Consider the following 72,089-nt stretch of genomic DNA (forward strand, 5'->3'; position numbering starts at 1 on the left):
CAAGCGGCGGGCGCGGCCTGTCGGCCGAGTACACGACAGCCGACGGGACCCACAAGGCGGCGGCCCCCAGCAGTCGGCGGAGAAGCCGGCGGACAGAGACACTGATGACCAGGTCCTACACCCGACCGGATTACCATTGTACCCCTGGGGATAGGCCTATATAAACCCCCCAGGCCACCCATGCAAAGGATTCAAAACCTTAGCTGCCACACACCCACGTAGAGAGAGTGAAGCAGGGCTAGCCTAGCTCTTCTTCCTCCTCTAGCCAAACAGCTCAAGGAGCAAGCTTGTAGCTACCTTGTTGAGATAGTGATCATGCGGAGACCCCGTAGAGCAGGACTAGGAGTATTATCTCCTAGGAGAGCACCAAACATGGGTAAGATTCGCAGGTGTATGCGGTCTCGCTCACTCCCGCCTCTAGAGCCAGCGACGTACTCTTGTCCCCATCCATGATAAGCCACCCTTTGGCATATGTCGCACCATATCCATGACATTTGGCACCCACCATGGGGCTAGGTGCACCGTCGTCCGGAAACACGTTCTAGACAGGAACCCTTTTCCTTCCCGGCGAGCGCAGCCAGCCCAGCACGCCCGATGGCGTTTGCGCCGATGCGCTGCATGGCACGGAAGTCGCCTGCGCAGCGAGCTGCCTCATTGATCTCATCGGCGGGATCCGCCTCTCCAACGAGCATGCGCCCTACGCGGGAGCGGCCAGCTCTGAGAGCTGCCTCGCCGACCTCCTTGGCAAGCTGCACATCACCAACGACCCGACCTCTGACCTAGAGTTGGTTGGTTCCACTGACCCAATGCTCGTCGACTCTGACATTGCATCCCTCGACGCTTTCCCTGCCAATGTGGTGGTCATCGACGATCCTCTCCCTCGCGCGGACAGCAGCGGCAGCACCGTCACGGAGGTGCTCGTCATCAGCCATGACGAAGCCTCTGGCGGGGCTGGCCAGGATCCGCTGCAAGTGGCAATGCGGAACCTGTCCACGCCCATTACGGTAGACGCCAACAGTGAGATGCTGGAAGCGTGCCGCATTGCGCTCCTCGAGAGCGCCAGCAAGTTGAAGGCCATGAGGCGCCTCACGGAAGCCTACCAGCGTGAGATCGACCGCGCCGTTGGCGGCACGCCGGCTGCTGGAGAACCTAGCCGTGTGGACACGGTCTGACAACACGGCGCAGCCATCGCCAGCATGTTGAGGGCCGACTGCCCCGTCTACGCCATGCCCATGGAGAACCTACGCGCTGCCCAGGCGGCAGCAGACGAGCTAGAACACCTGGAAGGCGACGAGCGTCGCTGCATGACGGAGCGCGTTCAGCAGCTCCTCGAAGTGGCCACCGCGCAGCAAGAAGCCGGCCGCCGCGTGGTGAAACCCGGCCAGCATGCTGAGACTCACCCCCCTACCGAGAGCAAGGCGCGACCTCCCGGACACCAACAGGCGGCGCCCGCGACAGACGAGATCAAGAGCCGGCTGCTAGCAATCATAGAAGACTATAAGATGGTTGAGTATGTGGAGCTCTTACTTAAACTCTATTGAAGAAGTTGAATTATAGTTGCTTGGTGACTGAGAACATAGGTTGTTGAGTTTCAAGAGAATTCATTGTTTGAACCTTAACATGTGAATTGGTTGCCACTATAACATGAGAAGTTTTATAAGAAAGAATTGTTGTTATGAGGCTAGGAAAAGTGATTGAAATTGTCGTTGATCAAACTTATGCACTTTGCTACCATTCACACTTCATAAATTATTTCTTTTATCATTTACCTACTCGAGGACGAGAAGGAATTAAGCTTGGGGATGTTGATACGTCTCCAACGTATCTATAATTTATGAAGTATTCATGCTGTTATTTTATTATTCTTGGATGCTTTACAATCATTTTATAGCAACTTTATATCATTTTTGGGACTAACCTATTGACCCAGTGCCAGTTGCTATTTTTTGCTTACTTTTTACATCACAGGAAATCAATATCAAACGGAGTCCAAACACCGCGAAACTTGCTAGAGATTTTTTTATGGACCAGAACACCCAAGATGGGCCAGAGAAGCACCTGGGGGTGCCCTAAGGGGGACACAACCCACCAGGGCGCCGGGCACGCCCAGGTGGGTTGTGCCCACCTCAGTGACCTCCCGCACCCCCTCTTTACCCTATAAATTCACAAATATTCCAAAACCCTTTGGGGTTAACCTACATCGAAAGTTCCGCCGCCGCAAGGCTCTGTAGCCACCAAAAACCAATCTAGACCCCGTTCCGGCACCCTGCTGGAGGGGGGAATCATCTCCGGTGGCCATCTTCATCATCCCGGCAGCCACCATGATGAAGAGGGAGTAGTCCACCCTTGGGGCTGAGGGTTTTTACCAGTAGCTATGTGTTTAATCTCTCTCTCATGTTCTTGAGATGTCACAATCTTGATGTATCGCGGGCTTTGTTAAGTCGGATCATATGGTGTTTTCCCCTCTCTATCTTGTTGTGATGAATTGAGTTTTTCCCTTTGAGAATTTGTTGTTATCGGATTGAATACTTTTATGGATTTGAGAGCACTTGATATATGTCTTGCAATTGAATACTCGTGGTGACAACGGGGTATCGTATTGATTCACTTGATATATGTTTTGGCACTCAACTCGCGGATTCCCGAGGTGACATTGGGGTAATCTATATATGCATAGGGGTTGATGCATGTTCTTGTCTTTGTTTCTTCGGTAGAAATCTTAGGGCACTCTTTGAAGTCCTTCGTGTTAGATGGAATATTATGAATCTGAATTTGCTTTGGTGTTATTTTAGTATGAACTCTTGGTTAGATCGATTGGAAAGAATAGCTTTGTGTTATTCGAGTACGAACTCTAGGATAGATTGATCGGAAAGAATAGCTTTGAGGTGGTTTCGTACCCTACAAACAATTCCGTCTTATGTTCTCCGCTAGATAGGAACTTTGGAGTGATTTCTTCATCGCACTTTGAGGGATGGTTATATTATCCAATTATAGTAGCATTGCTGAGAGATTGCACTAGCGAAAGTACGAACCCTAGGCCTCATTTTCAAGCATTTCAATACCGTTTTTGTGCCCGTTTACTAGTTGCTACCTTTCTGTTTTTATTTATTCAGATTATAAAAATATATTTCTACCATCAATATTACACTTTTATCACCATCTCTTCGCCGAACTAGTGCTCCTATACAATTTGCCATTGTATTGGGTGTGTTGGGGACACAAGAGATTTCTTGTAGTTGGTTGCAGGGTTGTTTGAGAGAGACCATCTTCATCCTACACCTCCCACGGATTGATAAATGTTAGTGTTGGGGAACATAGTAATTTCAAAAAAATTCCTACGCACACACAGGATCATGGTGATGCATAGCAACGAGAGGGGAGAGTGTGTCTACGTACCCTCGTAGACCGAATGCGGAAGCATTAGCACAACGCGGTTGATGTAGTCATACATCTTCACGATCAGGCCGATCCAAGTACCGAATGCACGACACCTCCGAGTTCTGCACACGTTCAACTCGATGACATCCTGCAAGCTCCGATCCAGCAAAGCTTCATAGGACAGTTTCGTCAGCACGACAGCGTGGTGACGGTGATGATGATGCTACCGACGCAGGGCTTCGCCTAAGCACCACTACAATATAATCGAGGTCGATTATGGTGGAGGGGGGCACCGCACACGGCTAACAAATCAATGATCAATTGTTGTGTCTATGGGGTGCCCCTGCCCCCGTATATAAAGGACCAAGGGGAGGAGGCAGCCGGCCAGGGAGACGCGCGCCAAGTGGGAGTCCTAGGAGTAGGACTCCTCCTTTTTCCTAGTAGGAGTAGGAGAGGGGGAAGGAAAGGGAGAGGAGGAGAAGGAAAGAGGGGGCCGACCCCCCTTGCCCTAAACCAATTCGGTTTGGGCCTTGGGGGGGGGCGCCCCACACTCCCCTTGCTGCCCTATATTTCCACTAAGGCCCATGTAGGCCCATTAAGCCCCCTAGGGGGTTCCGGTAACCCCCCGGTACTCCAGTATATGTCCGAAACCTTCCGGAACCTTTCTGGTGTCCGAACATAGTCGTCCAATATATCGATCTTTACGTCTCAACCATTTCGAGACTCCACGTCATGTCTATGATCATATCCAGGACTCCGAACTACCTTTGGTACATCAAAACACAAAAACTCATAATATCGATCGTCACCGAACTTTAAGCGTGCGGACCCTACGGGTTCGAGAAATATGTAGACATGACCGAGACACGTCTCCGATCAATAACCAATAGCGAAACCTAGATGCTCATATTGGCTCCCACATATTCTACGAAGATCTTTATCGATCAAACCACATAACAACATACGTTGTTCCCTTTGTCATCGATATGCTACTTGCCCGAGATTCAATCGTCGGTATCTCAATACCTAGTTCAATCTCATTACCGGCAAGTCTCTTTACTCGTTCCGTAATACATCATCCTGCAACTAACTCATTAGTTACAATGCTTGCAAGGCTTATAGTGATGTGTATTACCGAGTGGGCCCAGAGATACCTCTCCGACAATCGGAGTGACAAATCCTAATCTCGAAATATGCCAACTCAACAAGTACCTTCGGAGACACCTGTAGAGCACCTTTATAATCACCCAGTTACGTTGTGATGTTTGGTAGCACATAAAGTGTTCCTCTGGTAAACGGGAGTTGCATAATCTCATAGTCATAGGAACATGTATAAGTCATGAAGAAAGCAATAGCAACATACTAAACGATCAAGTGCTAAGCTCACGAAATGGGGCAAGTCAATCACATAATTCTCCTAATGATGTGATCCCGTTAATAAAATGACAACTCATGTCTATGGCTAGGAAACATAACGATCTTTGATCAACGAGCCAGTCAAGTAGAGGCATACTAGTGACACTCTGTTTGTCTATGTATTCACACATGTATCATGTTTCCGGTTAATACAATCTAGCATGAATAATAAACATTTATCATGATATAAGGAAATGAATAATAACTTTCTTATTGCCTCTAGGGCATATTTCCTTCAGTCTCCCACTTGCACTAGAGTCAATAATCTATTTCACATCGCCATGTGATTTAACACCGATTGTTCACATCACCATGTGATTAAAACCCATAGTTCACATCGTCATGTGGCCAATACCCAAAGGGTTTACTAGAGTCAATAATCTAGTTCACATCGCTATGTGATTAACACCCAAAGAGTACTAAGGTGTGATCATGTTTTGCTTGTGAGAGAAGTTTAGTCAACGGGTCTGCCACATTCAGATCCGTATGTATTTTGCAAATTTCTATGTCAACAATGCTCTACACGGAGCTACTCTAGCTAATTGCTCCCACTTTCAACATGTATCCAGATTGAGACTTAGAATCATCTAGATCGGTGTCAAAACTTGCATCGACGTAACCCTTTACGACGAACCTTTTGTCACCTCCATAATCGAGAAATATATGCTTATTCCACTAAGGATAATTTTGACCGCTGTCCAATGACCTACTCCTAGATCACTATTGTACTCCCTTGCTAAACTTAGTGTAGGGTATACAATAGATCTGGTACACAGCATACATACTTTATAGATCCTATGGCTGAGGCATAGGGAATGACTTTCATTCTCTTTCTATCTTCTGCCATGGTCGGGTTTTGAGTCTTACTCAATTTCACACCTTGTAACACATGCAAGAACTCTTTCTTTGACTGTTCCATTTTGAACTACTTCAAAATCTTGTCAAGGTATGTACTCATTGAAAAAACTTATCAAGTGTCTTGATCTATCTCTATAGATCTTGATGCTCAATATGTAAGCAGCTTCACCGAGGTCTTTCTTCGAAAAACTCCTTTCAAATACTCCTTTATGTTTTCCAGAAAATTCTACATTATTTTCGATCAACAATAATGTCATTCACATATATTTATCAAAAATGTTGTAGTGCTCCCACTCACTTTCTTGTAAATACAGTCTTCACCGCAAGTCTGTATAAAACTATATGCTTTGATCAACTCATCAAAGCATATATTCCAACTACGAGATGCTTGCACCAGTCCATAGATGGATCGCTAGAGCTTGCACACTTTATTAGCATCCTTTGGATCGATAAAACCTTCAGGTTGTATCATATACAACTTTTCTTCCAGAAATCCATTCAGGAATGCAGTCTTCACATCCATTTGCCAGATTTCGTAAAATGTGGCAATTTGCTCACATGATTCGGACAGACTTAAGCATCGCTACGAGTGAGAAGGTCTCATCGTAGTCAACTCCTTGAACTTTGTCAAAACCTTTTTCGACAAGTCTAGCTTTGTAGATAGTTACACTACTATCAACGTCCGTCGTCCTCTTGAAGATCCATTTATTTTCTATGGCTTGCCGATCATCGGGCAAGTCAACCAAAGTCCACACTTTGTTCTCATACATGGATCCCATCTCAGATTTCATGGCCTCAAGCCATTTTGCGGAATCTGGGCTCATCATTGCTTCCTCATAGTTCGTAGGTTCATCATGGTCTAGCAACATGACCTCCAGAACAAGATTACCGTACCACTCTAGTGCGGATATTACTCTGCTTGACCTATACGAGGTTTGGTAGTAACTAGATCTAAAGTTTCATGATCATCATCATTAGCTTCCTCACTAATTGTTGTAGGTGTCACAGGAACTGGTTTCTGTGATGAACTACTTTCCAATAAGGGAGCAGGTACAGTGACCTCATCAAGTTCTACTTTCCTCCCACTCACTTCTTTCAAGAGAAACTCCTTCTCTAGAAAGGATCCATTCTTAGCAACAAAAGTCTTGCCTTCGGATCTGTGATAGAAAGTGTACCCAACTGGCTCATTTGGGTATCATATGAAGATACATTTCTCCGATTTGGGTTTGAGTTTATCAAGATGAAACTTTTTGACATAAGCATCGCAACCCCAAACTTTAAGAAACGACAACTTTGGTTTCTTGCCAAACCACAGTTCATATGGTGTCGTCTCAACGGATTTAGATGGTGCCCTATTTAACGTGAATGCAGCTGTCTCTAATGCATAATCCCAAAACGATAGTGGTAAATCGGTAAGAGACATCATAGATCACACCATATCTAATAAAGTACATTATGACATTCGGACACACCATTACACTGTGGTGTTCCAGGTGGCGTGAGTAGTGAAACTATTTCACATTGTTTTGACTGAAGGCCAAACTCGTAACTCAAATATTTTACCTCTGCGATCATATCGTAGAAACTTTTATTTTCTTGTTATGATGATTCTCCACTTCACTCTGAAATTCTTTGAACTTTTCAAATGTTTCATACTTATGTTTCATCAAGTAGATATACCCATATCTTCTCAAATTATCTGTGAAGGTCAGAAAATAACGATAGTTGCCGCGAGCCTTAACACTCATCGGACTGCACACATCAGTATGTATTATTTCCAACAAGTCTGTTGCTCGCTTCATTGTTCTTGAGAACGGAGTCTTAGTCATCTTGCCCATGAGGCATGGTTCGCTAAAATCAAGTGATTCCAAAAGCCCATCAGCATGGAGTTTCTTCATGCGCTTTACACCAATATGACCTAAACGGCAGTGCCACAAATAAGTTGCACTATCATTATTAACTTTGCATCTTTTATCTTCAATATTATGAATATGTGTATCACTACGATCGAGATCCAACAAACTATTTTCATTGGGTGTATGACCATCGAAGGTTTTATTCATGTAAACAGAACAACAATTATTCTTTGACTTTAAATGAATAACCGTATTGCAATAAACATGATCAAATCATATTCATGCTCAACGCGAACGCCAAATAACATTTATTTAGGTTTAACACTAACCACGAAAGTATAGGGAGTGTGCGATGATGATCATATCAATCTTGGAACCACTTCCAACACACATCGTCACTTCACCCTCAAGTAGTCTCTGTTTATTCTGTAACTCCTGTTTCGAGTTACTAATTTTTAGCAACCGAACAAGTATCAAATACCAAGGGAGGCTACTATAAACACTAGTAAGGTACACATCAATAACCTGTATATCAAATATACCCTTGTTCACTTTGCCATACTTCTTATCCACCAAATATTCAGGGAATTTCCACTTCCAGTGACCATTTCCTTTGCAGTAGAAGCACTCAGTTTCAGGCTTAAGTCTAGCTTTGGGATTTTTCACGGAAGTGAAAACTTGCTTGCCATTCTACATGAAGTTTCCATTCTTTCCCTTTGCCCTTTTCTTGAAACTAGTGGTCTTGTTAATCATCAACACTTGATGCTCTTTCTTGATTTCTACCTTCATCGATTTCATCATCATGAAAAGCTCAGGAATCGTTTTCGTCATCCCTGGCATACTATAGTTCATCACGAAGTTCTATTAACTTGGTGATGGTGACTAGAGAATTCTGTTAATCACTATTTTATCTGGAAGATTAACTCCCACTTGATTCAAGCGATTGTAGTACCCAGACAATCTGAGCACATGCTCACTGCTTGAGCTATTCTCCTCCATCTTTTAGCTATAGAACTTGTTGGAGACTTCATATCTCTCAACTCGGGTATTTGCTTGAAATATTAACTTCAACTTCTGGAACATCTCATACGGTCCATGACGTTCAAAACGTCTTTGAAGTCCCGATTCTAAGCTGTTAAGCATGGTGCACTAAACTATCAAGTAGTCATCATATTGAACTAGCCAAACGTTCATAACATCTGCATCTACTCCTGCATAGGTCTGTCACCTAGCGGTGCATCAAGGACATAATTCTTCTGTGCAGCAATGAGGATAATCCTCAGATCACGGATCCAATCCGCATCATTGCTACTAACATCTTTCAACTTAGTTTTCTCTAGGAACATATCAAAAATAAAACAGGGGAGCTAAAAGCGAGCTATTGATTTACAACATAGATATGCTAATACTACCAGGACTAAGTTCATGATAAATTAAAGTTCAATTAATCATATTACTTAAGAACTCCCACTTAGATAGACATCCCTCTAATCATCTAAGTGATCACGTGATCCATATCAACTAAACCATAACCGATCATCACGTGAAATGGAGTAGTTTTCAATGGTGAACATCACTATGTTGATCATATCTACTATATGATTCACGCTCGACCTTTCGATCTCAGTGTTCCGAGGCCATATCTGCATATGGTAGGCTCGTCAAGTTTAACCCGAGTATTTTGCGTGTGCAAAACTGGCTTGCACCCGTTGTAGATGAACGTTGACCTTATCACACCCGCTCATCACGTGGTGTCTCGGCACGACGAACTTTGGCAACAGTGCATACTCAGGGAGAACACTTTTACCTTGAAATTTAGTGAGATATCATCTTATAATGCTACCATCAAACAAAGCAAAATAAGATGCATAAAGGATCAACATCACATGCAATCAATATAAGTGATATGATATGGCCATCATCATCTTGTGCTTGTGATCTCCATCTCCGAAGCACCGTCATGATCACCATCGTAGCATCGTTGTCGTCTCGCCAACTATTGCTTCTACGACTATCGCTACCGCTTAGTGATAAAGTAAAGCAATTACAGGGCGATTGCACTTCATACAATAAAGCGACAACCATATGGCTCCTCCTAATTGCCGATAACTCCGTTAAAAAACATGATCATCTCATACAATAAATATAGCATCATGTCTTGACCATATCACATCACAACATGCCCTGCAAAAACAAGTTAGACGTCCTCTACTTTGTTGTTGCAAGTTTTACGTGGCTGTTACGGGCTGAGCAAGAACCGTTCTTACCTACGCATCAAAACCACAATGATAGTTCGTCAAGTTAGTGCTGTTTTAACCTTCGCAAGGACCGGGCGTAGCCACACTCGGTTCAACTGAAGTTGGAGAAACTAACACCCGCCAGCCACCTGTGTGTAAAGCACGTCGGTAGAACCAGTCTCGCGTAAGCGTATGCGTAATGTCGGTCCGGGCCACTTCATCCAACAATACCTCCGAACCAAAGTATGACATGCCGGTAAGCAGTATGACTTGTATCGCCCACAACTCACTTGTGTTCTACTCGTGCATATAACATCTACACAATAACCTGGCTCGGATGCCACTGTTGGGGAACGTAGTAATTTCAAAAAAATCCTACGCACACACAGGATCATGGTGATGCATAGCAACGAGAGGGGAGAGTGTGTCTACGTACCCTCGTAGACCGAATGAGGAAGCGTTAGCACAACGCGGTTGATGTAGTCGTACGTCTTCATGATCCGACCGAACCAAGTACCGAACGCACGGCACCTCCGAGTTCTGCACATGTTTAACTCTATGACGTCCCGCGAGCTTCGATCCAGCAAAGCTTCACAGGAGAGTTTCGTTAGCATGACAGCATGGTGACGGTGATGATGATGCTACCGACGCAGGGCTTCGCCTAAGCACCGCTACGATATAATCAAGGTGGATTATGGTGGTGGGGGGCACCGCACACGGCTAAGAGATCAATGATCAATTGTTGTGTCTATGGGGTGCCCCCTGCCCCCGTATATAAAGGAACAAGGGGAGGAGGCGGCCGGCCAGGGAGAGGCGCGCCAAGAGGGAGTCCTACTCCCACTAGGAGTAGGACTCCTCATTTTTCCTAGTAGGAGTAGGAGAGGGGGAAGGAAAGGGAGAGGAGGAGAAGGAAAGAGGGGGCCGGCCCCCCTGCCCTAAACCAATTCGGTTTGGGCCTTGGGGGCGCGCCCCACACTCCCCTTTCTGCCCTCTATTTCCACTAAGGCCCATGTAGGCCCACTAAGCCCCCTAGGGGGGTTCTGTAACCCCCCGGTACTCCGGTATATGTCCGAAACCTTCCGGAACCTTTCTGGTGTCCGAACATAGTCGTCCAATATATCGATCTTTACGTCTCGACCATGTCAAGACTCCTCGTCATGTCCATGATCATATCCGGGACTCCGAACTGCCTTCGGTACATCAAAACACAAAAACTCATAATACCGATCGTCACCGAACTTTAAGCATGCGGACCCTACGGGTTTGAGAAATATGTAGACATGACTGAGACACGTCTCCGGTCAATAACCAATAGCGGAACCTAGATGCTCATACTGGCTCCAAAATATTCTATGAAGATCTCTATCGGTCAAACCGCATAACAACATACGTTGTTCCTGTTGGGGAACGTAGTAATTTCAAAAAAATTCCTACGCACACGTAAGATCATGGTGATGCATAGCAACAAGAGGGGAGAGTGTTGTCCATGTACCCTCGTAGACCGAAAGCGGAAGCGTTAGCACAACGCGATTGATGTACTCGTATGTCCTCACGATCCGACCGATCAAGTACCGAACGTACGTCACCTCCGAGTTTAGCACACGTTCAGCCCGATGACGTCCCTCGAACTCCGATCCAGCCGAGTGTTGAGGGAGAGTTTTGTCAGCACAACGGTGTGGTGACGATGATGATGTTCTACCGACACAGGGCTTCGCCTAAGCACCGCTACAGTATTATCGAGGTGGACTATGGTGGAGGGGGCACCGCACACGGCTAAAAGATCAAACGATCAATTGTTGTGTCTATGGGGTCCCCCTGCCCCCATATATAAAGGAGCAAGGGGGGTGCGGCTGGCCAGGGAGAGGGCGCGCCAGGAGGAGTCCTATTCCCACCGGGAGTAGGACTTCCCCCCTTTCCTAGTTGGAATAGGATTCAGGAGAAGGAAAGAGAGAGGGGAAGAAGGAAAGAGGGGGCCGCCCCCCCGCCTTGCCCTAAACCAATTCGGTTTGGGCCTTGGGGGGGCGCGCCCCACACTCCCCTTGCTTCCCTCTATTTCCACTAAGGCCCACGTAGGCCCATTAATCTCCCTGGGGGTTCCGGTAACCTCCCGGTACTCTGGTAAAATCCTGATTTCACCCGGAACACTTCCGATATCCAAACATAGGCTTCCAATATATCAATCTTCTTGTCTCGACCATTTCGCGACTCCTTGTCATGTTCGTGATCACATCCGGGACTCATAACAACCTTCGGTACATTAAAACATATAAACTCATAATATAACTATCATCGAAATGTTAAGCGTGCGGACCCTACGGGTTCGAGAACTATGTAGACATGACCGAGACATGTCTCCGGTCAATAACCAATAGAGGAACCTGGATGTTCATATTGGCTCCCACATATTCTATAAAGATCTTTTGTCGGTCAGACCGCCTAACAACATACGTTGTTCCCTTTGTCATCGGTATGTTACTTGCCCGAGATTCGATCGTCGGTATCTCAATACCTAGTTCAATCTCGTTACCGGCAAGTCTCTTTACTTGTTTCGTAATACATCGTCCCACAACTAACTCATTAGTTGCAAGGCTTATGTGATGTGCATTACCGAGAGGGCCCAGAGATACCTCTCCGACAATCGTAGTGAAAAATCCTAATCTCGACATACGCCAACCCAACAAGTACCTTTGGAGACACCTGTAGAGCACCTTTATAATCACCCAGTTATGTTGTGACGTTTGGTAGCACACAAAGTGTTCCTCCGGTAAACGGGAGTTGCATAATCTCATAGTCATGGGAACATGTATAAGTCATGAAGAAAGCAATAGCAACAAACTAAATGATCAAGTGCTAAGCTAACGGAATGGGTCAAGTCAATCAAATCATTCTCCTAATGATGTGATCCCGTTAATCAAATGACAACCCATGTCAATGGTTAGAAAACTTAACCATCTTTGATCAACGATCTAGTCAAGTCGAGGCATACTAGTGACACTCTGTTTGTCTATGTATTCACACATGTATTATGTTTCCGGTTAATACAATTCTAGCATGAATAATAAACATTTATCATGATATAAGGAAATAAATAATAACTTTATTATTGCCTCTAGGGCATATTTCCTTCAGTCTCCCACTTGCACTAGAGTCAATAATCTAGATTACACAGTAATGATTCTAACACCCATGGAGCCTTGGTGTTGATCATGTTTTGCTCGTGGAAGAGGCTTAGTCAACGGGTCTGCAACATTCAGATCCGTATGTATCTTGCAAATTTCTATGTCTCCCACATGGACTAAATCCCGGATGGAATTGAAGCGTCTCTTGATGTGCTTGGTTCTCTTGTGAAATCTGGATTCCTTCGCCAAGGCAATAGCTCCAGTATTGTCACAAAAGATTTTCATTGGACCCGATGCACTAGGTATGACACCTAGATCGGATATGAACTCCTTCATACAGACTCCTTCATTTGCTGCTTTTGAAGCAGCTATGTACTCCGCTTCACATGTAGATCCCGCCACAACGCTTTGTTTAGAACTGCACTAACTGACAGCTCCACCATTCAATGTAAACACGTAGCCGGTTTGCGATTTAGAATCGTCCGGATCAGTGTCAAAGCTTGCATCAACGTAACCGTTTACGATGAGCTGTTTGTCACCTCCATAAACGAGAAACATATCCTTAGTCCTTTTCAGGTATTTCAGGATGTTTTTGACCGCTGTCCAATGATCCACTCCTGGATTACTTTGGTACCTCCCTGCTAGACTTATAGGAAGGCACACATCGGGTCTGGTACACAGCATTGCATACATGATAGAGCCTATGGCTGAAGCATAGGGAACATCTTTCATTTCCTCTCTATCTTCTGCAGTGGTCGGGCATTGAGTCTTACTCAACTTCACACCTTGTAACACAGGCAAGAACCCTTTCTTTGCTTGATCCATTTTGAACTTCTTCAAAACTTTGTCAAGGTATGTGCTTTGTGAAAATCCAATTAAGCGTCTTGATCTATCTCTATAGATCTTGATGCCAAATATGTAAGCAGCTTCACCGAGGTATTTCATTGAAAAACTCTTATTCAAGTATCCCTTTATGCTATCCAGAAATTCTATATCATTTCCAATCAGCAATATGTCATCCACATATAATATCAGAAATGCTACAGAGCTCCCACCCACTTCCTTGTAAATACAGGCTTCTCCAAAAGTCTATATAAAACCAAATGCTTTGATCACACTATCAAAGCATTTATTCCAACTCCGAGAGGCTTGCACCAGTCCATAAATGGATCGCTGGAGCTTGCACACTTTGGTAGCTCCCTTTGGATCGACAAAACCTTCCGGTTGCATCATATACAACTCTTCTTCCAGAAATCCATTCAGGAATGAAGTTTTGACATCCATTTGCCAAATTTCATAATCATAAAATGCAGCAATTGCTAACATGACTCGGACAGACTTAAGCATCGCTACAGGTGAGAAAGTCTCATAGTAGTCAATCCCTTGAACTTGTCGAAAACCGTTCGCAACAAGTTGAGCTTTGTAGACAGTAACTTTACCGTCAGCGTCAGTCTTCTTCTTGAAGATCCATTTATTCTCAATTGCTTGCCGATCATCGGGCAAGTCAACCAAAGTCCATACTTTGTTCTCATACATGGATCCCATCTCAGATTTCATGGCCTTAAGCCATTTTGCGGAATCTGGGCTCACCATCGCTTCTTCATAGTTCGTAGGTTCATCATGATCTAGTAGCATGACTTCCAGAATAGTATTACCGTACCATTCTAGTGCGGATCTTACTCTGCTTGATCTATGAGGTTCAGTAACAACTTGATCTGAAGTTTCATGATCATCATCATTAACTTCCTCACTAATTGGTGTAGGTGTCGTAGAAACCGTTTTCTGCGATGAACTACTTTCCAATAAGGGAGCAGGTACAGTTACCTCATCAAGTTCTACTTTCCTCCCACTCACTTCTTTCGAGAGAAACCCCTTCTCCAGAAATGTTCTGAATTTAGCAACAAAAGTCTTGCCTTTGGATCTGTGATAGATGGTGTACCCAATAGTCTCCTTTGGGTATCCTATGAAGACACATTTCTCCGATTTGGGTTCGAGCTTATCAGGTTGAAGCTTTTTCACATAAGCATCGCAGCCCCAAACTTTAAGAAATGACAACCTTGGTTTCTTGCCAAACCACAATTCATAAGGCGTCGTCTCAACGGATTTCGATGGTGCCCTATTTAACATGAATGCGGCCGTCAATAAAGCATAACCCCAAAACGATAGCGGTAAATCAGTAAGGGACATCATAAATCGCACCAAATCTAGTAAAGTACGATTACGATGTTCGGACACACCATTACGTTGTGGTGTTCCGGGTGGCGTGAGTTGCGAAACTATTCCGCATTGTTTCAAATGAAGACCAAACTCATAACTCAAATATTCTCCTCCACGATCTAATCGTAGAAACTTTATTTTCTTGTTACAATGATTTTCTACTTCACTCTAAAATTCTTTGAACTTTTCAAATGTTTTAGACTTATGTTTCATTAACTAGATATACCCATATCTGCTTAAATCATCTGTGAAGGTGAGAAAATAATGATATCCGCCACGAGCCTCAATATTCATCGGACCACATACATCTGTATGGATGATCTCCAACAAATCTGTTGCTCTCTCCATAGTTCCGGAGAACGGCATTTTAGTCATCTTGCCCATGAGGCACGGTTCGCAAGTACCAAGTGATTCATAATCAAGTGGTTCCAAAAGTCCATCAGTATGGAGTTTCTTCATGCGCTTTACTCCGATATGACCTAAACGGTAGTGCCACAAATAAGTTGCACTATCATTATCAACTCTGCATCTTATTGCTTCAATATTATGAATATGTGTATCACTACTATCGAGATTTAACAAAAATAGACCATTCTTCAAGGGTGCATTACCATAAAAGATATTACTCATATAAATAGAACAACCATTATTCTCTGATTTAAATGAATAATCGTCTCGCATCAAACAAGATCCAGATATGATGTTCATGCTCAACGCTGGCACCAAATAACAATTATTTAGTTCTCATACATGGATCCCATCTCAGATTTCATGGCCTTAAGCCATTTTGCGGAATCTAGGCTCACCATCGCTTCTTCATAGTTCGTAGGTTCATCATGATCTAGTAGCATGACTTCCAGAATAGGATTACCGTACCATTCTGGTGCGGATCTTACTCTGGTTGATCTACGAGGTTCAGTAACAACTTGATCTGAAGTTTCATGATCATCATCATTAACTTCCTCACTAATTGGTGTAGGTGTCGTAGAAACCGTTTTCTGCGATGAACTACTTTCCAATAAGGGAGCAGGTACGGTTTCCTCATCAAGTTCTACTTTCCTCCCACTCACTTCTTTCGAGAGAAACTCCTTCTCCAGAAATGTTCCGAATTTAGCAACAAAAGTCTTGCCTTCGGATCTGTGGTAGAAGGTGTACCCAATAGTCACCTTTGGGTATCCTATGAAGACACATTTCTCCGATTTGGGTTCGAGCTTATCAGGTTGAAGCTTTTTCACATAAGCATCGCAGCCCCAAACTTTAAGAAACGACAAGTTTGGTTTCTTGCCAAACCACAGTTCATAAGGCGTCGTCTCAACGGATTTCGATGGTGCCCTATTTAACGTGAATGCGGCTGTCTCTAAAGCATAACCCCAAAACGATAGCGGTAAATCAGTAAGAGACATCATAGATCGCACCATATCTAGTAAAGTACGATTACAATGTTCGGACACACCATTATGTTGTGGTGTTCCGGGTGGCGTGAGTTGCGAAACTATTCCGCATTGTTTCAAATGAAGACCAAACTCATAACTCAAATATTCTCCTCCATGATCTGATCGTAGAAACTTTATTTTCTTGTTACGATGATTTTCTACTTCACTCTAAAATTCTTTGAACTTTTCAAATGTTTCAGACTTATGTTTCATTAAGTAGATATACCCATATCTTCTTAAATTATCTGTGAAGGTGAAAAAATAACGATATCCGCCACGAGCCTCAATATTCATCGAACCACATACATCTGTATGGATGATCTCCAACAAATCTGTTGCTCTCTCCATAGTTCCGGAGAATGGCGTTTTAGTCATCTTGCCCATGAGGCATGGTTCGCAAGTACCAAGTGATTCATAATCAAGTGGTTCCAAAAGTCCATCAGTATGGAGTTTCTTCATGCGCTTTACTCCGATATGACCTAAACGACAGTGCCACAAATAAGTTGCACTATCATTATCAACTCTGCATCTTTTGGCTTCAATATTATGAATATGTGTATCACTACTATCGAGATTTAACAAAAATAGACCATTCTTCAAGGGTGCATGACCATAAAAGATATTACTCATATAAATAGAACAACCATTATTCTCTGATTTAAATGAATAACCGTCTCGCATCAAACAAGATCCAGATGTAATGTTCATGCTCAACGCTGGCACCAAATAACAATTATTTAGGTCTAATACTAATCCCGAATGTAGATGTAGAGGTAGCGTGCCGACCGCGATCACATCGACTTTGGAACCATTTCCCACGCGCATCGTCACCTCGTCCTTAGCCAATCTTCGCTTAATCTGTAGCCCCTGTTTCGAGTTGCAAATGTTAGCAATAGAACTAGTATCAAATACCCAGGTGCTACTACGAGCATTAGTAAGGTACACATCAATAACATGTGTATCACATATACCTTTGTTCACTTTGCCATCCTTCTTATCCGCCAAATACTTGGGGCAGTTCCGCTTCCAATGACCAGTCTGCTTGCAGTAGAAGCACTCAGTCTCAGGCTTAGGTCTAGACTTGGGTTTCTTCTCCTGAGCAGCAACTTGTTTGTTGTTCTTCTTGAAGTTCCCCTTCTTCTTCCCTTTTCCCTTTTTCTTGAAACTGGTGGTCTTATTGATCATCAACACTTGATGCTCCTTCTTGATTTCTACCTCCGCGGCCTTTAGCATCGCGAAGAGCTCGGGAATAGTCTTATTCATCCCTTGCATGTTATAGTTCGTCACGAAGCTTTTGTAGCTTGGTGGCAATGATTAAAGAACTCTGTCAATGACACTATCAACAGGAAGATTAACTCCCAGTTGAGTCAAGTGATTATGATACCCAGACATTTTGAGTATATGTTCACTGACAGAACTATTCTCCTCCATCTTGCAGCTATAGAACTTATTGGAGACTTCATATCTCTCAATCCGGGCATTTGCTTGAAATATTAACTTCAACTCCTGGAACATCTCATATGCTCCGTGACGTTCAAAACGTCGTTGAAGACCTGGTTCTAAGTCGTAAAGCATGGCACACTGAACTATCGAGTAGTCATCAGCTTTGCTCTGCCAGACATTTATAACATCTGGTGTTGCTCCTACAGCAGGCTTGGCACTTAGCGGTGCTTCCAGGACGTAATTTTTTTGTGCAGCAATGAGGATAATCCTCAAGTTACGGACCCAGTCCGTGTAATTGCTATCATCATCTTTCAACTTTGCTTTCTCAAGGAACGCATTAAAATTCAACGGAATAACAGCACGGGCCATCTATCTACAATCAACATAGACAAGCAAGATACTATCAGGTACTAAGTTCATGATAAATTTAAGTTCAATTAATCATATTACCTAAGAACTCCCACTTAGATAGACATCCCTCTAATCCTCTAAGTGATCACGTGATCCAAATCAACTAAACCATGTCCGATCATCACGTGAGATGGAGTAGTTTCAATGGTGAACATCACTATGTTGATCATATCTACTATATGATTCACGCTCGACCTTTCGGTCTCCGTGTTCCGAGGCCATATCTGTTATATGCTAGGCTCGTCAAGTTTAACCTGAGTATTCCACGTGTGCAACTGTTTTGCACCTGTTGTATTTGAACGTAGAGCCTATCACACCCGATGATCACGTGGTGTCTCAGCATGAAGAACTTTCGCAACAGTGCATACTCAGGGAGAACACTTATACTTTGATAATTTAGTGAGGGATCATCTTATAATGCTGTCGTCAATCAAAGCAAGATAAGATGCATAAAATATAAACATCACATGTAATCAATATAAGTGATATGATATGGCCATCATCATCTTGTGCTTGTGATCTCCATCTCCGAAGCATAGTCATGATCACCATTGTCACCGGCGTGACACCTTGATCTCCATCGTAGCATCGTTGTCATCTCGCCAATCTTATGCTTCCACGACTATAGCTACCGCTTAGTGATAAAGTAAAGCATTACAGGGCGATTGCATTGCATACAATAAAGCGACAACCATATGGCTCTTGCCAGTTGCCGATAACTTGGTTACAAAACATGATCATCTCATACAATAAAATTTAGCATCATGTCTTGACCATATCACATCACAACATGCCCTGCAAAAACAAGTTAGACATCCTCTACTTTGTTGTTGCAAGTTTTACGTGGCTGCTACGGGCTTAGCAAGAACCGTTCTTACCTACGCATCAAAACCACAACGATAGTTTGTCAAGTTGGTGTTGTTTTAACCTTCGCAAGGACCGGACGTAGCCACACTCGGTTTAACTAAAGTTGGAGAAACTGACACCCGCCAGCCACCTGTGTAAAAAGCACGTCGGTAGAACCAGTCTCGTGTAAGCATACGCGTAATGTTGGTCTGGACCGCTTCATCCAACAATACCGCCGAACCAAAGTATGACATGCTGGTAAGCAGTATGACTTATATCGCCCACAACTCACTTGTGTTCTACTCGTGCATATGACATCTATGCATAAAACCTGGCTCTGATACCACTGTTGGGGAACGTAGTAATTTCAAAAAAATTCCTACGCACACGCAAGATCATGGTGATGCATAGCAACGAGAGAGGAGAGTGTTGTCCACGTACCCTCGTAGACCGAAAGCCGAAGCGTAAGCACAACGCAGTTGATGTAGTCGTACGTCCTCACGATCCGATCGATCAAGTACCAAACGTGCGGCACCTCCGAGTTCAGCACACGTTCAGCCCGATGACGTCCCTCGAACTCCGATCCCGCCGATTGTTGAGGGAGAGTTTTGTTAGCACGATGGCGTGGTGACGATGATGATATTCTATCGACGCAGGGCTTCTCCTAAGCACCGCTACAGTATTATCGAGGTGCACTATGGTGGAGGGGGGCACCGCACACGGCTAAAAGATCAAATGATCAATTGTTGTGTCTATGGGGTGCCCCCTGCCCCCTTATATAAAGGAGCAAGGGGCGGTGTGGTCGGCCAAGGAGAGGGCGCGCCAGGAGGAGTCATACTCCCCCCGGGAGTAGGACTCCGCCCCCCTTTCCTAGTTGGAATAGGATTCGGGAGAAGGAAAGAGAGAGGGGAAGAAGGAAAGAAGGGGCCGCCCCCCCGTGCCCTAAACCAATTCGGTTTGGGCCTTGGGGGGCGCGCCCCACACTCCCCTTGCTTCCCTCTATTTCCACTAAGGCCCATGTAGGCCCATTAAGCCCCCGGGGGGTTCCGGTAACCTCCCGGTACTCTGGTAAAATCCCGATTTCACCCGGAACACTTCCGGTATCCAAACATAGGCTTCCAATATATCAATCTTCATGTCTCGGCCATTTCGAGACTCCTCGTCATGTCCGTGATCACATCTGGGACTCCTAACAACCTTCGGTACATTAAAACATATAAACTCATAATATAACTATCATCGAAACGTTAAGCGTGCGGACCCTACGGGTTCGAGAACTATGTAGACATGACCGAGACATGTCTCTGCTCAATAACCAATAGCGGAACCTGGATGTTCATATTGGCTCCCACATATTCTACAAAGATCTTTTATCGGTCAGACCGCATAACAACATACGTTGTTCCCTTTGTCATCGGTATGTTACTTGCCCGAGATTCGATCATCGGTATCTCAATACCTAGTTCAATCTCGTTACCGGCAAGTCTCTTTACTCGTTTCATAATACATCATCCCGCAACTAACTCATTAGTTGCAATGCTTGCAAGGCTTATGTGATGTGCATTACCGAGAGGGCCCAGAGATACCTCTCCGACAATCGGAGTGACAAATCCTAATCTCGAAATACACCAACCCAACAAGTACCTTTGGAGACACCTGTAGAGCACCTTTATAATCACCCAGTTATGTTGTGACGTTTGGTAGCACACAAAGTGTTCCTCCGGTAAACGGGAGTTGCATAATCTCATAGTCATAGGAACATGTATAAGTCATGAAGAAAGCAATAGCAACAAACTAAACGATCAAGTGCTAAGCTAACGGAATGGGTCAAGTCAATCACACCATTCTCCTAATGATGTGATCCCATTAATCAAATGACAACCCATGTCAATGGTTAGGAAACTTAACCATCTTTGATCAACGAGCTAGTCAAGTAGAGGCATACTAGTGACACTCTGTTTGTCTATGTATTCACACATGTATTATGTTTCCGGTTAATACAATTCTAGCATGAATAATAAACATTTATCATGATATAAGGAAATAAATAATAACTTTATTATTGCCTCTAGGGCATATTTCATTCAGTTCCCTTTGTCATCGTTATGTTACTTGCCCGAGATTCGATCATTGGTATCTCAATACCTAGTTCAATCTCGTTACCGGCAAGTCTCTTTACTTGTTCCGTAATACATCATCCTGCAACTAACTCATTAGTTACAATGCTTGCAAGGATTATAGTGATGTGTATTACCAAGTGGGCCCAGAGATACCTCTCCGACAATCGGAGGGACAAATCCTAATCTCGAAATACGCCAACTCAACAAGTACCTTCGGAGACACCTGTAGAGCACCTTTATAATCACCCAGTTATGTTGTGACGTTTGGTAGCACACAAAGTGTTCCTCTGGTAAACGGGAGTTGCATAATCTCATAGTCATAGGAACATGTATAAGTCATGAAGAAAGCAATAGCAACATACTAAACGATCAAGTGCTAAGCTCACAGAATGGGCCAAGTCAATCACATCATTCTCCTAATGATGTGATCCCGTTAATCAAATGACAACTCATGTCTATGGCTAGGAAATATAACCATCTTTGATCAACAAGCTAGTCAAGTAGAGGCATACTAGTGACACTCTATTTGTCTATGTATTCACACATGTATCATGTTTCCGGTTAATATAATTCTAGCATGAATAATAAACATTTATCATGATATAAGGAAATAAATAATAACTTTATTATTGCCTCTAGAGCATATTTCCTTCAGTTAGGTCATCCACTTGAGGGAAAATTGCTACTGTCCTACAAAACTCTGCGCTTGAAGGCCCAACACGAGTCCACAAGAATAAAGTTGCGTAGTAGACATCAATCTCTAAGAGACCATTGTATTGAGAATCAAAAGAGAGAGAGAGAGAGAGAGAGAGTGGAAGCCATCTAGCTACTAACTACGGACCCGAAGGTCTACAAAGAACTACTCACGCATCGTCGGAGAGGCACCAATGGAAGTGGTGAACCCCTCTGTTATGGTGTCTAGATTGGATCTGGTGGTTCTAGAGTCTGCGGCAGCTGTAATTGATTTTCGTCGACTCCCCTAGGATTTCTGGAATATTTGGGGTATTTATAGAGCAAAGAGGCGGTCCGGGGGGCACCCGAGGTGGGCACAACCCACCAGGGCGCGCCCTGGTGGGTTGTGCTCCCCTCGGAGCACCCCCAGGCGCTGCCTTGGCCCATTGGGTGTCTTTTGGTCCATAAAAAATCTTCGTGAAGTTTCGTTGCATTTGGACTCCGTTTGGTATTGATTTCCTGCTATGTAAAAAACATGCAGAAAACAGCTACTAGCACTTGGCACTATGTCAATAGGTCAGTACCAAAAAAATGATATAAAATGATTATAAAACATCCAAGATTGATAATATAACATCATGGAACAATCAAAATTTATAGATACGTTGGAGATGTATCAATGCCCAGAGATACCTCTCTGATACTCGGAGTGACAAATCCTAATCTCGATCTATGCCAACTCAACAAACACCTTCGGAGACACCTGTAGAGCATCTTTATGATCACCCAGTTACGTTGTGATGTTTGATAGCACACAAGGTATTCCTCCGGTATTCGGGAGTTGCATAATCTCATAGTCGAAGGAATATGTATTTGACATGAAGAAAGCAATAGCAATAAACTGAACGATCATTATGCTAAGCTAACGGATGGGTCTTGTCCATCACATCATTCTCCTAATGATGTGCTCTCGTTATCAAATGACAACACATGTCTATGGTTAGGAAACCTTGACCATATTTGATCAACGAGCTAGTCTAGTAGAGGCTTACTAGGGACACGGTATTTGTTTATGTATTCACACATGTATTTAAGTTTCCGGTCAATACAATTATAGCATGAATAATAAACCTTTATCATGGTTAAGGAAATATAGTAATAACCATTTTATTATTGCCTCTAGGGCATATTTCCATTAGAAGGAATATGTATTTGACATGAAGAAAGCAATAGCAATAAACTGAACGATCAATATGCTAAGCTAATGAATGGGTCTTGTCCATCACATCATTCTCCTAATGATGTGATCCCGTTATTAAATGACAACTCATGTCTATGGTTAGGAAACCTTAACCATCTTTGATCAACGAGATAGTCTACTAGAGGCTCACTAGGGACACGGTATTTGTTTATGTATCCACACATGTATTTAAGTTTCCGGTCAACACAATTCTAACATGAATAATAAACCTTTATCATGATTTAGGAAATATAATAATAACCATTTTATTATTGCCTCTAGGGCATATTTCCATCAGCGGGTCCTTGCAATGTCCCTTCCTCGATGACATGTTGGATTTTGTCCCTTGGAGCTATTCAAAAAATAGAAAGTTTCCTGTTCAATCAACCTATGCTATGGAGTGGAAACACGAACATGGGAGAAAACTTAGAAGAATTGATAATATGGGACATCTAATTATTAATCCTATTTGGAGTGAGATTTGGAAGTTATCTTGCCCGTTGGAGGTATTTTTTTTCTTCATATTTTGCATGGAACTCTTTGGCAAATAGACACATAAAAGTTTCTCCCAATTTTCCTTCATGTTCCTTTGGATCAGAAGATACAAAACATATGTTATTTCAATGTCACAAAGCAAATGAGGTTTGGAAAGTGGCCAGGCTGGATCAAGTCATTAAAATAGCTTGCAAAGTTGATTATGCTGGTGAGGCTGTCCTAGAATATTTACTTTCGATACCTGAACATGAGTTGGCTATCTTGGGTATTCAGAATGTTCGTGGGATGATTGCAATTGCTACTTGGTATTTGTGGTGGGAAAGGCGAAAATTGGTCCATAAGGAGAAAACCCAAGATGCTAACCAGATTTCTATGGGGATTCACGCTATTACATTAAACTATGTTATAACTATATCACCTAAGGCTACTATGAAAAGAGGGGGTTGGACACAACCTCCGAGGGGGTTTGTAAAACTTAATGTGGTATATGCTCATGTGTCGCCGAGTACAGTTGCAACATTGCCGGATATTCAAGAAAACAGTCTAAACGACCCTTAAAACCTTCTTATCTGTTATCCTAGGTAAATGGGACTTCTGTAAGTCCCATACTCTCATTAACCAAGTGTTTGCTTCATTGTTGTACTGTAAATCTCATACTCTCATTAACCAAGTGTTTGCTTCATTGTTGTACTTTAAGGTTGGCTGCAACTGGAACACGTGGGTCTTCTTAATGGTGTTTTCCCTAGGCTTTTGATTTAAGTGTGCATTTTTGCTGCCTCTATACATGGACCTACCTCTAGCAAAAAATTCTTGACATCGCCTTCAAGCTTTTGGTTTTATTAAAATATCCATCAGTCCCTACATGTCATCCCTTCTGTTGAGCCTCCCAACAAAAAAATGAGGCTCCTACATGTCATCATGTCATCGGTGCGAGCCGGTTGACGTTTGGGAGCAATCAGCTGGTGGATGCTAATCATTTGCATCTGTATTGCGGTACCGGGCTGGATATGACTGAGCTGGTGGGGTGCGGCACAGGGGGCCCGGAAGGAGAAAGGAGAGGAGATGAGGACTGAGTGGCTCCGCATGTAGTACAGTAGTGCGTTCTTCCCTTCGATTTCCTACAGACCTACATACTATTCGTAGTCGCCCCCTTTTATCGAGCTGTGATGCAGATGCTTGCGCATTGGCTTTGGCTTCAGAGGGATCGACCAAGAAAATGAAGAGCACAAGATCGAAGACTGCCAACGTGCGCGGGCTCCTCTGTTCAAGCAGTTATCGTCTTCCGCTGATAAGCAGCAAGCGTGGTGACTGAGACGGACGGGAGGAAGTTTGGAGGCTCCAGACAAGGCGACAAGTGAGTACCCCCCCCCCCCCCCCCCCCCCCCCCCCCCCCCACCCCCCGGTCGTTGGTTCAATTTGTTTGCTGTTTCAGTGGGATTGTAATGTTAAATTTCTGACTGGTATGCAGTTCGATGTGTATGTGCCGTGGGGCAGAAGGATCCGCCTCTTGGCCTGGTTGCAGCGGGAGATCTCTATTGGGAAATTGAGAATTTTCCGTAGTGTGCGGAAGTGTCGTTCTTCTGAATCGAGCGAAGGGAGTTATAAAGGAAGATCTTGCCCTATTCTTTGAGTTGAAGCTTGGTTTCCCAATGTTAACCTAGATCTGCAAGAACACGATCTTGCAGTTTTGGACTTCGTCACAATATATCACCAAAATTAATCAAGTTCTTGTATTTGGAGATAGAGAGGCACAATCCAGGCTCCGCGCTCTAGAGAAATTGAAGACCTTCTGGGGTTCTTATCCATGGAGCAGCAGCAGAGCTTCGAGGAGAGGACGAGCAAAGACAGCCCCGAGAAGATGGGTGACAGTGCGCTCCACCTTGCAGCAAGGGCCGGAAATGTTGCCCTTGTGCAGAAGATCTTTGCGGACTGCGATCCGGAGCTGGTCGCGGAATTGACTGACCATCAGAACCAGGACGGTGAGACAGCGCTGTATGTTTCCGCGGAGATGGGGCATGTCGAGGTTGTGTGTGAAATTCTGAAGGTTTGTGATCTGCATTCAGCATTTCTCAAGGCACACAACAGCTTTGATGCATTCCATATTGCAGCAAAGCAGGGCCATCTAGGTTAGTTCTTTACTTCTTTCCTTTCATCACTAATTCTTGTATATTGTTGAGTTTAACCACAATGTGCTATGTTTGTCAAGTCATTGATTGGACGATTATGGTTGTGTGAATTGGAATTCTTCAGTACTCCTTAGTTGGATTGTTTATAGTTGTGATTTTCTTTGTCTTGTATACAGTGACTTGTATTTCATTACCTTTGTCCCCAAAGCATTTACCAGGTGTCCGCTTTTGCATTCAATGTTTAAGAAATTTATCTGGGTGATTTGGTCCATATTCCAGCCTATATTGCCTGGTTTTCTTGGTATGGCAGGCAAAAGTGACCATGGATTCACAGTTTTATGTAGGATTTGTTGCTGTCGCGATATGCTTATAAAATATTGATGTTGATGTATCCAAATCAGGGTATCTGATATGATTGATTAGCGAGATAATTAAATGTTGCATCTTCGTGCTTTTTTTTTGTGCCAGCAATTTGTGCTAGAACAAATCAGCTCATGCAATTTATAATAGAAGGCAGTGGAGAAGAGCAAACCACTGTCCTACTCCTGATCCTAAGTTCCTAACTACTACTCCCTCTTCCATAATTTTGAACTAAAACCATGACAAGAATTATGGGACGGAGGGAGTATGATAGTTGTATCTTTGTGGATGTTTGGCTTAATGTTATTGTCAAGTTATTTCGGCTCATATACATGTCCCATGCTTTGTTTCGCAGTTGTTTTGCAGGAGCTACTGAAGGCTTTTCCTGCATTAGCTATGACAACAAATTCAGTAAATGCCACAGCTTTATACACTGCCGCACTTCACCGCCACATTGGTATTGTCAATCTTCTACTGGATACAGACCCAAGACTTGCCAGGATTGCAAGAAATAATGGGAAGACAGCTCTGCATATAGCAGCAAGACTGGGCAATGTGGAGGTGGTAGTGTTGTTGTTGAATAAAGATCCGGCGACTGTTTTCAGAATAGACAGGAAGGGACAAACAGCAGTGCACATGGCTTCCAAAGGCCACAATGCTGAAATTCTGCTTGAGCTACTGAAGCCCAATGTCTCAGTAATCCATTTGGAAGATAACAAGGGGGACAGGCCACTGCATGTTGCAACGCGGAAGGGAAAAACCATTGTAGGTTACCATATCTCTAAAATATCTTCTGTTTTCTTCATTATTTCATTCTTCAGATGTTAACAATTTGTTGTTGCATATTATTTCTTGTTCATCCTATGTTCATTTGCAAAGTTTGCCTGCTTAAACCAGCAATATTAGATTTTCTAGAACATAAAGTATCTAAAGCAATTTACACTACATTATGTACACAAATAATGAAAAGACTTCCTTTCATAGACTTGAGAGAACTATGAAGTTCTAAGCAGTTTCAACCAGAATTTCAGTGGACTTATGTATATGTACTTACGATTTTAAGATTTTTTCTTAGTAATTTGATCCTTTTTCTGATATCCGCATAATTCCTTACAGATAGTTCAGACGCTAATATCCATTGAAGAGATTGATATCAATGCAATCAATGGAGCTGGAGAGACCGCTTTTGCCATTGCAGAGAAACTGGGTAATGAAGAGCTTGTAAACATCCTGAGGGAGGCTGGTGGAGTAACCGCAGAAGAGCAAGTAAATCCTCCGAAATCAATCAAGCGTTTTAAGCAAACACATGATGTCCAATCGCAGATCAAGCAAAAGCGTCGGACAAATATGCATTTCCACACGATCAGGAAGAGTAGTCAAAAGCTCCACACTGAGGCTCCAGTCTGCGCTTTGGCAGACGCCATGTTCAGACTTCCTGCAAAGCTCGATGAGCTACTGATTAGCCACGTCCACATGCTTCCTAGGGGTGCGGAGGATGAGATACCTCTCATCAAGCAAGATCTGGAAGAGATAATGGCCATTCTGCAGGAGCACGACCACCCAGGGAAAGCGGAAGACCGTGCTATGACGAGCAAGTGCCTGACCAAGGAGGTGCGCGAGCTGTCATACGACATGGAGGATAGCGTCGACCAGTACGTGCACGCCGTCGACACCAAGAGAAGGATTGTTCCTCGCCGTAAAAAGTACAAGATCACCTGTCGTAGGGGCAAGATCACTGCGCGGCTCCCGGAGAAGCTTAAGTGGCGTATATGGATGGCCAACAAGATCAGGGAGTTCAGTGTGCGCTCGCAAGAGGCGCTGCAGCGGTACAGCCTATTTAACCACCCTGGTGCTCATGGCATCAGCACGTCTGCTACTTCTACGAGACATGATGTGTGTTTTGGCTCTTGGTATCCCACACCGTGTGGGGAGCTTGTCGGTATAGATGGACATTTGAATACTCTTGAAGCGTGGTTGGGTAAGGATGGGGAGCAGCAGCTCAAGGTGGTATCTGTTGTTGGATCTGGAGGGGTTGGTAAGACCACACTTTCCAAAGAGCTGTACCGTAGAATCAGAGGGCAATTCGAGTGCCAGGCATTTGTGAGGACGTCCCGGAAGCCCGACATCAGGAGGCTTCTCATCAGCTTGCTCTCACAAGTCCGGCCACACCAAACCCCTCACACTTGGAAATTGCATAGTCTAATTGCCGATATCAGGACACATCTCCACGATAAGAGGTATACATGTCTCTTGATTCATAAGAATTACATTTTCTGGACAGGAATTTAATCTTGTGAGCAGGCCCTTAGTGTGATTTTTCCATTATACAAACATGTTACTGCGGCATCTTAGTGCACCAAAATGGTTTGCGGTTCGATTTCTTCCTTAGTTCAACGATATTTCGGTGGTGGTGAAGATTTGAAGTCACTGATAATATTTTTGTATGCAGCTATGCTGAGCCACTTTTTTTTCCTTCCAGTCCAGTAAGTATAGAGTGGCAGATTTCCAATGCGTTATTAGGCTGACAACTGTGCTAAAACATTCCTCAGGTACTTGATCGTCATTGATGATGTATGGGCTACACAAACATGGGATATCATTAATCGTGCTTTGCCGGCTGGTAATCTTTGCAGTAGAATTCTAATAACGACAGAAGTCGAAGATGTAGCTCTGAAATGTTGTGGTTATGACTCTAGGCATGTTCTTATGGTGAAACCACTTGGTTACGATGATTCAAGCAAATTATTTTTCAGCACAGCTTTTGGACTACAATATGAATGTCCTCCAGAACTCTGTGACGCTGCACACAACATTGTGAGGAAATGTGCTGGTTCACCACTAGCAATGGTTACTGTTGCTAGTCTTTTAGTAAGCCAGATTGGCAAACCAGAGAAATGGGATTATGTAAATGAAATCTTAGGTCACGGTTTGAGCACATATCCTAGCTCGGAAGGAATGAAACAAGTACTAAACCTTAGTTACAACAATCTTCCTCATTATTTGAAGGCATGTGTGATGTATCTCAGTATATATGAAGAGGACTACATAATTCAGAAAGATGATTTGGTAAAGCAATGGATAGCTGAAGGTCTTATCCTAGCAACAGAAGAGAAAGACAAAGAGGAAATATCAAGGAGATATTTTGATGAGCTTATCAGTAGCAGAATGATCCTACCTGTGTATACAAATGACAACGATGATGTTTTGTCCTGCACACTGCATCACATGGTACTTGATTTTATCAAACACAAGTCCTTAGAAGAGAATTTTGTCATCGCAATAGATCATAGTCAGACAACTGCACCACTCGCAGACAAGGTTCGTCGACTGTCTCTCCACTTTGGTAATGCAGAAGCAACGCCACCAACAAATATGAGACTATCACAAGTTCGGACTCTCGCATTTTTCGGGGTCATTGAGTGTTTGCCTTCCGTTATAGAGTTTCGGCTTCTTCAAGTCCTAATCCTACATCTTTTTGGCGATGATGAAAGTGTCAGTTTTGATCTCACTGGAATATCTGAGCTTTTTCGGTTGAGATATTTGCATGTCACATGTAATGCCACCTTAGAAGTACCACAAACTCAGATGCGAGGTTTACAATATTTGGAGACACTGAAAATAGATGCAAGAGTAAGTGCAGTTCCGTCGGACATTGTTCATTTGCCGAGCTTGTTGCACCTCAGTCTTCCTGTTGGGACAAATCTACCAAATGGTATTGACCATATGACATCGCTTTGCACACTTGAATATTTTGATATAAATGTTAACTCAATGGAGAATGTGCACAGCCTTGGTGAGCTGACCAATCTTCAGGATCTTCGGCTCACATGTTCTACAGTTCCTTCTTCTTACTTAAAGAGTAAAATCGATAGTATGGGCTCTATTCTTGCGAACCTCAGCAACCTCAGGTCTGTAACTCTGAAGTCTTCAGGTATTCTGGAGAGTGAACCTTACAGCATGATCATTTCCTGTGATGGCTTGAGCAGCGTTTCCTCTCCTCCAGCTCTTCTTCAAAGATTTGAGTGGTTGCCACGCATTTGTACCTTCTCCAGCATCCCTAAGTGGATTAGCCATCTCAACAAGCTCTGCATTTTAAAGATTGGGCTTAGGGAATTAGTGAGCAATGATGTCGCTGCTCTGAGAGGATTGCCTGCACTAACTGTTTTGTCGTTATATGTCCGAGCAAAGCCCGCAGAAAAAATTGTCTTTACTAGGGCAGGATTCTTGGTTCTCAAGTGCTTCAAGTTCAGGTGCAGTGTACCTTGGCTGGAATTTGAGGTGGATGCAATGCCTAATCTCTTGAAACTCAAGCTAAGTTTTGATGCCCATGGAGTAGATCAACATCGTACTATACCTGTCGGCATGGTGCACTTAACAGGCCTTAAGGAAATCTCTGCAAAAATTTGGGGTGCTGGTGCCAATGAAAGAAGGGCTGCAAAATCAGCGCTGATTGATGCTATAAAAATGCATTCGGGATGTCCCACCTCCAGCATACAGTGTTTAGATGGGATGTTCAGTGGTAAGGATGATAATAATAGCGGGATACAAGAGGAAGAACACTTGACTCTGCAAAAGCAATACAATATCAAGGAGGAAGACTCCAAGAAACAGCATGATCTTCCAAAGGACTACATGGATGTTGCATACAAACAAACTTCCAGCAGGTATGGATTTGTCATCTGTTGTAACTAATTAACCAACAGCTTCGTTCCATATCCTAATGCATGCTAAAGCTAGTCATGGACGTACTTGTTTTGCTTTTTTGTAACTTGTGTGTCTTTGGATCGGCAGACCACACCTAAAACCAGCATGTAGTTCTTCAAAAGGACTAGGTGGATGACGCGGATGAACTTCATTAAGACTCACAAAATTATACTGAGGATTTATGGCATGTTCGCACTAGCCAACGCAGCCAAAAGTCGGAACTGATGAAAATAATAACAAGCATGTAGTTCTTCAAAAGGACTAGGTGGATGATGCGGATGAACTCCATTAGGATTCACAAAACTATACTCTGAGAATTTATGGCATGTTCCCACCAGCCAACGCAACCAAAAGTCCAATCTGATGAAAAGGGCTAGGCAATCCACATATACACTTGAACATTACCAACCATATAAAATAGTGATGGAAGAAGATTTCACGTATTTCTTTAATTACTAACTATATGGCGCATGTTGCTTTGAGAGTTTATGACATGTTTCTGCTTATCTCGTAGCAACAATCATAGGAAGTCCAAGCGGATCACACAGGTGAGGATGCAGGTGAGGGTGGGATCGGTGCAGGACATCAGCGCCCTCGAGGATGGCTTTAGCTGGAGGAAGTACGGCCAGAAGGATATCATCGGCTCCATGCACCCAAGGTCAGAACTCAGAACGAACTCTCACCTCAAGCGCAACATTTTTCCTTTTGGTCTCATTCACACTGGGCCTGACAGAGACTGACTCGAGCACTTGTTGAAATTGAATTCTCAATTGCAGAGCTTATTTCCTGTGCACGCACAGGCACGTTAAGGGCTGCCTAGCGACCAAGCAGGTGCAGCGCACGTCTACTGACCCGCTGCTCTTTGACGTCGTGTATCACGGGGAGCACACGTGCTTGGACTCTGTCGGATTCCCTGCGACGTCTTGTGGCCATGTCGCCGGCGTGGAGGTGATGAGCAGAAGTAGGCCCGGAGTTGGATTCGTGTCCCAGTCCCAGGCGGCGTGCAGTAGCCAGGTTATGTCCTCCGAGGTGGTAAGCGGAAGCGGAAGTACGGCGGGACTTTGGGGTGACGAGATTGACATGCCGGACCCGGACCGCGATGGCACCGGCATCAGTGCTGACTACCTCGATGGCTACGAATTTGATGTCAGCGCGTTTTTTGCCTAGCGAGATTTGATGATCTCCTCGCAGGGGCGGAGCCACGATTCGATTTGAGCACAGGGAGGGCCAAACCATGTTATTTATAAAGCAAAACCATCTCCCATTAGGCAACAGTTCGTTGGTGATTTTGTCTTCATTATAACTGAACTGCAAGTTTCAGAATTGGCATCACACAACACACAACAAAAAGAACTAAAATCAAAGGATCTCTGTGATGGACGGACGGTGCTTCTTTTGTCTCAGCAGGAAGCATTTTGCCGTAGACTGCCAGGAACCGCCCAAGCGTTGGCGGTGCTACAAGGATTTTCATCTAGCCAGCCAATGCCCTGGCCCTTCGCCAAAGCCCTCCTCGCCTCAGCTGGGTTGGTCGTGGTGTGCCAGCCGACCTTGCTTCCAGGCCGGGCTTGTACGCTGAGGCTCTTTTGGCGCTGTCCCCTCGAGATCGCTTAGTTCGTCCTGCGGATTGCTGCATCTTCCCTCACACTCTTGTCAGGCAGTGTCTCCTTGCTGCTATGCTCACGGTGGGGCATCGATCTGCGGCATAGTGATCCTATACTTGATGAAGCATTGACGCCTTCTCCTCAGGTTATCGGTTCTATGGGTTGCTCTGCTTGGGGCGATGGTGTGTGGTTGACCCATGGTGCCTTGTCAGTGGGGAGCAAGGAATCCGTTGATCCAATGTGCTCGGAGGCTAAGTGCCCCGGCGACTGCTCCTCCTCTTCCATTGCTCAGTCCCCAGCACGTCCGATGCTTAGTCCAGAGGAGCCGCTTGTTTTCGACGCGGGGCGCATGATGGGGGCCTTCGGCAGGCCCGATGTTCTAGTTGAGCCTCCGGTTGAGTTGTGCGGTGTTGTTGCCAAGGCCACACAGACTAAAGCAACGCCATTATCTCTAGAGGATTCTCTCACCAAGGTTACTTGTGCACTACCACAACCTCTGCTTGGCACCCCGGCGCCTTTGCATGGGGACAAGGATGACGGGCGACAAAGTGGGCGTCTGAAAAAGAAGAACAATGTGTGCAACATCCTGACGTCCAAGTGCGCGGAGCACAGGTTGTTAGAGACTTTTGGTGAGCTGCCGGAGGTCAGCGAAGCAGAGGGCCCTAAGCAAAAGATGAAAGCATATCTAGACATGTATAAAAAACCGCTCTCACCGCAAGTGATCAAGGCATTGAGGACTTTGGCAAGCATCGCAGAAAAAGTTAAAGTTGAACCTTTCAGGATGTTTTCCACTTGATAATGTTAGCACGTAATGCTTTCAGGCTGAGACGAAAGTGTCACTCGATATGTACGGTTTAATCACTGATACCATAATTAGAGCAACTCCAACAATTCCTTCAAAAATCTTCCCGATTTCACTGAATTTTAGAGGAAGTTTCCCGCAAAGTACTTTCGTCCCATCCTGTAAAACATCTGCCCCTAAATTTATTTTTATTTTATTTTTCATTAAACAAAACGAAATAATGGCCTAGGGCCCGCCAACAAGTGACACGCGTGACGGCCTTCGGCGGGGTGACAATGGCGAGGTGGAGTTCCGACGGCGGGGCAATGGGAAGGCGGCGTTCCGAAGGCATGGCGGCGGCAAGGTGGTGTTCTTCCAACGGGCAGGGCGGCGGCGACGAAGCGATGTTCCAGCGGCGACGACGAGCGAGTGGCACGTCGAGAGGTTTCAGGTGGTTACCTTGTCGCCAAAAGTTTATGGGAAACAAAACTTCCCCTAGACCTGAAGGAAGTTGGGGTCAAGTTTACAAGATCCTGTAAATTTATTGCATGTTTACGGGGTTTTTTGGAGATGATTTTTGGCCTAAATTTTACTTTACAAATACAAGATCTGTTAGGGTTGCTCTTAGGCCGGGCCATAAAAAGACGAGAGCTCCTAGTTGACGCTCGTGCGTCAACCAGGTGTAGATTTGCTAAAGCCTACATGAATGGGCCCACTTCACCAACGAACTTGTTTTTTAAATATTTTTCTGTTTGGTTATTTAGTCAGTTTTTCAGTGAAAAACCAGCTATTGTTTTTCAGAAGATAGAAAATTTTATAACCTATTAAAATAGGAAAATATATTTTCAAAAAAATTATATTACATGTTTTATAAAAGTTCAATGTATATTAAAAAATTATTCACCGTGTATTAAAAATATGTTCGGTTTGTATAAAGAATGGTCATCATATGTTAAAAAATGTTCAGTGTATATAACAAAAATGTTCATCATATATAAAAATATATATTCAGTTTATGTTTTGAAGAAAATTTACCTTATGCTAAAAAAAGTTCAGTGTGCTTTTGAAAAATGTTCATTGCATGCTAAAATAGGTTCAGTGTGCATTTGAAAAAGTTCACCATATACTGCAAACCTATAAAATGCAAAAATATAAAACAAAAGAAAACACAACATCTGAGAAAAGAAAACGTAAAAAACAAAATAGAAGCAGCTAGTTAAGTGGGCTGGCCCATCTGAAGGTTCCTTCAGTGAAGTCTCCCTTATATCACGCACTCGGGCGTCACCTAGGATTGACCATAAAAGACCGAGTAGAGAGGATGGCATCCGACCATGTGTGGTCCTCTCATGGGCCTATTTTTCTTTTCAGATCCTTTGCTTAGGATTGGCCATAAGCAAAGGAGATATAAGGGAGACTTCACTGACCTTGACTTCACAACCTCTGCTTGGCACACTCGTGGCAACATTCACTCTTGCGAGGTGCGTATGGGCTCTTCAGAACCCTGACCTTGTTGAAGCAATAAAATGTACCACGGAGCCTGGTGTCAAACGCTAGGTTTTTGCACTAATAGAGGCGCTCCTAGCCAGAGATTTTATTCAGATGCTGATTACCCTATGGGCGATCTCGTATTCCCGGCGTCAAGCTCTGCATGAACATATCTTTCAAAGTCCATATGCCACGCACCATTTTATCTTCAAGTATATACACGAGCTAGAAGCATGCAAGCCCAAGACCACGAGTATAGTAATTAAGTACTGGAACTTTGATTTGAGCAAAGCCAAGATGGCTCCCTCCGCCTCATGGGATTGCCAAAATTAGGGTCGACGCCCTCAGGTACTATGGGTTTCTTCTCGGCACATTGCCGGTTGGAGCCACACCGCCCGCACGCCCACACGCTGGCAATGCATGCTGGCACGCCACGCCCTGTTGGAAAAAAAAGGAGCACTTTAGCGATTGATTTAATCCCTAAGCAAATCAAGAGCATGACAAGCATAATATGAAGCTCATACCGAAACGTAAACATGTCAGCCCGAACAAAATGTAGAATCGAAATATTTATGAACACAACATAGCCGGCTAGCACATAAACAAGAAAGTAGGGGATGATCGAATCATACCCTCTAGTCGGCCACGCCGAAGCAGAGGCGGCATTAGCGACTGTGGCTTCTTCCTGGGCTTCTTCTTAGTGGCGTAGTCGAAGCCGAGGATGAAGACACGAACAAACCAGGAGGAGTCACATTGAGACGGTCCCTAAAAACCTTATCGCCCTTCTCCCGGTGAATGATCTCAAAGGACGGGGTTCCGATGTCCTGCTCTCCTGTTCGGCCGCGCACGCGGTCGACATGATGAGATCGCTGGAGGCAACACCAAGCTTCGAGCAGTGGATGACTGCTAGGGCTGTGCGAGGAGGAATGAGTTGGTTCGCCATCTGGCTGGTCAATGCCTCCTATATAACAGCAAGCAGGGCGAAAATTGTCAGCGAATAGGGCATTAGGGGCAAAGAAGCCATCCACCAATGTCAAATGGCCAGGTGCCCTGTTGCGGTTGAGCACTAGATGGGCCGAAATCACTGTTCTGACTTTGTCAACGTTGATTTCTGACCTTGTCAACGTTTATAGTCACAAACTGAACTCGACGCGAAAGTATTTCGTGATTTGACCCTTTTAGAAACGCCAGGGTCCGCGGCGTTTCCACCCAACATAGAAACGCCAAGCAAGCTAAAAGGATCAAATCGTAAAATACTTTCACATCGGGTTCAGTTTGTGACAATAAACACTGACAAGGTCAGAACAGTGATTTCGGCCCACTTGATGACCCTTGAAATCGAGAGCACGCACTTCCGCACGCTCTGCGTCTGCAAGAACCGCTTGCATCATCGCTATCTCATCCGTGTAGTCCTCATCGTCGGACGACTCAACGTAATGCTCGTATATGTAGCCATCTCATCCGTGTAGTCCTCATCGCCGGACGACTCATCCGGATCCATTGTGTCAAGGAAGAAGGGGACAAAAACATTAGCACATGCATTTCACCGAACACTTGCCGGACATGGTAAGTACAGTAGGGGCGGATGATACCCGTGCAGCGGACGGAGGAGAGGTGTACTACAAAAATCGTCTCGATTGAGGCGACCCACGAGGGCCGCTGGGCTGGGCAGAGATAACGTATCTTAAAGATTAGTTGTCATCGATCCTCTTAAAATGTACTAGTATGTCAGTCCATTTGCAAAAAAAATTCGGCCGATGCAGTTGAGATTCCCCATTGATAGCATTTGGTAGGGGAACCAAGCGGTTGACAATGGAGGTGTAGGCTAGGAGAAGCCAGAGGGAGGAAGGAGTGGGCTGAGAAATTTATTTTGATTGGATGAACACCAATGTGCTCTCGTCTGAAGGAACTCCACAACCACAGGTACGGTTGCGTGTCATCTTTGTTGATCTCGGCGTCTCTCTCTGTTGGTTTATAGATCCATGATGTACTCTAAGCTGGCTTTGGTTTCAGGGAGATCTAATGGAGACTCCAGTCTGCGCTTTGGTGGACGCCATGTTCAGACTTCCTGCAAAGCTCGATAGGTTACTGGTCAGTCACGGCCACATGCTGCCCCGGGGGGCGGTGGACGAGATACCTCTCATCAAGCAAGATCTTGAGAAGATTGTAGCCATCCTCCAGGAACACGGCGACTCGGGAGCAGAGGACTGTTCTATGACGGTCAATTGCCTGACCAAGGAGGTGCGCGAGCTGTCCTACGACATGGAGGACACCGTCGACCAGTATGAGCACGCCGCTGATTCCAGGAGAGGAATATTATCTCCTCGCCGCAAGAAGTACAAGATCACTCGCGGTAGGAGCAAGCCCACATCGGGGCTGCGGGAGAAGCTCAAGTGGCGTCTATGGATGGCCAACAAGATCATGGAGTTCAGTGTGCGCTCCCAGGAGGCGCTTCAGCGGTACAGCTTCTTTAACCACCTTGGTGACAATGGTAGCAGTGCTGCTGCTTCTGCTTCTACTAGATGTGATGAAGCATCTTTCCGCTCTTGGCATCCCACGCCATATGGGGAGCTTGTCGGTATCGACGAAAATGTGAATAAGCTTGAAGCGTGGCTGGGTAAGGATGGAGAGCAGAAGCTCAAGGTGGTGTCTGTTGTTGGATCTGGAGGGATTGGTAAGACCACGCTTGTCAAAGAGCTGTACCGTAGAATCAGAGGGCAATTTGAGTGCCGGGCATTTGTGCGTTTGTCCCGAAAGCCTGATATCAGGAGGCTTCTCATCAGCATGCTCTCACAAATTCGGCCACACCAGCCCCCTCACACTTGGAAGGTGCATAGCCTAATTGCTGACATCAGGGCACATCTCCAACATAGAAGGTATATATATTTTTATCTTCATTGATCATATATTCTAACATTGATTGATGTCTCCTTCAGTTGGATGATTTTATGGAGGTGGTGATGCTTGTTTGAAGTTAGTTTTGTAAAGTGGATTTTTATTTCGCTGGGTTGTGAAGTGAGAAGTTGCTTTAGAATTTTCTCATTCTTTTTTATTTTGCAAGAAAACCAATGATTGTCTTACGAAGTTCAGCTGAGCCACTTCCTTCTTTCTTCTAGTCCGTTAATGATAGACTAGTCTTTTCGGCAGAATAATATCTCTGTTAATGATATAATAATAATCTTTCTGATTATTTCTGATTTGATATTTGCTATTAGGCTGACAACTATGCGAAAACTTTCCTCAGGTACTTGATCGTAATTGCTGATGTATGGGCTACGCAAACATGGGATATCGTTAGCCGTGCTTTGCCGGGTGTTAATCTTTGCAGCGGCATACTTATAACTACAGAAATCAATGATGTAGCTCTGAAATGTTGTGGTTATGACTGTAAATATGTTCTCACGGTGAAACCACTTATTGACGATGATTCAAGCAAATTATTTTTCAGCACAGCTTATGGTCGTCGACTTGAATGTCCACCAGAACTTGGTGAACTTTCAAAGAGTATTATAAGAAAATGCGCTGGTTTGCCACTAGCAATTGTTACTGTTGCCAGTCTTTTAAGCCGGATGAACAAACCAGAGCAATGGGATTATGTAAATAAATCCTTGGGTTATGGTTCGAGGACAAATCCTACTTCGGAGGGGATGAAACAAGTACTAAACCTTAGTTACAGCAATCTTCCTGAGCATATGAAGGCATGTGTGATGTATCTCGGTATATATCAAGAGAACTACATAATTCAGAAGGATGATTTGGCAAAGCAATGGATAGCCGAAGGTTTTATCCGTGCAACAGAAGAGAAAGACAAGGAAGAAATATCAAGGAACTATTTCAATGAGCTTATCAGTAGCAGAATGATCCAACCTGTACATATAAATGACAACGATGATGTTCTGTCATGCAGTGTGCATTATATGGTACTTGATTTTGTCTCACGCAAGTCCACAGAAGAGAATTTTGTCACCACAATAGATCATTATCAGACAACTGCAAGACTAGCCGACAAGGTCCGTCGACTGTCTCTTCACTTTGGTAATGCAGAAGCAACACCACCAGCAAATATGAGCCTATCCCAAGTTCGAACTCTTGCGTTTTTTGGGGTCTTCAAGTGTTTACCTTCCATTGTCGAGTTTGGGCTTCTTCAAGTTCTAATCCTACATCTTTGGGGTGATGATGAGAGCATTTGTTTTGATCTCACTAGAATATGTGAGCTTTTTCGGCTGAGATACTTGCATGTCACATCCAATGTCACCTTAGAAGTACAACAAACCCAGATCCGAGGTCTACAATATTTGGAATCACTGAAAATAGATACAGGAGTAAGTGCAGTCCTATCAGACATTGTTCATTTGCCCAGCTTGTTGCACCTCAGTCTTCCCGTTGGGACAAATCTACCAAACGGTATTGGTCAAATGACATCCCTTTGCACACTCGGATATTTTGATCTATGTGCTACTTCAGTAGAGAATGTGCACAGCCTCGGCGAGCTGAAAAGTCTCTGGGATCTCCGGTTCACCTGTTCAACAGTGCATTCTTGTCATCTAAAGAGCAAAATGGATAGTGTGGGCTCCATTCTCGCGAAACTCAGCAACCTCAGGTCTCTAACTCTGAAGCCTTCAAGTATTCTGGATGCTGGGCCTTCCAGCATTAGCATTTCGTGTGATGGATTGAGCAGTGTACCCTCTCCTCCGGCGTTTCTTCAAAGATTTGAGTGGTCGCCAAGTATTTGCACCTTCTCCAGCCTCCCCAAGTGGATCAGACATCTCGACAAGCTCTGCATCTTAAAGATTGGGATTACTGAACTAGCGTGGGAAGATGTTGATGTTCTCAGAGGATTGCCTGCGCTCACTGTTTTGTCGTTGTACGTCCGGGCAAAGCCCGTGGAAAGGATTGTCTTCAATAAGACAGGATTCTCAGCTCTGAAGTACTTCAAGCTCTGGTGCAGTGTACCTTGGCTAGAATTTGAGGTGGATGCAATGCCTAATCTCCGGAAACTGAAACTAGGTTTTGATGTCCATGGAGCAGATAAGCTTGGACCTGTTGGCATCGAGCACTTGTCAAGCCTTAAGGAGATCTCAGTGAAAATTGGGGGCGTCTCTACCGATGACCCTGAAAGAAGGGCTGCAGAATCGGTGTTGAGTCATGCCATAAATATGCATCCAACACGTCCCATCTCCAACATACAGTGTGTAGATGGGATGTTCACTAGTAAGGATGATAAGAATAGTGGAGTAGAGCTGCAAAAACAATATAAGATCATCGATGATGACGCAGTTGAACAGAGTGTAGTCCTTCAAATGGGCTCCAGTGAAGATGCTCAGAGCAGGTATGGACAGTGATTTTCTTCTCGTTCGTGCGATTCACTCGTTGAGTTTTATTGGAAGCTAAATGCTGGCTGTCATGCATCAGGTGTTTGGATAGGCAAAATGCGGCGGACAAGCAGGTGAGGTGGATGGATATCGATGAGAAGACACAGGAGCTCATCCCCAACATTGAAAAGGTAATTAACGAACCATTTGGATGCCAAAGCCTTACACACGTTGCTCTCGACGAGTAATTAATCCACCGTAGTAAAATTGTTGGACGGTGCATGATTAGTTCTTCCCACATTTGGTTGTGCGTCACAGAAGGACCATGCCAAGCAGGTGAGGATGGAGGAGATCAGCTATCGGATACAGGAGCTCGTCCCCAGGATAAAAAAGGTAACGAACGAACCGTACGAGCGCCAAATGAGCCGTACCGGCACGGCTCTGCCAAGGAATTAATCCACTGTTAGTAACTTTTCCCCGTTAGGATCGCGCATCAGACGGAAGAAGCATCGCTGAGCGGGTGAGGAGGACGAAGATCAGCGAGCGGCTACGGAATCTGCAAGGGCTCGTCCCCAACATGGAGAAGGTAATTAACAAACTGTTCGAACGCCAAAGCCATACGCTGGCACGGCTCTGCGAGGAATTAATCCACTGGTAGTAAGAAATTGTTGGACTGGTTTACTTTCCCCATTTGTTTCGTGTGCGGAGCTAGCAGAGTCAGACTGGTCTTGAGCTAACTGGTTTACTTGACATCGCTGCAGCAAACCAACACGTCCGACATGTTGGATATGGCTGTGGATTACATCAAGGAACTCCAGATGAAGATCAAGGTATGTACATGTACATGTGGTGATATACAGTGAGATAAGACCAGAAATGCTGATATATATCAACAACTAGATTAGCCGTGTGATCGAGGGCATTACGCCTAAATCCATCCAAATCACACACGCATACGCATGCTACTAATTTCGTTGAGCATGCAGCCCCTTTCTGTTTCTGTTGACCACTTTGAATTTTGTCGAGCTGACCACGTACGGACCTCGTCATGGCGGTCTCTTGTTGATTCCCTGAAGGCGATGAAGGAAGAAGAGGCGAATTGCACCTGCTTGCCGAGCAAGCAGAAGCACTCGCCGGCTGATGAAGCTCAACCGCCGGTGCCCGGTGCAAAGCAAGCCGACGCTGGATGAAGCATCCGCGGTACCGTACCCCTAGCTAGCTAGTCTCTTTCCTTGTTTGATTCTAGGCACCACTGGTAGTAGCACAAAATGAGTAGCATCAAGTCTGTGCCAGTGCAGGGTGGCCATCGCATGCAGAACATCAAGGGAAGCACGAAACGAGATCGATCAAGTTTGTATATGCAAGCCGTTAGCATGCGTGGGCCACATGTTCCGCCATTCTATATCCGTTGCGATGCTGTCTTGTTGCCAAGTAAATTTAATACTTCCTGCATAAAGAAATATAAGAGCGTTTAGATCAGAGGGAGTACTACAGTACCTAGCTGCAAAAACCATTTTACACGACAGGCCAACAACCGGAGCACTCGTAAAACCGTACGCCACAAAGCAAATCCTCGCGGTATTAGCGGCAGCATGACACGCTTCACGGAGAGCGTGATGATGCGCTCATAGCGTGCGGCACCTCGGGCCAGCAGGTGGCAGTCACCTACGAATACGATGGCAGCTCGGTGAACTCACTTGAAGCAATCGAGGGCAATGGTCTTTTGTTCAAGTGTATGTATGTGGATTGCCTAGCCCTTCCGCTGGACTGTCCCCTGCGGCGAGGCTGGCATCCATCGAGAGGTCCGGCCGGCCGGAAGTCATAGACTTGACGGACGACAGATTCCACGACGGCGGCCTCATGGCGGCTATCAATGATGACTGGCTCAGTTTGAGGTGCGCTCCGCCGTCGCCGCCGCCGCCAGAATCGACCTCGGGGCACTTCTCGCCGCAAGCTCAGAAAACAGCCAAGCAGCTTAGGCACACAGTCAGTGATATCAGCTATTCACAGGTCAAGCAAGCGTGTCAAACCAACAAGAGAATTCAACAACTACAGGCTCCTGTCTGCGCTATGGCGGACGCCATGTTCAGGCTCCCGGAGAAGCTGGACGGGTTACTGGCCAGCCATGGCCAAACGCTGCCCCGGGGCGCGGGGGAGGAGATGCCTCTCATCAAGCAAGATCTGGAGAAGATGGTCGCCATTCTCCAGGAGCACAGTGACTCCAGAGCAGAGGACCGTGTTATGACGGCCAAGTGCCTGGCCAAGGAGGTGCGCGAGCTCTCGTACGACATGGAGGACAGCGTCGACCAGTACGAGCAGGCCGCCACCACCAGCAGATGGATAGCTCCTCGCCGTAGGAAGCACACGCTCGTTCGTCATAGAGTTACACGGCTTCCGGAGAAACTCAGGTGGCGCCTATGGATGGCCAACAAGATCAGGGAGTTCAGCTTGCGCTCGCAGGGGCAGGAGGCGCTTCTTTAACCACCATGGTGACAATGACATCAGAGCTGCTTCCATTGGTGGCACTAGCAGCAGCACTCCTCCTAGACATGATGCGTCTTTTGGCTCTTGGTACCCCACGCCGTATGAGGAGCTTGTTGGTGTAGGTGAACATGTGAATAATCTTGAAGCGTGGCTGGGTAGGGATGGAGAGCAGAGGCTCAAGGTGGTTACTGTTGTTGGATCTGGAGGGATTGGTAAGAGCACGCTTGTCAAAGAGCTGTACCGTAGAATCAAAGGGCAATTCGAGTGCCGGGCATTTGTGAGGACGTCCCGGAAGCCTGACATCAGGAGGCTTCTCATCAGCATGCTCTCACAAGTCCGGCCACACCAAACCTCTCACACTTGGAAATTGCATAGTCTAATTGCCGACATCAGGACACATCTCCAAGATAAGAGGTATACTACATGTTTCTCTATTGATTCATATAGAAATTGCATTTTCTGGACTTCTGTGTGTAGCTATGCGGGGCCACTTTCTTTTTTCTTTCTAGTCCGGTAAGGATAGAATGACAGAGTTCTGATTTGCTATTAGGCTGACAACTGTGCTAAAACATTCCTCAGGTACTTGATCGTAATTGATGATGTATGGGCTACGCAAACATGGGATATAGTTAGCCGTGCCTTGCCAGATGATAATCTTTGCAGTGGAAATGTGGAATACTTATAACTACAGAAATAGATGATGTAGCTCTGAAATGTGGTGGTTATGACTCTAAGTATGTTCTTCCGATGAAACCACTTGGTCACGATGATTCAAGGAAATTATTTTTCAGAACAACTTTTGGTCCACAATATGAATGTCCTCCAGAACTCAGTGAAGTTGCAAATGATATAGTAGGGAAATGTGCTGGTTTCCCACTAGCAGTGGTTACTATTGCCAGTCTTTTAGCAAACCAGATGGGCAAACCAGAGCAGTGGAATTTTGTAAATAAATCCTTAGGTCATGGTTTGAGGACAAATCCTGCTTCAGAGGGGATGAAACAAGTACTAAACCTTAGTTACAACAATCTTCCTCTGCATTTGAAGGCATGCCTGATGTATCTCAGTATATATCAAGAGGATTACATAATTCAGAAGAATGATTTGGTAAAGCAATGGATAGCTGAAGGTCTTATCCATGCAACAGAAGAGAAAGACATGGAGGAAATATCAAGGATCTGTTTTGATGAGCTTATCAGTAGAAGACTGATCAAACCTGTACATATAAATGACAATGGTGATGTTTTGTCCTGCACAGTGCATCATATGGTACTTGATTTTATCAAACACAAGTCCTTAGAAGAGAATTTTGTCACCGCAATAGATCCTTGTCAGACAACTGCACCACTCGCAGACAAGGTTCGTCGACTGTCTCTTCACTTTGGTAATGCAGAAGCAACCCCACCAACAAATATGATACCATCACAAGTTCCAACTCTTGCATTTTTCGGGGTCATCAAGTGTTTGCCTTCCATTGTGGAGTTTCAGCTTCTTCAAGTTCTAATCCTTCATCTCTGGGGCGAGGATGAAAGCATCAGTGTTGATCTCACCGGAATATCTGAGCTATTTCGGCTGAGATATTTGTATGTCACATGTAATGCCACCTTAAAATTACCACAAACCCAGATGCGGGGTCTACAATTAATATTTGGAGACACTGAAAATAGATGCAAGAGTAAGCGCAGTTCCGCCGGATGTTGTTCATTTGCCGGGCTTATTGCACTTAAGTCTTCCTGTTGAAACAAATTTGCCCAATGTATTGGCCGCATGACATCGCTTTGCACCCTTGGATATTTTGATCTAAGTGTTAACTCGATAGATAATGTGGAGAGCCTCAGTGAGCTGATCAATCTTCAAGATCTTCGGCTCACCTGCTCTACAGTTCATTCTTCTTATTTAAAGAGCAAAATGGATATTATGGGCTCTATTCTTGCGAAACTCAGCAACCTCAGGTCTGTAACTCTGGAGCCTTCAGGTATTCTCGACAGTGGACCTTCCAGCATGAGCATTTCCTGTGATGGCTTGAGCACCGTTTCCAGCATCCCCAGGTGGATTGGACACCTCAACAAGCTCTGCATTTTAAAGATTGGGGTCAGGGAACTAGCGAACAATGATGTTTGTTAGAGTTGTGTCGAATATTATTGTACAAGGTAGGTTACAGTTGGACTCTGAGTTGTACGGTGTGTAGATAGAATATGGAGTCGTGTCCAAGTAGGACACTTATATCCTAAGCCTCTTATATATGAGGGGGTAGACACACGATGTAACCTATGCCAACATAATAGCACGGACACGCGGGGGAGCCGGCGGCGTGTGCCGGCGCCCGAGCGGCCGGGGTGCGGTATTGTGACGGTGTCATGGGAAGGAGCGCCCGTAGTCATGCCCCGGGGATGTAGCCATATCGGTGAACCTCGTTAACAAATCTCGGTGTCGTGCCTCGTGTGATTGCTTGGTCCTCGGTAGATTGACGGTATGCCTCGGATTATTCCAACAATATTCTCAGAAGATTGCCTGCATTAACTGTTTTGTCATTATATATCCGAGCAAAGCCTGCAGAAAGGATTGTCTTCACTAAGACAGGATTTTCGGTTCTCAAGTGCTTCAAGTTCAGGTGCAGTGTACCATGGCTGGAATTTGAGGTAGATGTCATGCCTAATCTCTTGAAACTCAAGTTAATTTTCGATGGCCATGGAGTAGATGAACATGTTATGGTACATGTCGGTATCATGCACTTAACATGCCTTAAGGAAATCTCTGCAAAAATTGGGGGTGCTGGTGCCAGTGACCTCTATAGAAGGGCTGCAGAATCAGCTTTGATTGAAACTATTAAGCTGCATCCGGCATGTCCCACCTTCAACATACACATAACCCTGCAAAAACAATGCGAGATCATGGAGAAAGATTCCATGAAACACCATGGAGTCCTTCAAAAGGGTTCTAGGGAAGATGCTCGATGCAGGTACGGACAGCAATTTCTCTCTCGTTCGTGCACTTTGCACATTGGGTTTTGTTGGAGCCTAAACACTTGCTATCATCAGATTTTTGGCGCCTTCGGACTGGAAAAATGTTGAGGCGAGAGAACCGAACCGAGACCAGGCGGCGATGGTGTCGGACTCGGATCTGGTGGAGCGACTGAGGGAGGTGCTGTGGGAGTCGGACCTCACAAGTCACAACCACGAGCACCGGTGCCCTGTGCCGCCGCCTTGAGGAGGACTTCGGGGTCGACCTGTCAGACAAGAAGACCTTCGTCCGGGAGCAGGTCGACCTCTTGCTCTCCGAGCTTTGCCGGCAAGGCTGAGCCGGAGGATGTGCCTGTGGAGGAGGATCTGCTGGACGTGATACTGGTGGCTGGGGAAGGAGGAGAGGGTAGTGGCGTGGACAAGGGTGAGGAGCAGCAGCAGGAGGAGGACGAGGAGTTGTTGGAGGAAGAGGAGGAGGACGACGAGGAAAGTGGCGGCAGCCGGAAGAAGCGGCGGTTGGGTGACGGCAAGAGAAAGGCTGGTGGCTTTACAAAATTATGCAGCATTTCCCCAGTGCTGAAAGAGTTAGTTGGTGCCTCTGAGTTAGCCAGGACAGAGGTTGTCAAGAAGCTTTGGGCATATATTCGAGAAGATAATTTGCAAGACCCAAGCAATAGGAGGAAGATAGTGTGTGATGAAGAGGTTGAAGAAGATCTTTAACATCAATTCAATTGATATGTTCCAAATGAATAAAGCTTTGAGCAAGCACATTGGGCCATTGGATACTGAGGGTCCGGTCTCACCTAAGAAATCGACACCCAAAGAGGAGCCTCAAAAGAGAGTCAGAAGTAAAGGAAACAAGCAAAAAGGCCGATCCAATGGGTCTGGTTCAGGTCTTCTTGCGCCCCTTCAACTTTCGGACAATTTAGTAAAATTTATTGGCACTGGTGAGATTATGTTGTCACGATCTGATGTTGTGAAGAGAATGTGGGTTTATATAAAAGAGAATGACTTGCAAGATCCTTCTGACCGGAGGAAAATAATCTGTGACACGAAGCTGAGGGATCTATTCCAAGTTGAATCGTTCACTGGATTCATGGTTTCCAAGCTGCTCAATCCTCATTTTACAAAGGCAAAATAGGAGTGTTATGACCGGCCAGGTCTATGGCCGCCGGAGGCCCACTAGGCAGGCTTAAGGCGCAAGTTATTTTAGTTTATTTTCAGATTATGATTATATATACAAGTGGTAAGACTATTTTGAGGATTAAGCAATAAGACTATTCTATTGCCCGGCTCCCAGAGGAGCCGGAACCCTAAACCCTAGCCTCTCTCTCTCCTGCGCCGCCGCCACCCAGCCGCAAGGACGGCGCCTCGCCGCCGGCCGCCGCGTTCTAGCCCATGCCCCGCTCCCTCCTTTCCCTACCACCTACGACCTAGAGGAGCCCGAACCCTAGCTCCTAACACCTTGGTATCAGTCAGCTCTGGTTCGACCATGTCATCCTCACCACCATCGCCGTCGCTGCCCGTGACCACCGGCGCCGCAGCAGCGCCCCTCGCCACGGGGTCGCTGGTCCTCCCGTCCGCGTCGCTGGACCTCATCCCCGGCGCGTCACCCGGCCATCCGCCGGCCCCCATCACCACTACGCCGCCGTCGCCATCAACTCTACCGGCCCACTACACCCCGGAGGCCATGGCGGGGGTCCTCAACGACCTGGTCGTCACGGTCCAGGGCATCCAGCTCTTCCTGGCCAGCCCATACGGACCGCCACAGCCGCCCCCGCTGCCTGCGCCCTCCGGGCCGCCGACGCTTCCGTGGTACTCGGTGCCGGCCGCGCTCACCGGCGGCTACCCGGCGCTACAACAGCCGACCGCTCCAGCGCCGGCCTGGCCACACTGGCCCGCGCCAGCACCCGCGGCATCGGCCGCGTCCGCCCCAACCCCGTGGCCGGTCTGGTCTGCCCCGGCCCCCTCCGCGCCGGCTGCGCCGACCCCCACGACCTCCACCACCTACCGCCGGCCTGAGTCAGGGCCCTTCCGGGGGGCTTCCGATCCAGCAGGTGCGGTTTCCACCGTCGCCCTCTCCGATCCGGCTTGGCTCACCGGAACGTCGCCACTGCCGGTCTACACGGAGGCCGGCGAACCGGCGGTGCCCACGCTACAGTTCGGCGCGCCGTCCTCGGCCCTTCGCATTGACGAACCGGTGGGCACTGGCGCATCGACCCCGACACCAGCTCGCTTTGCCCGGATCGACTTTGTCACGTATGATGGCTCGGAGGACCCTCTTAACTGGTTAAACCAGTGTGATCAGTCCACCACGGCGCTTAACTGGTTTCCGCGAGCTGTGTCTCCTTCGCTTCGGTCCACCATGGCGCGGCAGCCGCTTGTCCGAGCTGGGCCGCCTACCCTTCATCTCCATGGTCCACGATTTCGCTGACCGCTTCCAGGCTCTGGCGTGTCACGCACCGGGGGTGACAGCACTACAGCGGGCTGAGCTCTTCGTCGGCGGCCTTCCCGACCACATCCACGTGGACGTCAAGATGAAGGGACCCCAGGACCTGCAGACGGCCATGTACTACGCTCGGGCGCTCGAGCAGCGCGCCCAGGCCTTAACACGGCCCGCACCACCTCGGGGGAGCCGAGTGCCTCCACGACCACCGCCGGCCGCACCAGCTTCTGTAGCCGCCTCACCGACGGCCACTCCGGCCGCGACGCGGCCCTTCCGGCGCCTCTCGCAGGCCGAGCAGCTCGAGCGCCGCCGCCTGGGGCTGTGCTTTAACTGTGATGCGCCCTATGCCCCGGGCCATGTCTGCCCGCGCCTCTTCTACTTGGAGACAGTCGACGAGACCGAGGACGCTGCCACCGACGATGGACTCGGCGACCCAGCCGCCGCCGAGGTCGCGCAGGCACCCGCGCCCGCGCCGGCTACGGCCCTTGTCGTCTCCCTCCACGCGTTGGCCGGCATCCGCAATGAGCGGACTATGCTTATTCCGGTCACGATCCACGGCGAGACTCTGGTGGCTCTCTTAGACAGGGCTCTACACATAACTTCCTTCCGGAGGCAACTATGTGGCGCCTTGCCCTACAGCCGATGGGAGGGGAGCAGCTGCGGGTCACCATCGCTAATGGCGACCGCCTCCGATGCCATGGGCTCGCTCGGGACGTTCCCATTACTATCGACGACGAGCACATCACCATCACATGTGCCGGCATCGACTTGGGCTGCTTCGACTTCATCCTCGGCGTCGACTTTTTGCGGACTCTCAGTCCCATCCTTTCGGAGTTCGACGCCCTGACGATGACCTTCTGGCGCCTCGGCCGCCGCATCCGGTGGGAGGGCGTTGGCGGCACCCCGGCGTCGCCCCCACTCCAGCTAGCCGCGGCCACCATGGAGGCCGAGCATCCGCTGCTGGATCACCTCCTGCAGCAGCACGGTGATCTTTTTGCGGAACCCCAGGGCCTTCCGCCGGCCCGGGTCTACGACCACCGTATTCATCTCCTGCCGGGCTCGGCTCCGGTGGCAGTACGGCCCTACCGGTACCCTCAATTGCAGAAGGACGAGTTGGAGCGGCAGTGCGCCATCATGCTTGCCGCGGGCATTATCCGTATCTCTACATCACCCTTTACGGCGCCGGTCCTCCTCGTACGTAAGTCGGACGGCACTTGGCGCTTCTGCATCGACTACCGCGCCCTTAATGCTCTCACACTTAAGGATAAGTTTCCTATTCCGATGGTCGATGAACTCCTGGATGAGCTACATGGTGCGCGCTTCTTCACCAAACTGGACGTCCGGTCGGGGTATCATCAGGTGTGCATGCATCCCGACGACATCGCCAAGACGGCGTTCCGGACCCATCATGGCCACTTCGAGTTCTTGGTGATGCCCTTTGGCCTCGCCAACGCCCCGGCGACATTTCAGGCCTTGATGAACGATGTCCTCCGGCCCTACTTACGTCGGTTTGTGCTCGTTTTCTTTGATGACATTCTTATCTACAACGCCTCTTGGGCAGAGCACCTCCAGCATGTGGCCATCGTCTTCAACGAGCTTCGGGCGCATCATCTTCATCTTAAGCGCTCGAAGTGCTCATTCGGGACACCTTCGGTCGCTTACCTCGGCCATGTCATCTCGGCCGAGGGTGTGGCCATGGACGCCGACAAGGTGGCGGCCGTCGCCGCCTGGCCCATTCCGCAGTCTCCGCGGGCTCTTCGCGGCTTCCTTGGTCTTGCCGGGTACTACCGGAAGTTCATCCGGGAGTTTGGCCTTATCGCGGCCCCGCTCACGCGTCTCCTCCGCCGCGACGCCTTCTCTTGGATACGGAGGCCACTTCAGCATTCGAGGCCCTAAAGGGGGCCCTCACGACGGGACCCGTACTGCAGATGCCGGACTTCGACCTTCCCTTCACCGTCGACTGCGATGCTTCCGGTGCGGGGTTTGGTGCGGTCCTGCACCAGGGCGATGGACCCCTCGCCTTCTTCAGCCGCCCCTTTGTTGCTCGCCATCTTAAATTGGCGGCGTATGAGCGTGAGCTCATTGGGTTGGTGCAGGCAGTACGCCATTGGCGGCCCTATCTTTGGGGCCGTTCCTTCCGGATCCGCACGGACCACTACAGCCTCAAGTTCATGCTGGATCAGAGGCTCTCGACGGTTCCCCAACACCAGTGGATCAGTAAACTCTTTGGCTTTGATTTTACCGTCGAGTACCGGCCGGGTCGCCTCAACACCGTCGCCGACGCCCTATCTCAGCGTGACGCCGATGTGGACGATGGTGCGGCGGAAGGGGCTGCCTTCTGCATCATCACCGGGCCCTCTTTCGCCCTCTACGCCGACATTCGCCGGGCGAACGCTGCCGTGGCCGACGCCCTCCTCCTGCAGCAGCAGCTGGCGGCGGGCGAGCTAGAGGAGCCGTGGTGTCTAGCCGACGGCCTGCTTCTCCACGGGCGCCGCGTCTTCGTTCCGGACCACGACGATCTTCGTCAGCAGGTGCTGCGTCTCGCCCACTCGGCGGGCCATGAGGGCGTGCAGAAGATGCTACATCGCCTCTACGCCGACTTCTACATTCCAGGTGATCGTGCCCTGGTCCGCGACTGGGTCTTGTGTGACGTGCCAGCGCAACAAAACGGAGACCCTGCGACCAGCTGGTATGCTTCAGCCCTTGGAGGTCCCGTCTCAGGTTTGGGCGGACATCTCCATGGACTTCATCGAGGGCCTTCCCAAGGTGGGCGGCAAGTCCGTCATTCTCACGGTGGTCGACCGCTTCTCCAAGTATGCTCATTTCATCGCCCTTGGCCATCCATATTCAGCGGCATCTGTCGCGCGGGCCTTCTTCGATGGCATTGTCCGTCTCCACGGGTTCCCTTCTTCGATCGTCAGTGATCGAGATCCTGTGTTCACGGGTCATGTATGGCGCGACCTCTTCCGACTGGCAGGCGTGAAGCTCCGCCTGAGTACCGCCTTCCACCCTCAGACAGACGGCCAGTCTGAGATCGTTAACAAGGTGATTGCCATGTATTTGCGTTGTGTTACAGGTGATCGCCCTCGCGCATGGGTGGACTGGCTCTCGTGGGCGGAGTACTGCTACAACACCTCTTACCACTCCGTCCTCCGTGCTACGCCCTTTGAGGTGGTGTATGGCCGGCCGCCCCCGCCGATTCTGCCGGTTGATCCAGCCTCGGCGCGGACTGAGGCAGCCGGGGCTCTTTTGAGGAGCCGTGATGAGATGCTCGCGGAGGTCCAGCAACGACTCCTCCAGGCCTAGCAGTTGGCCAAACGATACTATGATGGCCACCATCGCGAGGCGGAGTTCGTGGTGGGTGATTGGGTCTGGCTGCGTCTACTTCATCGCTCTACGCAGTCGTTGGACCCCCACGCGAGGAAGAAGCTCGGTCCTCGCTATGCCGGTCCCTTTGCTATCCTGAAACGCATTGGCAAAGTGGCGTACCGTCTTCAGCTTCCGGCAGGTGCACGGATCCATGATGTCTTCCATGTCGGGCTGCTCAAGCCTTTCCGCGGCATCCACCCGCGGCACCACCGGCGCTTCCGCCGCTCGCGGACGAGCGTCTCCTTCCTGCACCGGAGAAGGCGCTGAAGGCTCAGCTGCACCGAGGCTCCTGGTACGTGTTGAATCGGTGGGCTGGACTACCAGAGGAGGACGCTACTTGGGAGCAACGCGGGGAGTTCCGCCAGCACTACCCCGACTTTCAGCTCGAGGACAAGCTGTTTACGCAGGCGGGGAGAGATGTTATGACCGGCCAGGTCTATGGCCGCCGGGGGCCCACTGGGCAGGCTTAAGGCCCAAGTTATTTTAGTTTATTTTCAGATTATGATTATATATACAAGTTGTAAGACTATTTTGAGGATTAAGCAATAAGACTATTCTATTGCCCGGCTCCCAGAGGAGCCGGAACGCTAAACCCTAGCCTCTCTCTCTCTTGCGCCGCCGCCACCCAGCCGCAAGGACGGCGCCTCGCCGCCGGCCGCCGCGTTCTAGCCCATGCCCCGCTCCCTCCTTTCCCTACCACCTACGACCTAGAGGAGCCCGAACCCTAGCTCCTAACAAGGAGGGAGCTGCATCACCGCCGGTTTGCAGCACCCGGAGGATGGGAGATTATATGTTTCTTCTTTTGCTGGTAATCTGTAACCATGGAACATGTGGGAGTCATTGGAGAAATGTGGAACTTCAACTTGTGTGAAATGCATGCTGCACCTGAAAATTGCACCGGCATGTTGCGTCATACTTATTGTTACAGCAACAGTTCTAATCATTTTTCGAATGAGTCACATTGAGCTTGGAATCATATAGACTAGCATATTCTGAGGTTCATGCATGATTATTTCTTCTATAGCAATCTACGCATGTACATTTCTAACTCCTATGCTATTATAGGATTGTATTTAGTAAACACCGTGTAACAACCCGGCGTCATCCTCTCGGGGGACACCGGCAGTGAATCCTAGCTGCCACCAATAGGTCAGCTCCTCCTCTAATCCCCTCCTTGGCTGCAAGGCGGAAGGTGGCGGCGGCGGGGATTCTCCTTGTTCTCATCATGGTTGGCAGGGGGGCCGCCACCCACCGGTGCGCTCAGATGGATGGCTCCGTCAGGGGCACTTTGGTAGGTCGCCGGATTGGCACCAGGGACGTACGCGAATAGCTCTCCTGCTGCATTCGGCCTAATTAATCAACCAGAACCTCTGATTTTTCTCCTAGAATAGCAGTCCATGGGACATATAGACAAAATTGGAAGCCAGACTGGATTAATCACACATCCAACACCCATGAAAGGCAGGAGCGCAACATCCGACGGCCAAAACGGTTAAGGAGCTGGAAATCCGAATGGATAAAATTTCATAGTATATGGATTTCTTTGCAGCGTTTGGAATGGAGGAACTGCGAACGGTAAAACTTAGGAAAGTATCAAGTTCCTTCAGACTTCCTACAAATGTTTTTTTTCCGGATTGCAGGAATTTGAAGACGTGAGAAACTGAGAATTGAAAAAACATAAGTTTAAGATGTCATGTTAAACATAAGTTTCGGAGTACTATGAATCCCTATATAGGATTTCAAAACACGTGAATTTTGTGAGAGGTCCTTTTGGACGGTGCATAGCAAATAAACGCGCAAGTTTTAGACTGAAAGTGAGTTAATACGTGCTCATGGCCTTTCCAGCCAGCTTGCCACACTCACAGTGCATGCACTTAACCAAAACAGCCTTCTACAAAATGTTTGCATGCCCGCGCTGGCGACGCTGGAAGCAGAAGCAGCTATCGGCGATGCTGGCCGGAACCACGACGCCAAACGCTGGAACCATGACAACTTTTTTGCTGGAACTAGAGATGGATTTTCGCTTGGACCGTGAAGGAGATGCTGGAACCACGACGATTTTTTTGCTGGGAATGGTGATGGATTTACCGCGAAGGATTGATGTTGGTGGTGACCATGACTAGCAGGTGTTGCGGCCCTGGTGGCACCCACGAGCAGCAACGGTGAGTGTCGCATGCATGGGTTAAAGCATCTCCACTCGTTCGGCCCTCAGGGCATAGGCTGGCGCTCTTTCGACGCTCGTCCGGCGATTTTTAGGCCCTGGGGGCGATCTAGGTCCCAGGCACGCCCCAGGTGCCGCCCCCAAGGCGTCGCAAATTCAAACTTGGTCCATTTCCGCTTCCAAAAAAATGTCACAAGTCCGGCGATCAGCGCCACAGTTCGGCGATCACCTTGCCACAGTTCGGCGATCAAATGAAAAGTTCGGCGTGCAAAAAGAAAGGACGCATAGGCAATGCATTAAACGGCGGTGTCGGCCTCCGACGTCGGAGGAGTCGGCGTGTGCGGGCTGGGTGGCGTCGGCGCGGCTTCAGTGCTACTGGGCGTCGTAGAGGCATCATCGCTCGGGCTTGGCAGCGGCGGTGTCGGCCTCCGGCGTCGGAGGAGTCGGTGTGCGCGGGCTGGGCGGCGTCGGCGCGGCTTTTGTGCTGCTGGGCGTCGTGGAGGCATCATCGCTCGGGCTTGGCGGCGGCATTGGCATCTGCGTGGGAGTTGGCGGCGCCGTTGACGGCATCTGGTTCAGGATGAAGCCGCGCTTCGCCAGGTACCACGACTTGAGCTGCTCGTCGTCGCTCTGGAGCATGTCCGCAGGAAAGCCAAGTCGGTGTTCCTCTTCTTCACGGCGACGTTGGTCCGGAGCAGGTCGAGCTTGACGGCGCTGTTAATCATCAATGCCGACCACCGCGCCTCGGTTTTCACTTCCCGCAGGGCGGCCCGGGTCTGGGCGTCGGCAATGCAATGTTCGACGGACTCTTGCACACGTGCGATAGCCGACTCGGCGTGTTTCCCCTTCTTGGCCCCTTTGTTGCCGTCTGGGCGCCCGTCGGCCGCGCCTGGCATCGGCGTGTCTGGCTTGTACGTCTCCTTGGCCTTGGCGAGGGTGCGCCGGACATCCGCCCGCTTCTCGCACTTCTCAATCCGCTTGAAGATGTGAAGGTACTTGAAATCTTAGTCGTTGTTGTCCTGGCGAAACATGGCGAACATCTGCACTAGCTGCACCGAGGAACAACAGTCGGCGGGCGCGCACATGGCGAAGAGAAAAGGGAGAGACCGACGTGCCATTCCTGATCCTCGATGTTGGCGTTGCTCTCCGGGCGAGCCGCGATCTCCTCGACGATTCCATGCCATTGTTGCACGCCGTTTGGATGAGCCCCCAATGGTTCGCCATTGCCTTTGACCCGCTGCATGTAGACGCCTTTGAAGTAGGGGTCGACGAGTTTGCGCTCGTCGAACTCGGCCTTGATGCGCTCCCAATACGTGTCGACGCTCTGGTTCATGCCGGTGATCGGGTCGAGGCAGACGACTTTCCACGCCTCAGCGAGGCACTCGTCCTCCTTGGACGCCCACTTGGTGCGCGGCTCGCCGGTCCTGGCCGCCCGCTTCTTCTTCTTCTTCTTCTTCTTCTTCTTCTTCTTCTTCTTCTTCCCTTTCCTCGCCGGAGCAGGCGCCTCCTCCTCCTCCTCCTCTGGCTCCTCCTCGCCGTACTCGAGCTCGCCGTCCATGTCGCCGTTGAGGTCCATTGTCTCGTCTTGGGCAGTGAACCCGGGGGAGGCGGCGGCGGCCGTGCCGGTCGTGATGATGTCGTCCATGTCGGCCTCCTTCGCGTCGGTGTCGTCGAGATGCGATGAGGAGCTTGTGAGAAGAGCAGCGCGCCACGGCGGAGAGGTAGCGTCGGGGAGGCTGCGTAGGCCGGCGGTGAGTAGGTGTACGGAGGGTACTGTACGCCGGTGAAGGCGGGCGAGGGCGTGCGCTGGGCCAGGTGACCATGGGGGAAGGTGATGTTGGGGTTGAACCCGCCGTGCGTCGCCGTCGGCGTAGCCCGGTGACGTCGTGCAACCCTAGGGTTGTGGCGACGTCGAGAAGCCGGCCGGAGACCTGACGCTTTGCTGGCTCCAGGACGCGTATGGGTCGTGGCCGCCTGTAGGATCGAAAGTATGTCTAGAGGGGGGTGATTAGACTACTTGACCAAATAAAAACTTAACCTTTTCCCAATTTTAGTTCTTGGCAGATTTTAGCTATTTTAGGACAAGTCAAGCAATCATCACATCACTCAAGCAAGCATGCAAAGAGTTTATGGGCAGCGGAAAGTAAAGCATGCAACTTGCGAGAATGTAAAGGGAGGGTTTGGAGAATTCAAACGCTATTGGAGACACGGATGTTTTTCCCGTGGTTCGGATAGGTGGTGCTATCCTACATCCACGTTGATGGAGACTTCAACCCACGAAGGGTAACGGTTGCGCGAGTCCACACAGGGCTCCACCCAAGGGCAACGGTTGCGCGAGTCCACACAGGGCTCCACCCACGAAGGGTCCACGAAGAAGCAACCACCCACAAAGGGTCCACGAAGAAGCAACCTTGTCTATCCCACCATGGCCATCGCCCACGAAGGACTTGCCTCACTGGCGGTAGATCTTCACGAAGTAGGCGATCTCCTTGCCCTTATAAACTCCTTGGTTCAACTCCACAATCTTGTCGGAGGCTCCCAAGTGACACCTAGCCAATCTAGGAGACACCACTCTCCAAGAAGTAACAAATGGTGTGTAGGTAATGAACTCCTTGCTCTTGTGCTTCAAATGATAGTCTCCCCAACACTCAACTCTCTCTCATCGGATTTGGATTTGGTGGAAAGAGGGTTTTTGTGGAAAGCAACTTGGGAAGGCTAGAGATCAAGATTCATATGGTAGGAATGGAATGTCTTGATCTCAACACATGAGTAGGTGGTTCTCTCTCAGAACATATGAGTTGGAATGGTGTGTGTGTTCTGATCGCTCTCTCCCTAAATGAGAAGAAGGTGGAGGGTTATATATAGCCTCCACACAAAATCCAACCGTTACATACAATTTACCAATCTCGGTGGGACCGAATCAGAAAACTCGGTCTGACTGAAGTAGTAAACCTAGTGACCGTTAGGAATTTCGGTGGGACTGACATGCAACTCGGTAGGACCGATTCGGTTAGGGTTTGGGCATAACATAATCTCGGTGAGACCGATTACACAAACTCGGTGAGACCGAATTTGGTAATTAGCTAACCAGAGAGTTGGTCAGGCAAACTCGGTGGGACCGATTTGCTCTTTCGGTGAGACCGAGTGGAACTCGGTGAGACCGAAAAGTTACAAAGGGGAAACACTGAGTTTACATTGCAATCTCGGTGGGACCGATTCGCTCTTTCGGTAAGACCGAAAAGTTACGAAAGGGAAACAGAGAGTTTGCAACCCCATCTCGGTGAGACCGAGATCCTTATTGGTAGAACCGAATTGCTAGGGTTTGGCAGTGGCTAATGACAAGTGAAACTCGGTGGCGCCGGATAGGAAGAATCGGTAGGACCGAGTTTGGCTTAGGGTTTAGGTCATATGTGGATATGGGAAAGTAGTTGAGGGTTTTGGAGCATATCACTAAGCACATGAAGCAAGAGGCTCATTAAGCAACACCTCATCCCTCCTTAATAGTATTGGCTTTTCCTAAAGACTCAATGTGATCTTGGATCACTAAAATATAAAATGAAGAGTCTTGAGCTTTTGAGCTTGAGCCAATCCTTTGTCCTTAGCATTTTAAGGGTTCCACTTTCACATCCATGCCATGCCAATCATTGAGCTTTCCTAAAATAATCATCTTGGAATAGTATTATCTCAATGAGCTATATGTTGTTATGAATTACCAAAACCACCTAGGGATAGTTGCACTTTCAATCTCCCCCTTTTTGGTAATTGATGACAACATATAGATCAAAGCTTCGACAAATGATAATAAGCATGAAATATATCGTCGCTTTGAGAAGTATGTGATAAGTAAGAGGTCCCCCTAAATTTGTGCATATTTAAAATTTGCTTTGGACTGCAAATGCACAAAGAGTTAGAGTCATGGGTTACTCTTCCATGTCACATACATCTTGGTGGAGCGCTCAAAATGATAAGAATGAAATACATGCACTCATCACCAAGAATAATGAATGATCACATAAGATAAGATAATAGCATTAAGCAAGCATTAAGTGTAGCTTATGATCAAACACATGATCATCAATGTCTCACAAATAATGACGTAGTATCAAGCACTCAAAAGCAGAAAAGGTCGAAAAAACACCAAATAAAGCAAGAGAGAAAAGCAACACACACTCTCTCTCTCAAAGCCTATGATCTATACATCTTCTCCCCCTTTGGCAACAAGTTACCAAAAAGTTCCTAGAAAATGCATAGCACTAGATCGACGCTCAGGCTTGATCTTCAGGTGGTGGTGGAGTCTGGAGCACTCCAAGGACGAAGCCTTTGGTAGACGTGGTCGGAGTCGAGGCTGAAGTGGATGCTGGAGCTGGTGGAACTGAGGCTGTGGCTGGTGCAGACGTTGTAGCTCTGGTGTCAGCAACTGGCAGTGCAGACGACCTCGGACCTCGTGGCACCCTCGCAAAAGCATCAGTCGTGGTCCTGCCTCTCCTCTCATTCATGTCCTCCTGGAGCTGCTCCACGGCAGTCTGTATCTCTGTCACCTTGATGTCCAAGTCATAGAACCTCTGTTCCATGATCCTCTCTAAACTCGCCTGGTTCTGAGTCAGGGTGGCTATACTCTGCTCAATCCGCAGGGTGGACGCAATCAGGTAACCAAGCTGCTCTTGTTTGGTTTTCAGGAAGTAATCAGATGCCTCCGCTTGAGTAGGCATCCTAGCAGCTTTCTCCTTCTTCGCCTTCTCCTTCTGAGCTTGTGCATGGGCAGATGATGGTTCATTCTCAGTCATAACAACTTGATTATCTTCGAAATCTGGACGGATGGGCAGGTGTTCCTTATCCAACAAATATACGCCCGTGCCCATCTTGGAGTTGATGAGCTCTTGAATCTGAGGGGCATATCCACAGCTCCTCTTCTGATCTGCCGCAGTCCTTTTGATTGTTTCCACTATGAGGCTCATGACTTTGAATTTTTGAGGCACGTCAAAGACATGAAGAAAATTGATCGCGTGACCTCTGATCATCTTGTGCTCTCCAGACTTGGGCAGAAGGGTGTGCCTAAGGATCCAGTTGATCGTAGGCAATCCTGATAGCAGATAATGCACTGAGCCAAACTTGAACGTGTCAAGTGCTTCATTCGGAATCTCCTTGTACATGTTGGACATGGAGTTGTGGTCCATCTTTTTCTTGGCATAAATGTCCAAGTCATCTGCTTGCTCCTCTGGGGCATTGATCAGCTTCACCCATTCCTCAACAGTAGAGTGGTACCTTGTACCCTCTGACATCCATGTAATCCTGCCATCCGGATAAAAGTGTGCTGTGGAGTAGAATTGCATGATTAGCTCCTCGTTCCACTTTGTGAGCTTCTGCCCAACAAAGTCTGCAACTCCACACGCACTAAAGCTGTCAAATACTCCAGGGTAGTACTCCTCATTGTCCTTGATATAGGTCCAGTCGACCCATCTCATGTCACATACAATTGGCTTCTTGTCAAGTAGCACTGTCTTATAGAAATCCTGCTGCTCCTTGGTATGAAACCTGTAGTCCACTGCAGTCCTTCTCCTAGAAGCATATGGATCTGCTTCTCTCCACTTCCTGAGCCCTGAGTCTCTCTTGAGCTTCATATCCTCAGCCACAGGATGAGCATCGTTGTGGTCTGGGATCTTGGGCTTGAGCTTCCGAAGGACATTCTCTTCCTCTTCCTCTGCAGCTTCAGGCACTGGGGCCTTGTTCTTCTCAGTGGCTGGGATGCTTCTTGTGTTTCTCTTTGGTGCACTCTTAGGCTTAGATGCAGCCTTAGGTGCTTCCTTGGGCTTGGATGCAGCTCCCCCTGACCTTATGGCATCTCCCATTAGCTTGGGTGCCTTGGGCGCTGGTGCAGCTGCCTCTTCTTCCTCTTCCTCTTCCATGATGGAAGCTTTGCCAAGCACTCTAGCCACAGTCTTCTTCACTCTCTCCTTCCTTTTCTTGCCCTCAGCTGCAGTTGGCTCTTGTGAAGTGGGCTTCTCAGTTGAGGCTCTAGCCTTTGACATGGGCTGCCTGCCTGCTGGCCTTTTGATTTTCAGACCTGGCTTAGTGCCTTGAGTTGGTTCAATTCTCTTGGAAGTGGCCTCTTCCTCTGCCACATAGTCCTCATCTTCAGAGTCTGAAGTTTTCTTCTTCCTTTGTCTCGTGGCAGCCTTTGGAAAATTGCTAGGAGTGCTCCTGCTGCCTTCATCAGATGAACTGGAGGGACTAGTGCCCTCACTCATCACCACTTGCTGCTCTGACAGATTCTGGCTATCACTCTGGTCTGACATGCTGCAAACTGACTGCTGACCCTATGAATAGATTATAGAGGAGATAGAGTGGATGAGCATCACAAAATGCAGAGATTTTTGCAAAAAGAATGATACAAAAACTTAGTTTTAGTTTCCCACTGAAATCATCTCGGATCTACCGATTTTCAAACTCGGTGATACCGAAGCAGTTTTGGAACCTAAACTAGTGAACTCGGTAGGACCGAGTCACAGTTCGGTGGCACCGAGACTGCTAGGGTTTCACTGAGTTCAAAAATCGGTCACACCAATAAGTAATTCTCGGTCAGACCGAGTCTCACTTGTGCAATGGCATAAGCCAAATCGGTGGGACCGAGTTTTTCAACTCGGTGGGTCCGAGATGGTTCGGCGGAAACCTGAACCTAGAATTTTCGAATCAAACCTAATCTGTGAGTGTTTTGACTGGATAGAAGTTTATCAAACGTGGCTAGAAACAATATGATCACAATGTGCTAGGAATCAGATTGAGGAATAGCACAAAGATCAAGTCCATACCCTAGTTCGGCGGGGACTTGCTACGGCGGCAACGGCGGGGCAGAATTCCCGTTGACGGCGATGGAGACCAGCGACTGGAGGCTGCTGGCGGCGAGAAGATGATCCGGAGACCTCAAGGGCAGAGCAGGCTATCGCGCGGGCGAAGGGGTTCGGAGAAATTTCCAAATTTTGCCCGTGACTATATATAGCCCGACCCTGTCGGTGTGACCGAAAGGTTCAAATCGGTTGCACCGAGATCAACAACTTAGATCAACTTAATGATCTCGGTAGGACCGAAAGTGGAGTATCGGTCAGACCGAGAATCATAAAGAGGTTTTGGAAGTTTGAGTCTATGACGAATCGGGGACTCCGAGCGCTCCTCACACAGAGTGGTTCGAATCTGACTTGATCAAATTTTGTGTGCAGCATGAATAGAGTTTGAGACGAGAAAAGCATAGATAGCTAGAGGACGTTCTTAGGCATTCTTGTCCATCCACTTGGCAAAAGAGGATAAAACCAAGCAATCAAAACAACAAGTGGATGTCCTCGAATGAGTAAAATATGCAGTCAGCATGCTCACACAATAAGATGGCAAATGAAATATGTGGCAAGGCATGCACAACCAATTCTAGAATTTATCAAGCAATTTGCGATGACTAGGTCATCTATATATGAGTAGATTGACTTAGGAGTCAAGTGAGAACACTTGATCATAGGTCATACTCATCGTTTAAGCTCAAGTGGGGTTACCACTTTTACATAAAGCATTGTTGTGTTCACATCTTTAGAGTTGCTTTAGCACAAATCTTAGAGTAAAGCTCCCCCTAGATGTGATATCCCCCCTAAGAGGGATGAACTAACCTTGGGTTTTGTCGATGATGACTTCATGTAGATATTGAAGATGTGGATGCTCAATGTTGATGTAGATCTCTTGGAGCTATCCATTTGAGTGAATTGCACTTTCAATACCTACATGGGTTAGTCCCACAAGGAACAAACAAGGATATCCATAGACATAGAGTGATGCACACAAAAGATGATGTCCATGAAAACTTTTAGGTTACCTTGTCCCTTGTCTTACCAACAAGAGGGTTTGTGACTCCTTGAACTAGTGCAAGATGTGGAAGTTGATTGCACTTGTTCTTGCCAAAATGATAAGAGTGAAGTATGTTGGCGGAGTCACCCTCAAGAACTCTCTAGTTCTTCTTCTTTTGGATCCACATCATCTTGATGGGAATCCTTGGAGTTGTAGTCGTACTTGATGAAGTGGAACTTGAAGTAGTCTTGGGAATCCACTTGACTAAGGTCTTAGGAGCTTCTTCAAATGCATCAATTTCCTCTTGAAGCTTGTCCTTGCCTTTTTGCTCGTAGTCTTGTGGTGGAAGATCATCTTGAGCATGTGTCCCCTTGAAAGAAGTATTCTTCTCTTGTTGAGGGACAAACTTTGTCTTGGGGTATTGATCTTCTTCCCATTCAACTCCATTGGCATTGAACTTTCGTTCAAAACCAACACCTTGATTCTTCCGGTGCATTCCTTGCTTGCGCACAATTTCCTCGAATTGCTTACTCCCGGCAAGGCTTTTGTACACTCCTTTCTCTATAATTCCCTTCAATAAGCTATTTTCTTGCTCAAGTGTAACTTGGCTAAGAGAATCATTAGTGGAGTCAAGAGAACTACTAGAAGCAACAATATTGGATTTAGCATGATCATTGTTACTACTAGAGGAAGAATCTTTCTTGTTAGACTTGACTTGAGGCATGTAAGTGGATAAGAGTAAACGCTTGGCAATGTAAGAAGAACTTTTCTTGCGGAGATCATCATTGATTGCCTTTAAGAACTCATGCTCTTGCTCAAGATTGAGCTTTTCAAAGCGTAGTTTCTCATGAGCTCTTAAAAGTTCTCGATGATCTTCGAAGATAGTGTCATGAGCTAACTTAAGAGTTTTTAGTTCTTTAGTTAGAGCCTCAATCTTCTCCTTATCATTGTCATTCGTTTTATCTTGATTAGCATGATTAATTGGTCTTTCATCATAGTATTCATCACTAGAGTTGTCACCAAGCAAATCATCACCTAACAAGTCATCTTCATCACTATCGAAATCAACATACTCGGGGTGTGTTACCTTAGGACCTTTGGCCATGAAGCATCTTCCAATTCCTTCATTTGGTGAGTCAAATATGTCGTAGGAGTTGGTTGACACAAGTGCTAGACCGGCAACACCTTCATCTTGAGTATCTTCGGAGTCGGAGTGATAACTTCTCTCGGAGTGGCTGTCGGAGTCGGAGCCGGATACCCATTCACCAACATGTGCTTGATGTCTTCGTCTTGTGTAGCTCCTTGATGATTTTTCCTCCCTTTCCGAATCCTTGCTTCTCCGTGAGTATCTTCGTTCATAACGATCATCTTTACTCCTTCTCTCTCTTGGTGGTGATCCTTTGCTTCTTCTTTTTGGAGAATCTTCTCTTCTCTTGTAGGGAGCCATACACTCATTGGAATAGTGTCCGGGTCTTCCACAATTGTAACAGTTTCGCTCTCTACTAGAAGATCTTTTGTCATTGTAGGACCTTGACTTGGAGCTTCTATCTTTGCTTCTACTCTTGTAGAACTTGTTGAAGTTCTTCACCATTAAGCTCAATTCTTCATTGAAGTCTTGTTTCTCACTTGATGATGTAGGGGCTTCACATGAGGCTTTATAGGCACCACTTGATTTGTTGTGAAGTTCCTCTTTATCCTTAAGTGACATCTCATGAGCAACAATTCTTCCAATCACCTCCGTTGGCTTGAGATCTTTGTAATTGGGCATCATTTGGATCAATGTGCACACGGTATCATATTTTCCATCGAAGGCTCTTAGGATCTTCTTGATGATGAATCTATCGGTCATCTCTTCACTTCCTAAGCCGGCAATCTCATTTGTGATGAGAGCAAGCCTAGAGTACATTTCAGCGACACCTTCACCATCCTCCATCTTGAACTTGTCAAGTTGGCTTTGAAGCACATCCAACTTGGATTCCTTGACGGAGTCGGTACCTTCATACATATCAATCAAAGTGTCCCAAATTTCCTTTGCATTCTCAAGGCGGCTGATTTTGTTGAATTCTTCGGGGCACAATCCGTTGAAGAGAATATCACAAGCTTGAGCATTGTATTGCAACATCTTCAACTCATCCGCGGTAGCTTCACGGTTTGGTTCTCTCCCATCAAAGAAGTCACCTTGCAAACCAACACACACAATAGCCCAAACAGCGGGGTTATGTCCAAGAATATGCATTTTCATTTTATGCTTCCAACTTGCAAAATTAGTACCATCAAAGTAAGGACCTCTACGGTGATAATTTCCCTCGCTAGACGCCATACTCTCCTAGGTTGTGAAACCAAGGCTATGACCACCAAAAGCTATGGAGATCAAGCAAATGGAGACCAAAGCTCTGATACCACTTGTAGGATCGAAAGTATGTCTAGAGGGGGGTGATTAGACTACTTGACCAAATAAAAACTTAACCTTTTCCCAATTTTAGTTCTTGGCAGATTTTAGCTATTTTAGGACAAGTCAAGCAATCATCACATCACTCAAGCAAGCATGCAAAGAGTTTATGGGCAGCGGAAAGTAAAGCATGCAACTTGCGAGAATGTAAAGGGAAGGGTTTGGAGAATTCAAACGCTATTGGAGACACGGATGTTTTTCCCGTGGTTCAGATAGGTGGTGCTATCCTACATCCACGTTGATGGAGACTTCAACCCACGAAGGGTAACGGTTGCGCGAGTCCACACAGGGCTCCACCCAAGGGCAACGGTTGCGCGAGTCCACACAGGGCTCCACCCACGAAGGGTCCACGAAGAAGCAACCACCCACAAAGGGTCCACGAAGAAGCAACCTTGTCTATCCCACCATGGCCATCGCCCACGAAGGACTTGCCTCACTGGCGGTAGATCTTCACGAAGTAGGCGATCTCCTTGCCCTTATAAACTCCTTGGTTCAACTCCACAATCTTGTCGGAGGCTCCCAAGTGACACCTAGCCAATCTAGGAGACACCACTCTCCAAGAAGTAACAAATGGTGTGTAGGTAATGAACTCCTTGCTCTTGTGCTTCAAATGATAGTCTCCCCAACACTCAACTCTCTCTCATAGGATTTGGATTTGGTGGAAAGAGGGTTTTTGTGGAAAGCAACTTGGGAAGGCTAGAGATCAAGATTCATATGGTAGGAATGGAATGTCTTGATCTCAACACATGAGTAGGTGGTTCTCTCTCAGAACATATGAGTTGGAATGGTGTGTGTGTTCTGATCGCTCTCTCCCTAAATGAGAAGAAGGTGGAGGGGTATATATAGCCTCCACACAAAATCCAACCGTTACATACAATTTACCAATCTCGGTGGGACCGAATCAGAAAACTTGGTCTGACTGAAGTAGTAAACCTAGTGACCGTTAGGAATTTCGGTGGGACTGACATGCAACTCGGTAGGACCGATTCGGTTAGGGTTTGGGCATAACGTAATCTCGGTGAGACCGATTACACAAACTCGGTGAGGCCGAATTTGGTAATTAGCTAACCAGAGAGTTGGTCAGGCAAACTCGGTGGGACCGATTTGCTCTTTCGGTGAGACCGAGTGGAACTCGGTGAGACCGAAAAGTTACAAAGGGGAAACACTGAGTTTACATTGCAATCTCGGTGGGACCGATTCGCTCTTTCGGTAAGACCGAAAAGTTACGAAAGGGAAACAGAGAGTTTGCAACCCCATCTCGGTGAGACCGAGATCCTTATCGGTAGAACCGAATTGCTAGGGTTTGGCAGTGGCTAATGACAAGTGAAACTCGGTGGCGCCGGATAGGAAGAATCGGTAGGACCGAGTTTGGCTTAGGGTTTAGGTCATATGTGGATATGGGAAAGTAGTTGAGGGTTTTGGAGCATATCACTAAGCACATGAAGCAAGAGGCTCATTAAGCAACACCTCATCCCTCCTTAATAGTATTGGCTTTTCCTAAAGACTCAATGTGATCTTGGATCACTAAAATATAAAATGAAGAGTCTTGAGCTTTTGAGCTTGAGCCAATCCTTTATCCTTTAGCATTTTGAGGGTTCCACTTTCACATCCATGCCATGCCAATCATTGAGCTTTCCTGAAATAATCATCTTGGAATAGTATTAGCTCAATGAGCTATATGTTGTTATGAATTACCAAAACCACCTAGGGATAGTTGCACTTTCACCGCCGGGCGGATTCATCATCCCTACGTGAGCCGCCTCGGTTTGTTCGGCCAAGCGCTCCGCCTGCTCCGCCACCGCCGCGGCCGCGAGCGCCGCCCTGTCCCGGGGCTTCTTGGCATTCGCCCTGTTCCGCCGGTTGGTGGTGACAGCCTCCCGGCGTTGAACTTCCACCCTTTAGTCGGCGTTAGACATGCCCGGGGGCTTGGACGGCGGCGCCCTCTACTTCCTCTGCTTCGGCTGGGTGGTGGCGGCGGCGGTGGCATCCGTCGCGGCGCGGGGGGCCGCGTACTTCTTCGGCGGCATGGAAGCCGTCTAGGAGGAGAGGAGGAGGAGATTGGCGGGAGGAATGGAGAATGAGAGGGAAACCAATGGGGGGAAGCAGGGGGAAACGGCGGGAAAAGGGCATCCTCTTGCCGACAGAGCGGCCACATGCCCCTTTTCGCTTCTGCCGGCGCCCCAGGTGACCTTCGGGCGCTTGGGTTCGGCTTGGGTTCGCCAACTACTATTTCGGCCCATACTGGCGCTAAATGAGATCCTGGGGGCGCGGATGGAGATGCTCGTAGCGGGGGGTCGGAGCATAACAGGGAAAGGGAAGGAGGCAATGGATCAGACGGTTTATGTACATTAGATGAGATGGCTAGCAGGACTGGCCCTCCTGAAAGTGTGGGAGACATGCTTTTTGTTAAAGGTATATCATTGATCATCCAAGGACCAATCAATCGCACGAGCACAACACCAAAATTTGTTAACGAGGTTCACCGATATGGCTACATCCCGGGGCCTGACTATGGGCGCTCCTTCCCATGACATCACTACAATACCGCACCCGGTCGTCCTGGACACCGGCACATGCCGCCGGCTTCCCCTACGTTCCGGTGCTATTATGTTGGCATACGTTGCATCGTGTGTCTACCCCCGCTATATATGAGAGGCTTAGGGTACAAGTGTTCTACTTGGACACGGCTCCATATGCTATCTAAACACAATACAACTACAAGTCCAACTGTAAGCTACCTTGTACACTATATTCGACACAACTCCAACATTTTTGCCCTCACATATGACAACGAACCTTTGAGAGGCGGGGAAAGCATCCACTGCAAATAAGCATGTGTCATAAATGATGGAACATGTACCGTTCCGACGTGTTGATGAAGGTCATCAATGTTACCCCATAAACTTTGAGCCACATTATGCATGCCTCCACCGCCGCGAGAGATGATGAGAGCTTGGTGACTCCTAGACAACACAACCTCTTCTTCTTCAAAAAAAATAAAATACACAACATGAGCTCATACCTCCCACAACGTCAACAAAGCATGCCGCCGCAATGGGAGGAGGCCAGATGAGGCATTTCCATAGGTGGCCGGAGCCTCACTAAACAAAACCGAAAAACCTAGCCTCACGGACGGCAGTCCAGCAAGAAACACAAACACCGTGGTCCTTGGCGCCTCTATGAGGAGGACCACGCCATCATGGGCAGGAACCGATAAGGCCTTGTTTGAAACGACTTTGTCGCCACCATCAAAGCACGGCAGGTAGAAAACCCTAAAGTTATCTACAAATCAGTCACAAGGCACTCGGTTCCCTGCCCCTTCGCAGCTGAACCGACTGATGGAGGGAGTGGGGAGCTGTGAGCTCACCGTCAATTGTGGACGGTGGGACCCCGTGTTCTTCCACATAAGCAGGGGAAAGGGTTGTTGGATTTCCCTTCCTACCCTAGCTAATTTTCATGATACTGATATATCTTCTTTATTGTGAGTAACAGCGAGGACTTGCTCAGTGGCATATGTCGCATGAGCCAACCCGGTAAGGTGGCTTATTATCTTTGTTATTTTCTTTTGTTGTTTTCTTTCATATTTGTTCCTCAAGGAATTTTCTTGACAACTATATGTGTTCCATAGCTCAATTCCGTGAGCAGAGCTCGAAGAAAAGTAAAAGGGGAAGAGGGCAGTGGCCGACCGTTGGCCAATGCAACCACTAAAAGTGAAGAAGCTAGTATGCTTCCATGGCCCCCTCTGCCAGTAGCCCGAGTCTCACTCTTCGTTGATGGTTCTTCTATTCTGATGAATGGCTCTGTCGGTTTGATGATGATAAGAAATTCTAAAGGGAGAATTATCTTCGCTACTTATCATTATTTGTTCTCCTCTACTGATGCACTTGAATCAAAGATCCAAGCGATCAAGGAGGGCATGGCTCTAGCACTTCAATATTGAGATCTTTCGGTTGTCGTTCAGTTTTATTAGTCAGTGGCACTTTCTGCTTTATCAGATAATTCTTTGGCTTGCTTGGGCTTATGGACATTTAGTAGCTGAGATCAAACGTGTGATGGAAGATAGGGAGTTTATTCCTATGAAAACTTAATAGAGATAAAAATAGGATGGATGCATGGCTAGCAACGGTCGCACTGAACAAAATATTGCTTGTTGGTTGCGACATTGACCGGACTGCATTCTTAATCTCTGGTGAGCAGATTGTAACCCTGTAACTATGAAATAAAACTCTTTGATTCCCAACAATTTTTTAAACAGAATTCAGCATATATATTTGCCTGGAAAAGAAGAGTAACCACATTGGACAAAAGGATTTAAGTGGACAAAAAGACTGGTCTGTGATAACCGTCAAGCCGAGCCAAAAAAATCCATATCATTGACGCCTCCAGGGAGCTAGTCTGGTCGGTGTTAAGGCTCATCCTCATCATTGACCCCTGGAAAAAGGCTGGTCAGTGTTGAGCGGTCAGTGCTATTTGAATCTGTAGTAGTGTCCATCTTAGGCTTGCTTTATTTACTCTTCTTTATTAAAGCAATATTATTATTTTAATTTATTTGCAGAATCATCCATATTATTATTTTGGACGTGTTAGCTCTGCATCGTGTTATGTAGAGGCCGGGCATTTTCCCAGTTTGGTTGTATGAATTCGATATAGTGAATAAAGATGTTATTAAAAATACATATAAGTGAGTCATGCTATCGTAAGTAATCATTGTGCTTTATGCAAAAAACATTTGATGAAAAGGGGTTTTCTCCATCCCATTTTTATTAGAAACGAGGCCAACCAGACACCCTAAACTGTTTCCAGTGCTCGGGATCAACCAATGTAGCTGAACAGAAGGATAACCTACTACGAATTAACAAGCCAAAAGGATTTTAGATCAAGACAACCAAGCTATCCTGTTACAAGATCACCGGCTTCAGTTGGAATGTGCGCTCAAACAGAAGCCTTGGTGGTGTCCCCCTAGACGGCTCATCTTCTTCTTCCTCACCAAGCGATCCTTAGAAGCTCCCCTCTTTTTCGATCCAGCAGAAGAAGGCATTCCCTGAGCAGCTTCGATTGTTGGTCTGAGCGCTTTATGTAAAATTCTAGATAAAAACGCTAGGACTATAATGCGATTTGGTTGACAGAAGATCACTAGATAGTCCAACTATAATTTTGGCGAGTGCAGCTCTCATGAAAAAGCATGGCGAACTTGAGCTCTGGGGTGATGGACGGTGCAAGAGTTAACAGGATCTCCCATTCAGAATGAGTGTGGTCACTTTTCCACATTCCTGTCACTTCCCATTCCCACATGGTGCGGTGATGTAATGAACAACTACTCATTTGTTGCATGGAGAGTCTTGCTAAGGCATCGAATGTATGACAAACAATCATGCTCATATCCGTAAATATAGCTAGCTAGCCCGGCCAAAGCAAGGACCTATTAATAACATAAACAAGCCAATTTTATAGACACTCTTGAGACCAGCTGGTGTCTCGGCATGTAGTTATGTGAAGGTATCCCAGCTAGGTACACGAAGATCGTCACAAAGCTTGTCCTGGGACCACCTACCTTATGTATGCAACTTGCTTGATTCAACTACCTTTTTATGCACCATTTATGGTATACATATCTCCCTCTTTCATGCAGCTCACCCTAATATTATTCAAGTTCTATATACAAGAGACATGTTATGCCTCGTGTTCAGGTTTGATATATACAAGAGGTGTGTGTTATGCCTAGTATTCAATTGTTGAACTATCTACAATATACTAATATGCTCCATAAACTTAGGGCTCATTCAGTTTATAGAATTTTCAAACCATAGGACTGTGAAAAGTAAAGGACTGGGATGCTCTCTCCACTCCAATACTTAAATAATTCCATGAGGTCTCGCCCAATGATAATAATCCTTAAGAATTAGGTCAACATGGACACAACCAATGGAATATAATACCTTAATTCTTGATAAACCAATGTCATGCATATGAAAGATCCTAAAGGTCAACATCATATGTGAATCCTCCATAAATCCCGCAAATTGAATGAGCCACATTCTCTTCAAATCTTTGTTGTAGATTCTAATCTTTGCAGGAGTACTTTGGCAAATTAGGACTAAACCCCCACATTCTCTTCAAATCTTTGTTGTACCTCTGTTTTGAAACCAGAATTATATATGTAATGTGAAATTACCCCCGCATACCACGTACCGACATCTTTGTTTATATGGATGACAGGTACAAGGGACAGACATCGCCATGATCTCAGAACATGGAATGCTTACTGCAAGTGTAAGTCCAAGACGAGTTCTTGCGAGCGTGGAGTGGGAACAAAAGTTCCCTCTGGTTACGGTGCAAGCTCTTTCGAGGGGAATATCTGATCACACCCCATTGTTCGTGGACTCAGGAGAGCCGAACCACATGGGTAACAAGAACACCTTCTCTTTCGAGATGTCATGGTTTGAACGTGAGGGGTTCGTGGACTTGATCACCAGGGAATGGGATAGAGGTGTAGGAGGCAAGACTGCGATAGAGCGTTGGCAGAATAAGATTAGGCATTTGAGAAGTTTCTTACGAGGTTGGGCTAAGCACCTCAGTGGTGTGTATAAGATTGAAAAGGATAGACTCCTTACTCTTATACAGGCCCTGGACATACAGGTTGAATCCACTATTTTATCGCCAGCTGAGCTTCAGGTTAAAAATGAGGCGGAGAAGAGGTTGAAAGAACTGCTCCGCGAAGAAGAATTGAAGTGGGCTTTGCGTGCTAAAGTCCGCAAAGTGGTCCAAGGGGACGCGAATACTCAATTCTTCCATTTGATAGCTAATGGCAAGCACAGAAAGAAGCGTATCTTTCAGCTTGAGCAAGACGAGGGCACTATTTTAGGCCAGGATAACCTAAAAACATATATTACCGACTATTATAAGCAGTTATTTGGACCTCCGGAAGATAATTGTGTGTCCCTCGATGAGTCCAGGACTGAGGATGTGCCCCAGCTATCGGCTGACGATAATGATATTCTGGTTGCCCCGTTCTCGGAGAAGGAGGTGTTTGATGCTATTGCACAGATGAAAAACAATAAGGCTCCCGGACCGGATGGATTCCCGGCAGAGTTCTATAAAAAGTGCTGGCACATTATTAAGGGGGATTTACTACCTATGTTCCATGATCTGTTCTCTGGACAGCTTCAATTATTTCACTTGAATTTTGGGACTATCACACTGCTTACCAAGAAAACGGATGCTGTGAGAATTGAGCAATTCAGGCCGATCTGTCTCCTCAATGTTAGTTTCAAAATTTTCACCAAGGTTGGGACTAACAGGCTCACACAGATTGCGCATTCTGTGGTGCAACAGTCCCAAACTGCTTTCATGCCGGACAGAAATATCCTTGAAAGGATGGTCGTCCTGCATGGAACACTCCATGAAATCCATTCCAAAAAATTAGATAGAGTAATTTTTAAGGTGGATTTCGAGAAAGCGTACGATAAGGTCAAATGGCCATTCCTCCAACAGTCATTGCGTATGAAAGGTTTTGATGAAGCCTGGCGCCGACAGGTTGAATCATTTACACAAAAAGGTAGTGTGGGAATTAAAGTTAATGATGACATAGGTCATTACTTCCAGACACATAAAGGCCTAAGACAAGGAGATCCGATGTCCCCTATACTGTTTAACATTGTGATGGATATGTTAGCAATTTTGATAGGAAGGGCTAAGGAAAATGGTCAAGTAGGTGGATTGGTACCTCATCTTATTGATGGAGGTGTATCCATCCTTCAGTACGCTGATGATACAATCATCTTTATGGAGCATGACTTGGCCAAGGCGAAAAATATGAAGCTTGTGTTATGCCTATTTGAACAATTGACCGGGTTAAAGATTAACTTTCATAAGAGCGAGCTGTTCTGTTTTGGTAGGGCCAAAGACGAACAGGATGCTTATAGGCAATTGTTTGGGTGTGAGTTGGGAGAGTTACCCTTCTCTTACCTGGGGATTCCAATCCACCATCGTAGGCTGACAAACAGAGAGTGAAAGTGCATCGAGGACCGATTTGAGAAGAAAATGAGTTGCTGGAAGGGTAAGCTCATGTCATACGGAGGCCGATTAATCCTGATTAATTCGGTGCTCACGAGTATGCCAATGTTTCTCCTATTGTTCTTTGAGGTCCCAGTTGGTGTTAGGAAGAGACTGGACTTCTATTGATCGCGTTTCTTTTGGCAGGGTGATGCGCTTAAAAGAAAATATCAGCTTGCCAAATGGGATATCATCTGTAGACTGAAAGACCAAGGGGGTCTAGGTATTGAGAATCTAGAA

At 46.8% G+C, this 72,089-nt stretch overlaps 2 protein-coding genes and 2 pseudogenes across 7 annotated transcripts; all 4 read left to right on the top strand.

Annotated features, from left to right (window-relative positions):
• The first annotated feature begins 24,706 nt into the window (after positions 1-24,706).
• On the top strand, positions 24,707-32,198 carry LOC125510297 (disease resistance protein RGA5). Of its 4 annotated transcripts, none has more exons than XM_087521516.1 (8): positions 24,707-24,837; positions 24,914-25,095; positions 25,210-25,867; positions 26,583-26,992; positions 27,344-28,464; positions 28,777-30,891; positions 31,446-31,589; positions 31,708-32,198. In XM_087521516.1, exons 3-8 carry the CDS (start codon positions 25,546-25,548, stop codon positions 32,096-32,098), a joined length of 4,503 nt encoding a protein of 1,500 aa, XP_087377642.1. In that variant the 5' UTR covers positions 24,707-24,837; positions 24,914-25,095; positions 25,210-25,545; the 3' UTR covers positions 32,099-32,198. The 4 variants fall into 4 exon arrangements, with proteins under 4 accessions (XP_087377642.1, XP_087377641.1, XP_087377643.1 ...); XM_087521517.1 differs by having other exon boundaries at positions 24,733-24,837; positions 24,941-25,095; XM_087521515.1 differs by having other exon boundaries at positions 24,732-25,099.
• A 3,889-nt stretch (positions 32,199-36,087) lies between these two features.
• LOC125510299 (disease resistance protein RGA5) lies at positions 36,088-41,551 on the top strand. 3 transcript variants are annotated; one of them, XM_087521519.1, is made up of 9 exons: positions 36,088-36,721; positions 36,812-37,674; positions 38,043-40,127; positions 40,211-40,301; positions 40,429-40,503; positions 40,595-40,696; positions 40,872-40,940; positions 41,187-41,310; positions 41,404-41,551. In XM_087521519.1, exons 1-8 carry the CDS (start codon positions 36,677-36,679, stop codon positions 41,298-41,300), a joined length of 3,444 nt encoding a protein of 1,147 aa, XP_087377645.1. In that variant the 5' UTR covers positions 36,088-36,676; the 3' UTR covers positions 41,301-41,310; positions 41,404-41,551. The 3 variants fall into 3 exon arrangements, with proteins under 3 accessions (XP_087377645.1, XP_048531407.2, XP_048531405.2); XM_048675450.2 differs by having other exon boundaries at positions 41,409-41,551; XM_048675448.2 differs by having other exon boundaries at positions 41,187-41,551.
• Positions 41,379-44,851, top strand: LOC125507278 (disease resistance protein RGA5-like; annotated as a pseudogene).
• Positions 44,852-45,693: 842 nt separating this feature from the next.
• Positions 45,694-46,692, top strand: LOC125556535 (uncharacterized; annotated as a pseudogene).
• Positions 46,693-72,089: the final 25,397 nt, after the last annotated feature.

Source organism: Triticum urartu, chromosome 5A (assembly GCF_056163025.1).
Source record: "Triticum urartu cultivar PI428250 chromosome 5A, HENAU_Tu73, whole genome shotgun sequence".
NCBI classification, from domain to species: domain Eukaryota; kingdom Viridiplantae; phylum Streptophyta; class Magnoliopsida; order Poales; family Poaceae; genus Triticum; species Triticum urartu.

Excerpts from the sequence above, each read along its gene's own strand:
- LOC125510297 (XM_087521516.1), top strand. The coding sequence starts at position 25,546 with ATGGAGCAGCAGCAGAGCTTCGAGGAGAGGACGAGCAAAGACAGCCCC. Across the intron at positions 25,868-26,582 it reads AGCAAAGCAGGGCCATCTAG|TTGTTTTGCAGGAGCTACTG; the intron begins GTTAGTTCTTTA and ends TTTGTTTCGCAG. Across the intron at positions 30,892-31,445 it reads TACAAACAAACTTCCAGCAG|CAACAATCATAGGAAGTCCA; the intron begins GTATGGATTTGT and ends CTTATCTCGTAG.
- LOC125510299 (XM_048675448.2), top strand. The coding sequence starts at position 36,677 with ATGAACACCAATGTGCTCTCGTCTGAAGGAACTCCACAACCACAG. Across the intron at positions 40,302-40,428 it reads TCATCCCCAACATTGAAAAG|AAGGACCATGCCAAGCAGGT; the intron begins GTAATTAACGAA and ends TGTGCGTCACAG. Across the intron at positions 40,504-40,594 it reads TCGTCCCCAGGATAAAAAAG|GATCGCGCATCAGACGGAAG; the intron begins GTAACGAACGAA and ends TTTCCCCGTTAG.